Source organism: Lonchura striata, chromosome 12 (assembly GCF_050655825.1).
Source record: "Lonchura striata isolate lonStrDom1 chromosome 12, ASM5065582v1, whole genome shotgun sequence".
Classification (NCBI taxonomy): Eukaryota; Metazoa; Chordata; class Aves; order Passeriformes; family Estrildidae; genus Lonchura; species Lonchura striata.
This window is the reverse complement of record NC_140714.1, coordinates 23316209-23387027: the sequence shown is the minus strand read 5'-3', so window position 1 is coordinate 23387027 and position 70819 is coordinate 23316209. Positions and strand designations below refer to the sequence as shown.

Genomic DNA, 70819 nt, shown 5'->3' with positions numbered 1-70819 from the left:
CTGCAGCTTTTCCAGATCCAATGCAAAATTTAAGTGTTGGCCAGTTTTGGCCAAAACTGACCTCTCACCTTTCTCGGGGTGGTGTGAAGCTATGGAGTTTGAGCATCCAAGAGCTAGAACTTTTCTCTGAGGTGGTATTGTTTCTGTAAAAAGACTTCTGAAGTTTATTGCATTCTCTTTCATCCTGCTGTGCTTGGTGTACCCAGTCTGTAACTGGTTCTGTGCTAGCATGCCCAGCAAGCAGCTTGCTGTAGTAACAAAAAAACCCCACGTAAATAAATGCTTTTTGGAACGGGAAGCTCAGCTTAGGCAGAGTGAAAATGGAGCCATTGGTGAGTGTTACAGGCAGTGAGCCACTGTTTGTCAGTGTTGACAGTGTCACCTTGGAATGTGTGCCCAGCCAGGGCAGAAGAGCAGAGCAGCTGGGGAGCTAAAGTCCTGCAGAGAGTGAAGAACTGCACAGAGGAAGCGTGGGGCTCCTAGGAAGAGGTAGTAGGTTGCATAGTTTTAGGGCAGGGATTTTGCTCACAAGGAGGTAACTATACAACCTGCTGCCTTTCTTAGGGCTTTATTATAACACCAGGACCTTTTGGGCTCCAGCCTGCAAACCTCTGCAGCTTTGGGACGTGGAGAGAAAGGACAAGGTATTTCTAAGGCTGCTGAGACTTAATGAAAACTGTGTCTTGGCAGATTTGGTCCCAAACGGAAGTGTAGGAATGCTGGCTGGAATGCAGCATGGTGACATTGGGGCTGCACATGCCACTTTGGGGACACTGGGCTGTGGTAAGTAAGAGGCTGTGCTGGGATGGCACTCCTTCCAGAGTAAGCTGGAGGCCCCTGAGGCTAGGGTAGAGGTGTGAGCTGAACATCAAGGTACTGGTACTGTGTGCTCACAGGGAGTTGAAATACACCTTCCTTTGGCTTGGTGCATTTCAAGTGGAAAAACTCCAGTTTTCCTTCCCCAAAAGTATCAGATTCCAGATCCCCTGAAAGCTGGTGCTTTCTCACCAGGCATGGCACTCAGAGTGAACAAGCTCTCAGTGCATTATTTACAGTGCTGCAGGGAGGAAATTTCCAGTTAAAAATGGTGACATGGTTTCTCATGGAATTGTTAAAAATCAGTCCATGTTTTGTGATGTAATTGCAGTGCACCACAGCAGTAGTTCTGGTAGGGCTCCGGCTGGGCACTGTTCTGTGGGATACTGTGATGTCAATTCTGAGCACCTTGCAGCATTAATGTGCTGTGCTCACACCAGCCACTATTTAAATTGCAAACCAGACACAGAACTAGCTTATAAACATGTTAGGTATTGCTTATATTGGACATTTTGTGTGAATTTAACTGTACTTTTTGGATTTAGTTAATAAAATACAGCATTTTGTGCAACTGATGGTGAATTGCCTTTACTTTCTCCTAAATGAAGATGTGAATTTTAAAGGAAAAAGCAGTGCCCACATTTAAATAAACTCAAGGCCATATTTAGTCTTCAGCATAATTCCAACACTAATTATAGTGTTAATTATTTTAGTATTAACTTTTGTTTAAGATCTTTGGTACAAGACTTCAGTGCTTGGGTGGGGAACATCTATTTACTGCTGAATGTGCAGGAACTCTGCTTATTCCACACCTGGTTTCTGACCATGAGTATAAATTGCTGCGTAGAAATCTTGACGAGTCTTAACATAATTGCAGCTGGTAAGTTATCTACAGGTAAGGCTCAGACACCAGTGAGTTTGAATTTGGCAGTACCAAATGCCTTAAAAGCTTTAATACACCTAACATTTTATAGATATAAGTGGTATGCTTACAAAAATTTTAAATCATTGCTACCTACTGCAGCTGGTTCAGCAGTCTTGTCTCACCAGATTATTTCTCTGATCTGTCTGGATTCCATCCAGTGGATGGGATCTGCGCAGTGGGGCTCAGGGTTGGTTTGCCTTTTCCATGTGTGTATTCTGAGGGGTGCATGGATAAGGTGACAGCATGACAAGAACCCTTGTAATGCAGGCAGTGGTGACAAAATGCACAGTAAGCAGTGCAGGAAGGGTTGCAGCAGCAGTGGGGACTTGTTTACCACCCATAGTGCAGTGATTGTCTCATGGTGGTCTTGGAAACATTCCAGTATTGCTCCAAAAATAAAATACACAGCCCCAGCCCAGATCCACATCCCAGGAGAGCAATTTGTGTGTGTGTACTTCCATGCAGAAAGGTGTGTTCTGAATTCCCCCTGTAGTGTGGAACCTGAGACCTGTTAGGCTTTTTCTGGGAGAGAGATCACTGCTAATGAACTGTGCTTGCAGAGGGCCTCTGGGTGCTCATGCCATGGTCATGGTCGGGGAACTTGGGGCATTAAAAATTCTTCTGTTGAGAATTTGGGGCATGGCAGACAAGCGTTTTCCTCTGCTGTGTCCAGTTTGGGGATCTCCAATATAGGAGGGATGTAGATCTGCTGGAGAGAGTCCAGACCATTGGACCAGTTCCTGGGGCGGGAGCCCCTCTGGAGCCAGGCTGGAAGAGCTGGGAATGTTCACCTGGAGAGGAGAAGGCTCCAGGGACAGCTCAGAGCCCTTCCAGGACCTACAGGGGCTCCAGGAGAGCTGGAGAGGGACTGGGAAGAATGGATGGAGGGACAGGACACAGGGAATGGCTTCCACTGCCAGAGGGCAGGGATGGATGGGATAGTAGATACTGGCAGTGCTGGGTTAATGGTTGGATTCTATCAAAAGGCCTTTTCCAACCTGAAATATTCTGTGACATCTTTATGCCAAAAAAGCCCTTCTTGCTCTGTCCCCAGGTAAGCAGCAAGCTGGACTCTCATTGGTGCAGACAGGTTTTTGCTTTACAAGACTAATTCTAAAATACCTGATATATATGCAAGGGGAAAACAAAAACAATTGAAAAAGAGGATGACAAGTCTCAGATATACTGGTCAAGAGACAAGTTCAGCTAAGATTATTGCTTTTACCTGAGCCTCCCAAAAGAGCAGATATCCCTCAATTCTAGAGCCATCAGAGCATGGTGTGGTCTTCAGCCCCCAAGCTGAAGCTGTGAATTTAATGTCATAGTTCTGGAAAGATGAGTCCTGGCAGGAGCTACTGGAGGCATCACATATCAGTGTGTGTGTTGTTGCAACATGAGAAATCAGATTTATTCTTATTTGTTCTATTGGTTGTAGTGGAATTGGATTTTCAGGTTGGTTTGTTTCAGACACTTGAAACCACTCCAGTGAAGAGGCTTTGGAAAATCAGACACTGTTCTCTTCCAGCCTGTTGTATTAAAGCAATCTTCAAAATAAAGCTATTACAAGCCACATAATGCTACTGAGGACTGTATTTTTGGTGACTGAAAATGTGCTCTCTGAAATAGAAGAATGTTTCTGAAAAAATATTCCTATGACATTAAAACTATATACAGATGATGTTGAGCTGGTTAATTAAACCCAGCACAACATAAAAGCAGGGAAGGGATCAAGTCATGGAAGTCCCAGTTCTGTGAGGGAGTTTACTACTCCGTGTACCTTACCTTATGTATTACACAGCCTTTAGTGCACTCCCAACAACTCTGTGTAAATGGAGGGAAAGGAGCAACCAGTGGTCAATCAATGCCAGTGTCCCAAAATGCTGCCACACATTAACCCAGATTCTCAGCTGGAAGTGGCTTTTGCAGTAGCTCCCTAAGATGAAGAGGGATAAGGAAGAAAAGGAGAGGTATAATTTGAATTTCCCAACTCTTGCAACAGTAAATGTGTCCCAACTCACATTGTGCCTGCTGGAGCTATTGTCCTGGTACAAAACTCTGAACTTACGCGGAAAGAGCAGCTGGAGCCTTCCCTTAATGTCTATTTTACAGAGAGCAAGGCTGAGGCTGTTCTCAGAGCCTGATCTAATTCAGGATGGGTTCTTCATCAGCTGCCCAGCACTGCCCCAGTCACCTCTGTGCTGCGAGGAACAGGATGCACAGACAGCACTGCAGCTCTTCCTCAGTCCAGAGCAAACCTCATCAAACCAGTGGGAAAACCTACAGGTAAGTGAAATAGGTGGAACATGAGGCCTGAGAGTAACTAAGGAGTGTGAAGTAAGCAGAGTACACGAGTATCTGAGGGATGCAAAGGCAGGAAATAGGATTCTTGTTAAAGGCTGGTAAAAGTTCCAGCTGACTGTCACACAGAGGTGCAATGAAATATGTGAAACTTCTGTGCAAAGAGCTGAAGTGGGTGCAGTGCCAAGGAGCAGCTCTGGTGAGTTGTCCTTTGACAGGAACAGACGTGTTCAAACCTTGGTTCAGCTGAGTCAAGGGAAATCCTTCCCTTAATCTCAGGGCAGGATTTAATTTTGAACTCAGAATAATTCACAGAGTCTTAAATATCCCAAGCTGGACAGGACCCCTATGGATTATTGAGTCCTGCTCCTGGGTTTGCACAGGAGACTCCAAGAATCCCACCCTGTGCCTGAGGGTGTTGGCCAAACACTTGATTGAATTAAAGTGTACAATTAGCTCATTACATTAATTAACATATTAAGAGAAGACTCAGCTAAGATACTAATTATTAAGTATTCTTATTTATATTAACATATATAAATTAAAATATTTTAAAATTATTAGAATAATTATTAGCTTTTAATAGATTTATTTTTTTTTTAATCTACTCTAGGAAAAGTTTATTGTTGACTGAGTGGGCAGCAGAAAGGTGTGGATATGAGAAATGCACTGGGCACTTTTCCAGGGGCCATGTGCCAGCCTGGACCACTCAGGGCAGAGGCTGCTGGCCCTTGCTGGGGCACTGGTGGCTTTCAGAATGTTTGCTTTGAGGAGCTTGGCAATGTCTGCTTAGCCCAGCCATGAAGAGAAAGATGCTATTAGCACACTGATGGATACAGGAGTTAATTATTACCATATCACAGAATCCCAGAAATGTTTGGGTTGGAAAGGACCTTAAAGCTCACCTTTTTCCACCCCTGCCATGGGCAAGGACACCTGCCATAAACCAGGATGTTTATTCATTGTGAAGTGAATTAGACCATATAAAATTCTCCAAAGCATTTAAAGTATATTTCTGAGGTGTGTGATAGAAATTTTGCTCCTAATAAAATACCTGTTTTCTGTTTCACATTTCAGTCCTGGCAAACCTGTGTTCCCACTGGATTGCCATGACTCAGTGAACGCCATTGTGTTGCAGAAGTTCTGAAATGGGGCCAAGAAATTCCAAGATTACCTTCTTAAAGAAAAAATACCCACTAAACTGCTTGTCCTTCAAATCCCATTCAGTGTTGTATTTCAAGCAGGGCCAACACATGAGCTTTCCTTTGAACTGCTCTTAAAATGTAGGAACTAAAAATCACAGAATATCCTGAGTTCACCTGCTGGCCCTGCACAGGACACCCTAACAATCCCCAGTTTCCCTCTATCCTCTTTCTTTTGGTTTTAGGAGCAGCACTGTGCTCTTGTGAAACTCAGAGCCTGTGATCCAGATGCAGCACAGCTGTACACAAAGCCTTCTGCCTTCTCTGCCCATGTCACTGTTGGCTCACAGAGAGATATCCCAGGGATTTTCAGACTCCACTGAGCTGCAGCTCTGACAGCAGCCAAATCTAAGCTGCTCTGGAACTCTGTTTATTGGTTTTAGGGTGACTGGTGGGGAGTGCAAGTGCTCAGGAATTAATCTCCAGAAATCAAAAGTCAGAAGTGCTGATCAGTGGATTTAATGCTGAACAGTGTTCCACTCAGTGGAGAGCAGCACTGAGCTGATCGTTGTGCTATCCCTCTCCAATTCAAACACAGCTCTCTCCATCAAAATTTGCAACAGAAAATAGTCCAACATTGCTTTTAGATTTAGAAAAAATTCTGTGACTAGATGACAACAAAACATCTCATGTGCACCTCTGCCCTGGAGCCAGGATGGGGGAGCTGGGGGTGCTCACCTGAAGATGAGAAGGATCCAGGGAGAGCTCAGAGCCCTTCCAGGGCCTAAAAGGGCTCCAGGAGAGCTGGAAAGGGACTGGGGAGAATGGATGGAGGGACAGGACACAGGGAATGGCTTCCACTGCCAGAGGGCAGGGATGGATGGGATATGGGGATAGAATTGTTTCATGTCAGGGTGGGGAGGCCCAGGCACGGATTTGGATGCTCATTTTCCAGCACCAAACATGTTCACTGTCAGATAGATAAGCCATGACAAGTGTTTTTCCCACAATAAAATAAAACAACACAACATGAAATAGAGCTGAAAGATCTGGGTGCCCAGAAGCTCTGCTTAGCAGAGTTTGAAGCTGTGGAGCTCTCCCTGGAGAACAGCCCAGCTGCCCTTTGGCCAGGGCAGCTCTGAGCTCTGTTAATGACTGCCCGTGGGAGGGTTTCTGTGTCAGTGCTACCTTACAGGTGATCAACAGCTCTGGTTTTACTGCAGCTTCCACTGACACATTTGCACTATTAAGGTAACAGGTTGCTGTGTAGATAATGCCCCAAAATATTTTCTTGAGTTGGTCCACAGCCAGGGAAGATGGCAAAGACACTTTAAAAGTGAAGTAACTTCTTGCACACCACTGATGACCTAATGAGACATAGTCATGAGATAAGGGTTTGCGTCACCGTCTTTTATGTAAATTCTTTTTTAGGGCTGGTAAGGGAGTGTTACAGTTGGCCACTTCATAAAGGAAAACAAACAGATGGAGCTCTATTTTTAGTCTTCTGAGAATGTAACTCACAAATGCCATTTTTACAGAGGTGATTTGTTGAGTTTCCACATTTCTGCTTTTGGTGAGCAAAGCTTTTAACACAGATTTGGACATTAAATTCATGTGACAGCTCCATACAAAGCTTTGGAAGTGTTGGTTTGATACCTAACAGAAAGTACACAGGTGGCTTATTCTAACATGCATTTTTGAGAGCTTCATCAAAACTCAGTCAATTCCAACCCAGGATTTTGAAAACGGTTACCTGTAAATGAGGCAACTAACCAAACCAAGTCTATATTTTCTACAGCCTAAACCATGGTGAATATAATCCTCTCTCATATTTTTAGATTATTTACTGGCCATATTTAGTGGATGTGTTATTGCTTGGGTAGTTTGGGTATTTTTCTTGTACAATAATAAAATCCCAAGCAAATCTTTATAAGGTGTACCTGTACAACATTGGTGTTTCAGCACTGTTTACCCAAATAAAAGCAATTTTTATACTTTGGGCAGTAAGTGGAAGAAGCCTTCCCTGCCCAGGTAGCTGCTCTCAGGAGTGTTGCTTCAGAACTCTTGTGCCAAGAAAAGAAAATTTTTTAAAAATAGTATTTTAAACATGGTGAAGTCAACTCAAAGCATTTAACACTCAAGGGAGCAGCAGCAGATTGAATCTGTTGTGCCACTACAGTCCCAGTTTTCTGAGCTGTTGATATTACACATCCAAAGAAACTGTAAATGTAAGTGTAGGCTGCTGGGAGAGTTTTCAAAATGAATCAGTGTGGTCACGGTTTACTTCTTTGAAGTAAAAGCCACTAGAATATTCCATTTTGTGTTTTTTCTCATGAAACAGGTCATAACTATGTACCATACAGGGAGAGGTTGTGAGACTACCATCATGTATAAAATCAGTTTGGTGCTAAAAACAGTTACATCAGTCAGGAACATCCCCAGGAGCTGCTCCTGGCCCATGAAGAGCCCACGAGCTGCCTCTGGGCAGCAGGGCAGGCAGGGGCTGCATTTGCTGGCAGGCAGTGGCTGCAGGAGAGCTGCTCAGACTCTGTTCCCAGCCTGCTCTGGCTGGTACCTGTTTCCCTCGGTGTGTGTCAGCTCTGGGTATGCTCAATACTGAAAGTGACCTCCTGTGTTTGGGATGGGTGTCGTGCTCCACCTGTGTGTGACCTGTGGGTCACAGCAGGAGCGGTGCCTGTACTATCCTGGGGACCTTCAAACACTGCCAGTTCACCAGGTGAAGGTGGTCAATCCAATCCCATCCAACCTGGAGTTGTCCTGGCTCCTTATGTCAGTGCTCCCTCTTTGTGGCTGTGTCACACCATCAGGGAGAACCAAACAAGCTGTGAGCTGTGAGCCCACCCCTCTAGTGCAAACACCAAAGTGAAAGCAGGGGAAAAAGCTCCCAAACAAACCCAAGCCAAGCTTCTGACCCACCTTTTGGTGCCATCTCTGGCTTTCATCCTGTTTCTGTATGCTGGGTGGAACCCAAGCCAAGTGCCTGCTCCAAGCAGGATGTATGGACAGACCTGGACAAGCACGCTGGCAGGAATAGCAGAGCCCAACTCTCCCTGGAGTTAATCCTGCCCGCTGGGCATATTCCCTTCTCTGTGGCCTCTGGGCCGTGAAGAGATCAAGCTAAAGCCTGCCCAGGTTATGTTTTTCATGTTCAGTAAAATTTGGGTGCCAAAAACGTTCAAGATTCTCCTTTCCCTGTCTGCCATGAGTTATGCTTCCTTGAAAAACCACAACCCTCTCTAAGTACCTTAGAAATGCACTATAAGCATTAAGCCAACACTTGACGATAATAAATGAGGCCAAATGACATGCCAGGATGTGCTGGTGATAATGTTTTCCACTGAAAACTGGAGCTGTGAAATTTTCCAGCACAACAACAGAGGCACTGTCCCCCCACCCCACACGAGTCACCTTTACCTGACCACCCTGTGCCCATCCAACCCAAAACCCTCCCCGCGTGGCGACGTCCCCACAGGTGACACTGGGGCAGTGCCAAGGGTGGCCAGCCTGGTGCTGGCTGACCTTTAAATCTATCTTGTCTTGTTGGCATGCCCAAGAGGAAATCACATGTGTGGCACGAGCCTGACCCAGAAATATTGCAGGGAGTAGGATATTTTGTGCGAATAAGGAAGGGCAGGGTCTGCAAGATGAATCACCAAAACAATAATTATCCTGAGGAAAAACCTTGGAGGGTGGATTAGCTGTGATAACTGCCCTTTCAAGGTAACAACAATGCGAGCCGTCAGCTCTTCTCGGTGGCGAGGGACACGGAACGCTATAGCACAAAGCTTAAAAAATAAAAATGATGAAAGTTCATGAGAAGGGATTGCCCAAGGAGGCATCCTTCACCTCCCAACTGTTCTGACTTCAGCCTGTGATTGTTATACAATCTGCCACAAGAATTGCTCCAAAAATTATTTTTAGCACACTAGTAGTTTTCAGTGAAAATAAATAAAGGGCCAGACAGTTGCTATAAAGACAGGAAATAAACTTTAGAAACTCTTTAAATTTTGGCTAAGCAGAGCAACTGAATTACACAGTTCCTGAGCATGCATGATTGTCTTAGATAAGATGAGCTCTGACAGTTTTCTTTTTTCTTTCTCATCAGCCCAGTTACAACATCATGGTCAGTGTTTGTGACTGGACACACCTGAAGCCAAACCAGGGCCGCGAATCTCAAGGTGCTGCAGTGTCTGTCTGCACCTCTGGTGTGTATTTCCTACGCTGTGCCATGTGCAGACACAGAGCTCACAGCCAGCAGCTCCTGTGAGCAGCACTGTGCCCGCTCCCAGCCCCTGCAGGGGGGAATGTGCCACAGCACATTCCCAGAACAGTGTCCTCTTCTGCCCAGCCCACCTGCATGGCTCGGGCACAGGAGCAGGAGTGCCTCCTGAAGAGGCAGGGGAGCTCAGCTTGCCTGGCTCTTACACTGCTCCCAGGAGCTTCAGGTGTCCCAAAGATGGGCAGAGCCATGCTGGCAGCCAGGGGACAGAGCCTGGGCCCCCAGCAGAGCTGGGCAGGGGCAGCAGCACCTCCAGCCCCTGCAGAGCCCACGGTGGGCAGTGCACCTGCCAGGCTGCCACCAAGCAGTGTGAGTGCTGCCCACCACACATCTCTGCCCTGGAGCACAGTGAGTGAAGGCCCAGCTCTGGTCACCAAGTGAAACAATCTTCTGATGCTCATGACTGAGCCAATCTTGTGCCCAGCCTGGGCTGAACGCTCCAAGCTCCCACGCTGTCACTTGGGACAGATGCTGGGAGGTGACGATGTTTTGCTGCCTTTCAGTTTTACACCCAGTTATCTGCCTCAAGCGTGCTTTGAGAAGCAGAGGTGCCACAGCCTTGTCTGTGCTTCTCCCCATCTGCTCACAAGGCTGGAGAAAGTGCTGGCATTCCTCTGGGAATGCTGCCTGGCATGGGCACTTCCCGGGGGAGAGCCGAGTGAAAAAACCCACCTGGGGCCGCTCAGGCTGTGCCCTGCACCCGGGCAGGAGAGCTCTCTGCCGTGACAGCACCTGGGACAAGCAAGGCCGGAGCTGGCACAGGGAAGCGCAGCGATGCGTGCTCGCTGCAGAGGCAGAGGCTGCTGCCGGGGAGCAGCAGGCATCGCCTGCCCCTCGCCTTCTCACCTCGGGCAGAGGCTCCACCTCGCACGCAGCTGGGCAGGGATGTGCTGCCAGCCGCCTTCCAAAGAAAGGCTCCTCCTGCTCCTCTCCCCGGCGGCTGAACCCTTGCCAGCAGCCAGGAAAGTGAAACCACAGCATGGCCACGGAGGAGCTGGAGAAGGCACTTCCCGGGCGCTGGTCCTTCCCAGGTGCTCAGAGTGGCTACAATATCCTTGTGCCCTTTGTGACCTGTGCAGGAACTTTAATAACAACCAGAAAATTAATAAAATAATTTCCCTGCTCCTGTGGGATGTGGATACCTTCCCATCTCATAGAAGGAATAAGTAGATGGTTGCAATTCACCATTACTGAGCCTGTTAACAGCTTTATGTGCCTCTGCCAGTTCCACTTCCAGCTGCGTTGCCAACACTCTGGTTTCTCCCCACCAGCCTCCCCTGAACATCTTGGATGTCTGCTGGCTGGAGTTGGGTCCATCAGCCCTTGAAGGGTGGCCTGGGGGCAGGATGAGGTCAAACCACTTAAACATCCTACTGCTTTATTTGTTTGCTTAGCTGTACATGGAATTTCATCTGATTGTAGTAACATCCCTCCCATCTGTTTTTAATTTAAGGTTTAACAAAATTATTTTAATTTTTTTAATGTCTCCAAAGCATAAAAAACCCACCTTGAGCCACAGCCCTTCAGCCTGGACTCAGTCATGCCTCCCTTAGTGACAGAATGGGAGTAAAACACCTTATCAATTTGGACAGATCAGTTTCCTTTATGGTGGAGTTGTTTTCACCGTGCTGTGATGTGTATTACAAAAGCCAAAAATATAAATGATCAACTGGAAGCTTGAATTAATTTTTCCTTGTGTCTAAATTAGGAGAGTGAGTAATTGCATCGGTAATCGCGGGCAGAGCCTGTTTATCAATGCCAGTGAATAATTGGCTATCAAACAATAGTGCACTTTGCCTTTGAAAATTCACAACACTCCAGCAGGAAGCACACCGCCGGTTTTGTGCTCGCCTGGTGATTGATGAGAGGAGTGGCAGGATTACAAACGCAGCTTGGGGAAAAGCTTTCTGACGTGTCTCCCTCAAAAGCATCCCTATGCCTCAAGAGTTATCCTTGCTGCAAGGTTAAGCTCACGGCAGCCTCAGATTACAGCATCTGAAGTCACAGGGCCAAAATAGCAGCAGCCTGATTCTGTAATCACTCACTGCTGCTCACAGGCAGCCAGAGCTGTACCTGAAGCCGCGGGCAGGAGCTGCTCCTGTTCTGTGCTTCGGTACCCGCGCCCGTCCGCCGCCCCTGACCTCACCCTCTGTCCCTCCAGCTCCGGCACGCTTATCTGCTTCGGGCCCTCCCATTTTCCGTGCCAAGCCTATCCTCTCCCCACCGTGCTCCTCATCCCTTCCTCTGCCGGCTCTGGGTCGTGTCCCTGTCCTGCCGGGGTCCCACCCCTCTGCCCCAGCCCTCCGGTGCCACCCTCCTCCTTTTGTCTCTTCTCCCGGCCCTTCATGGGCTCCGTGTGCTCTCCCGGCGCCAGCCCATCCTCCAGGTCTCAGCACCTCACCTGTGCTCTCCTCCTCTTCCAGCACCTTCCTTTCTCTGAGCTGTCTGGGTCGGGAGCTGACATGGGCCAAATGGTTGGGGATCCCTCCTGTTCCTGCTGATTCTGAGCCCCTGCTCCTGCCCAGCCTCTCCCCATCCCCTCCATGCTTGATCCAAGGCTCTTCCTGCTCCTCCCAGATTCCCACACACTCTTGGCGCTCTCAGGTTCTGGAGTGACAGCCCAACCAGTTCCTCACATTGGCATCTCCTCACTCCTTCAGCTGGGCTCAGCTCCTGTTTGACTCAGGCATCCTGAAATGGTTAATCTGCAATATTCTGCTCTTAGCACTGCTCTTCCTCACCTCAGCTGTGCGAATTGTGATGTGCAGTGTTTTTTGCTCACTGCTAGTCCAGATAATTCAATTAGTTTTCCTCTCCTCCTCTGTTTGCAGACCTCTCCTCCCTGTCCTTTTCTCAATTTGAAAATTGTTCATTTGCTTTCAAGCTTCATTTCAGTCCAGTCTATCCTGTCCTCCCAGACTCTGGCCTACTAACTGAATTTCACTGCTTTTTATCCCCCTGGAGCTTTTAACACAGCAGAAAATTCATTCTCTCTACCTCTGTACCATTACCTTTCCAACTACACAGCTGTAAGATCCAGCTGCATCTGAATAAATGTATCTGCAACTCCATCTGATGCAATTTCTCACTTGTGGCTCTCTCCTGGCTCCCCTGTTCTCCCAGGAAATACAAGCTGACTGGTTTTCCTCATGTCTCCAGGAGCACACTGCTCTGTTTTCCCTTCCAACAGCGTCTCCCTGACATCTCACTGTCTATCATCCTTCCTTCATCCCTTTTAATTCTAATTATGTTTAGCTGTTCTCATTTAACCTTGAATTCTGCAGTTTCCCCTTCACTAACATACTTTAGCATCTCCTTTCTTTAAGCTGTATCAGATGTATTGAAAGGCCCTTGATTTCCCTCTTGTCCTACCACACCCTGCTCCATCCCAGAGCTCGCTGCTGTTCCAAACCTCACCCCACAGCCACTGTTTGGGAGCTGTGACTGCATGGCTGAAGACACCAGGCCTGTGACTCCAGACGTGCTGGAAATGTCTGCACAGGCAACCTCTCCAAAACCAAGAGTCAAACCAGTCAAGTATTTCCCACAAAGGCATTTTTGACAAATCAATTAATGCTATTTACATCCTTTAAAACTAAATGTTGAATGCAAGACTATTTTGCCCTTCATCTGGACATAATATTTATCTCTGCACAGGTAGATAGGGAAAGGTTCCCAGCTTTGCAAGGAGACAGGAGATTATTGATAAGACCTCTGATATCTGCAATACAATCCACTTTCATAGGGTTCCCAGAATTGCCCCAAAACTCTCCTATTAGCACACTGTTTGGACAAATTTGGCTGGAAAACAAAATCCAGTTCAGTACTTTTCCTTTTTTTTTTTTTTTTTTTTTTTAACCAGCAGTGCTATTTTAAGATGAATTTTATGGTTCTAGTTTAGGCAATGGCTAAAACGGAAGGGAAAAAAAATGACAATATTTCATAAAGTTTACATGCTTTGCTCGTGACTCTCTCACACCATGATATCACCATGGCCTCGTGCATTTCTATTGACATTTGACATCAGCCTTGTAAAAGTGCATCTCAAATCTTTGAATAGATGTAAAAGGGAAGTTTTGTTTTGGAAAAAGACAGGGTTTGAGTTCTCTCACTTTAATTATAGTTATATAGAGATATTAATCTAGTCACAGTCTCAAAATGTCTTCTTTTGATTGTCAGACTTGTAAATGTGCTCCAGCCCAAGGTCAGACTTCATCACCACATAAAGTGGACCCATGTCTTTCTGTGCCCTCCTCCACATCATTCCACTTTCTCCACCCTTTCTCTCCTTCCTGCCATGGACATGAGTTTGCTTCCCCTCCTCTCCACATGATTTCCTCATGCTATTTGTTACCCCTTCCACACAGGGCTGCAGGACTCCTCCCTGCCATGGCCGGGGAATGGACACCACCCTTGTTGTCCAGGCTGGTCCCCACCCAGCCACACGTGCTGGGCACGTCACCCAGCCAGCCTGGCCAGCCAGGAACTGCTCAGGGTGCTGCTCTCAGAGTGCCCAGTGCCCAGCTCTCAGTGCCCAGGGCACAGCTCACAATGCCCAGGGTTCCTGCAGTGCCCAGTGCCCGTGTCTCAGTGCCCAGCTCTCCGTGCCCAGTGTTCCTGCAGTATCCTGCTCTGCAGTGCCCAGTGCCCAGCCCTGTGGTGTCCAGTGTCCAGCACAGCTCTGCCTCCTCCTCCTCCCCTCCCACTGCTCCCGTGCTGGAGCAGCTGCCAGAGCTCAGCTTTTCCCATGGCCAGCCCCTGGTTCCCAGCAGGTTTTGGCACCAAAAGGCTCCTGCAGGGCTTCAGGGCCGAGCCCGGCTGGCCACAGGCAGCAAGAATGCCCATCCACGTCCAGTTTTGCAGCCCAGCTCCCTTCCCTCCACACGTGCTCTTGCTGCTGCACCTCCCTGTAGCCTTGGGAAGATCCTAATGGCTTTGGAACCTTCTTTTAACAGCGCTTTGGAACCTTCTGTTAACAGCATCCACAGCTCTCTGGTTCTTGCACTGCCTGGAAGACTGTGTCATGTTTTCTGGATGAGATCCATGGTGTTTAAGACCTTTCTTTGGCAATGAATAATCTGGTTTGACAGTTCATCTTTTCACCTTTGTGTCCATTAATAAACATGTAAAGGAAATGTCATATCTTTCAAAAAAAAAAAAAAAAGCCAAAATAGTGTTCATCTAAGTGCATGTTGTGATAATGAAGGAATATTATTTTTTTTGTAAATACCACATATTCCTCAGTGTGTTTGCAACAAGTAACACATTATGGGGTGGAATCAGGAAAGTCTCACAAAGCAGCTGTGCAAAAAATGAATAATAAAAAAAAGTCTGGATGAGCAGCATCCCTGAGAGCAAATAGCTGTGTTTATGCCTGTCAGGGAATAAAGGGTAAACAAAGAAAGAAATGGGCCCCTGTAGATCTGGAAGGCACTGAGTGACTTGCAGTGGGCATCCGGTGACACTTGCACATTCGTTGAGGGACCAGACAGTGCAAAGAAGTTTATTTCTCCAGTTCTGCTACTGATGTTGAGTATTACTGTTGGAGGGAGAATTTTCTTCACGTATATTAATGATTACTTCCTTCCCTGGTGTGTGCAGCAAGGCAGGGTCCAAACTCGAGGTGATACCAGGGGAGGGGCACACAGCCTGCAGGGCAGCAGGGCTAATCCCAATCCCAATTTGGGATCCAGCACCAGCCCAGGGTGAGCCTGAGTGTGCCACAAGAGCCAGGGAAACCACTGGGTGCAGCCACAGCTGCTCCAGAGGCAGCACAGGCACAGACAGAGGGATTGGCACAACAGCACAGGAACAACCTCTAGGTTCTCCTGTGGTTTTTAACACTGGTTTTTAGAATTGATGGTCATGGCTTCATGCAGACATCCTCAGCTGTCAGACAGAACCATATGATCCTACCTAAGAAACCAGGCTGGATGGAGCTCAGCAGCTCTGGCTTGTGTCACTTTAACAAGCCATTACTTTGGTTTGGATGTAAAGTATTCCTTTATTTGTACTTGGATTAAAAAGTCTGAGCAAACTCAAACCTAGGGAAACCCTGGACCATGTTTTCAGGAGCCTCTGAGGCCATGTCCAGCTGCAAAAGCCACAAGATATGTTGGAGGCCATGGCAGAGGAGAGCTTGCCTGGTGCTGAACAGCACTGCACCACAAACAAGCTGCATCTCCCACACCACTGAACAGTCAGTAAAACTCAAATGCTGCAATCAGAGCACCTCTTTCCTCATCCCAAATCTTCTACTGACTTCTGATCATCCATCCCCCTCCCCATCACACCCCCAAGCCCTCTGAGCCTGTCAGTTCCTAATTAGATGAAGCTGCAGGTAGGTAGGTGATAGTGAAAAATGCAGTGAGCCCCAGATCCAGGGAAGAAATGATGATATCTGGCTCCAGATCAGAAGGCTGAAGGATAGCTTTATTAAAACTATACTATATTATAGTAATATACTATTCAAAGAGATACTATATTATTCTACATACTGACTTCTTATTTACCTAACTCAAACTCGTGACTCTCTGCTGAGAGCCCGAGCCACAGCTGGGTCCCATTGGTCACTGAACCCAAACACCCTTCAGCAGAATCCAACCCAGCCATCACTGCACATAAACAATCCCCCCACCACGTTCCACAGGGGGAAAATAAAAGAGCAGAGATAAAGATTGTATTCTCTTTTTCTCTCTGTGCTTCTCCTGAGAGACAGAATTGTGTCTCTCTGTCCAGAGAATGTGAATACCACATTGGGGTGTCCCTGTGCCTGGCTTGGGGGCCAACCTGGAGCTCCCCTGGGTGGGACTGGGGTCAGAGCTGCCCTCTCAGGGGGTGAGGGGGTGTCCTGGGCTCTCTGACCACTGGCCTGAGCTCACCACATGAATCGATCACAGCAGGGCACATGGCACCTCTGTGCCCAGCCTGGCAGGGAAGGTGCTGTGCTCAGTCCTGCCAAGCAGGGCAGGCAGCTCTCACCCTGCCTGGCTCTGCCCCTCATCGACTTCACTGCGGGAACAGCTCTGCAGCATTTGATTGCTCCTTCTGCAGCCCCATGGCCGGGAGCTGAGGAGTCCTGTGGCTGCTGACAGTAGCGCATATCAGGAGTGGGCAAAGAAGAGCCAAGGAAATTACCTGGCTTTGTAAATGTTATTTATTTATTTATAGTATCTTTTTTCCCATGCGCTTTTAGGAGGCAGGAGATTCTTAATACAGGGAGAGTTGGTATATTAACCTCACATTTTTGCTACTGAAAGGACTCTCTGGTCTGACTTCTACAGGAGATGTTTTGACAACAAAACAGTGCAGCTATGATTAGCCTGATAAAAGGGAGCCAGAGTTGGAGTATTGATGGTATGTGCATCTAGGATCTAGTTACAAAATGGGCTTTTAACCACATTTTCCCTTGTGAATTCCTGTTATCAGAGGCCATCTTAAAATAAAAAAAGAGAGAAAAAAAAAAAAGACAGGCAACCTTTCTTTTTCATTTTAGATGGGGATGTTTCTTGTATTTCTTTATGCTTATGAAAAATGAGCCATTAATAACCCTGGCCAGAAGCACACAGAGCAGCGTGTGCTGTGCAGATCTCCTCACCCACTCCATGGGAGCAGAGCAGCACTGAACCCCTGGAGCTCCCGGACCCAGATGTGGCTTCGTGAGGGAGCTCAGCAGTCCCAAAGGACTGTATCCAGACCAATAGACTTTTCAAGCTGGTTTTTGTTTTGTTTGTTTTTTTTTTTTTTTTAATCTAATTTATTTTGAGAATATATTTTCAGAGCTGATTAGCTGCCATACTAAATCACTGCACTGTCTAACCCCAAAAAGCTGCCCTGACAAACAATTAACAATAGAAACACCATTGTGGCAACAAGTGATGGATGGCTCCAGGGTGCAGCTTGGGCCCAGGCTTTGTTCAGAAGAACGTTGCTGATGCTAAATAAAGACATGGGTAGTAAAAGGTGAGAGCAGAGAGATTGTATCTGGAGTAAAACTATTTGCTCCACTTGGGGTGTGGTTCTCACAGCATTAAGCATCTCAGGAGAGGCAGGAGAGCCCCATGGCTCTGGTCATGATCAGAAACTGCCAGGCACCAGGGAATCATGAGATGGTTTGGCTGGGAAGGGACCTTAATGATCATGCTCCAACACTGGCCATGGGCAGGGACACCTTCCACTGTCCCAGGCTGCTCCCAGCCCTGTCCAGCCTGGCCTTGGGCACTGCCAGGGATCCAGGGGCAGCCACAGCTGCTCTGGGCACCTGTGCCAGGGCCTGCCCACCCTCACAGGGAACAATTTCCTCCCAAAATCCCAAAATCTAAAGCTGGCCTCCTTCAGCTTAAGGACATTTCCCCCTGCCCTATCACCCCCAGCCCTTGTGGAAAGGCCCCCTCCAGCCTTCCCCTTTAGGCACTGGGAGGAGCAGCAGAGCCAAACCTCCTCCAGCCACGAGCTCTGGGATTTCTCTCAAATCCTTTTTAGAGCAAGGTTTTGAGTTAATTTCTCTTGCCACAGGCAATTTCCCGATTCTTACTGTTCTGTCATCAAACTCTAATTGTTATTCTAAGTTTTGTGGTAATTTACCAACTTGCCTGTAACTTACTACTCTAAAGAGAAGTAGAATCAGTTATCACAATGCCTCATATTTATTTTATTATGCAGATATTAAAATCTATTTATTAGATATAATATGAAGACACAGTGTAAAAAAGGAAGCTGGATATGCAGACCCTGTCATGGTAGGTAAGGATTAGTTACTACAGGCCACTAAAAGACATTGTGGTTGAAAGGATGATTTAAAGTTACAGCATTTTAAAAATTATTAAAAAGCCTGAGAAACTTTGCCAAACAAGCCAAACTACCCCTTGTAATCTGCACAGGCATGTTATTTTATGTATGCTTCAAATGCATATAGGTCACAACTTTTTTAGGAATGAACAGAGTAAGAGAAAGTAATTGATTAGTCCAGTAAGTTATTTTCTCAGGAAAGTTTGCCATTCTCCATTTTTCCTGAACCCCAAGAAAACAGTTTTTTCATCCTTACCTGCCCCATATCAGTGTGCTGTGTTAAACACCTGAGGTTGAATTATACAGATCATCACTAGCTTCCACATTAGAAACAAACAAACAAAAAAAAAATCAGAGAAATGAAGCACAAAAAGCTGTGGATGTATTTGCTGGAGGAGCCTGTCGTGTGTGGGCAGGGCAGCTCTTCCAGATTCCCAAACCTCTGGCTGTTGCACACCTGTCCTTGTTGCCCCCTGCTCGTGGCACTGGGGTGGAGCACAGCTCTGTCAGCACCAACAGCGTGGTCCCTGCTGGTGACCCAGGGAGTGGAGCACGGCCTTTCTGCTGCCTCCTAATGGCACTTCACTCTTCCAGGGGGTTTCTCCACCCAAAGAGGACCTGTATCAAGCCTTGAATTTGTTCTCATCAATACCTACTGCCCTCCACACACACCTGTGGGCTCTGGCCCATCCCCTTGTTCCTGGTGCTGGGTGTGCTCCAGGGCTGGGAGCTTTTATTACATTGGAGGCTGCAAAAGCCTCGGGGCAGCTGCTCCCACCGCCCCAAACGCCCTGGAGGTGCTGAGGGCTGCCCGCTGCTGCCCGCTTTTCCCTCTCCCCCTTTTCCTCTCCCCCTTTTCCCTCTCACCCTTTTCCCTTTCCCCTCTCCCCTTTTCCCCTCTTCCCGTTTCCCCTCTCCTGCTTTTCCCTCTCCCCTTTTCCTTCTCCCCCTTTTCCTCTCCCCCTTTTCCCTCTCCCCTTTCCCCTCTCCCCTTTTCCTTCTCCCCTTTTCCCTCTCCCCTTTTCCTTCTGCCCCTTTCCCTCTCTCCTTTTCCTTCTCCTTTTCCCTCCCCCCTTTTCCCTCTCTCCTTTTCCCTCCCCCCTTTTCCCTCCCCCCTTTTCCCTCCCCCCTTTTCCCTCCCCCCTTTTCCCTCTCTCCTTTTCCCTCTCCCCTTTTCCTTCTCCTTCTTTTCCCTCTCCCCTTTTCCCTCTCCCCTTTTCCCTCTCTCCTTTTCCCTCTCTCCTTTTCCCTCTCCCCTTTTCCTTCTCCTTCTTTTCCCTCTCCCCTTTTCCCTCTCCCCTTTTCCCTCTCTCCTTTTCCCTCTCTCCTTTTCCCTCTCCGCTTTTCCCTCTCTCCTTTTCCCTCTCCCCTTTTCCCTCTCCGATTTTCCCTCTCCCCTTTCCCCTCTCCCCTCTCCCCCTTTCCCTCTCCCCTTTTCCTTCTCCCCCTTTCCCTCTCTCCTTTTCCCTTTCACCCTTTTCCCTTTCTCCTCTCCCATCTCCCCTTTTCCCCTCTCCCCGTTTCCCCTCTCCTGCTTTTCCCTCTCCCCTTTTCCCTCTCCCCGTTTCCCTCTCCCCTTTTCCTTCTCCCCTTTTCCCTCCCCCTTTTTCTTCTCCCCTTTTCTTTCTCCCCCTTTCCCTCTCCCCTTTTCCTTCTCCTTCTTTTCCCTCTCCCCCTTTTCCCTCTCCCTTTTCCCCTCTCCCCTTTCTCCTCTCCCCTCTCCCTCTCCCCTTTTCCTCCTTCTTCTTTTCCCTCTCTCCTTTTCTCTCTCCCCTTTTCCCTCTCTCCTTTTCCCTCTCTCCTTTTCCCTCTCCCTTTTTCCCTCTCCCCTTTCCCCTCTCCCCCTTTCCCTCTCCCCTTTTCCTTCTCCTTCTTTTCCCTCTCCCCCTTTTCCCTCTCCCCTTTTCCCTCTCCCCTTTTCCCTCTCTCCTTTTCCCTCTCCCCTTTTCCTTCTCCTTCTTTTCCCTCTTCCCTTTTCCCTCTCCCCTTTTCCCTCTCTCCTTTTCCCTCTCCCCTTTTCCTTCTCCTTCTTTTCCCTCTCCCCTTTTCCCTCTCCCCTTTTCCCTCTCTCCTTTTCCCTCTCCGCTTTTCCCTCTCTCCTTTTCCCTCTCCCCTTTTCCCTCTCCGATTTTCCCTCTCCCCTTTTCCCTCTCTCCTTTTCCCTCTCCGATTTTCCCTCTCCCCTTTTCCCTCTCCCCTTTTCCCTCTCCCCTTTTCCTTCTCCTTCTTTTCCCTCTTCCCTTTTCCCTCTCCCCTTTTCCCTCTCTCCTTTTCCCTCTCTCCTTTTCCCTCTCCCCTTTTCCTTCTCCTTCTTTTCCCTCTCCCCTTTTCCCTCTCCCCTTTTCCCTCTCTCCTTTTCCCTCTCCGCTTTTCCCTCTCTCCTTTTCCCTCTCCCCTTTTCCCTCTCCGATTTTCCCTCTCCCCTTTTCCCTCTCTCCTTTTCCCTCTCCGATTTTCCCTCTCTCCTTTTCCCTCTCCCCCCTCCCCGCTGCGCTGTCCACGCCTGCAGTTCCGCCTGTGCCCACCAGGTGCCGCTCTGACAAAGAGCTTGCGGCGGCGCTGCCCGCGGGGCGCGGGGCTCCCCCGCACCCGAACCCCGAACAGAACCGAACCCCGAACCCCGACCCCGAGATCCTCGAAATCCTGCGCCCTACACCCTGCACTTCCCGCACCCTGCACTCCTCGCACCTTGCACTCCCCGCACCCCTCACTCCCCGAACCCTGCACGCCGCACCCCGCAGTCCTGCACTCCCACACCCCGCACCCCCTCACCCCTGCATTTCGCTCCGTACTCCGTGTCGGGCCGGGGCCGGGCCGCCCGCTGGCTCCGGGCGCAGTGGGAAGCACGGCCCGGCTGCACGGAGAGGCTGCGGGGCGCCGAGGTGATGGGAATCATCGGCCGCACGGGGGAATGCGGAGCGATGGAGAGCTGGACTGGGACGCCCGTTCGCTGTCCCGGGAAGTCGGCAGGGACGGACCTGGCCCACCCCCCAGGACCGGCTGCGCCCCGCTTGGACCCCCCTGGGGTGGTTCGGGAGAGCAGGGGGTCCATGCGGCCGCGGCCGCTGCCCCGTGAGAGGTGCTCCAGCCCGACTCCTCGGGGGGCTCTGGCCCGGCTCCTCCGAGGGACGCTGAGGCATCCCGTCATAGTGTTTCTGTCATCAGAAAAACATTATCAGCAGAACAATTCCCGCACCACACCCCTGTTATCATTTAGGTAACCTCCCTGTTTGAAATATTTTAAGTGGATAATAAAATAGTCACCATATCCGTGTAAATTCCCGCAACGAGGAGCCGGGATCCTCTTCCCGGCCGGCCCGGCGCCCCCGCCCGCGGCAGGCAGGCGGCTCCGCGGAGCTCCCGGGCGGCCGCAGCCCCCGGGCCGCCCCCGGCGTGGGCTCGGACCGCGGACACGGACGTGCGCCCACTGCCACGGGGACCGAGCCCTGCCCTGTCACCGGAAGGATCGGCCACAAAAGCGGCGGGGAGGTCACTGCGGGTACACGGGGCTCCCTCTCGGCGGCTCCCCCCGCACCTGCCGGCGCCGAGCCCCCTGGTGCGGGCGGGGCGGCGCTCCGGGAATGCCGCGGCCGCCCGGGGCTCACCTCGGCGCGGGGACCGGGAGGCTGCGGGACAGCCCGTGACACGCGGGAGGCAGACCGGGGGGAGGAGCGTCGGGACAAACGCATAAAACCGGCCCCAGGTGCTCGGCGGCCCCGGCGAGCGGGCGGCGAGCGCGGAGTCAAAGCTGCGGCCCCGCTGCCGGCGCGGAGCAGCGCGGGGTGCGGGCCCCCAATGCCGCCCGGCGGGCCGGGGCCAGCCCCGGGGGCGTCCCCCGGTGACACCCCCCGGAGCCCCCGCCGCGTTCCCCCGGGCCGTGCCCGCAGGAGGAGGATTGCGCTGAGCCTGCCCGCAGGCAGGTGATCCGTCTGCTGCTCCTGTTCCCCTCCTGCCCACCTCCCCGCCTCGCTTTCCCCCCAGCTGGACAACTCCCTCCTTTGGAGAACACGCCCAAGTAGCTGAAAAAGACAGAAAGAGACAGAAAAAAAAAAAAAGAAAGAAAGAAAAAAAAAAAGGGGGGGGGGTGTTTGGTTGTGTGAAGAAGAGAGAGCCAATTCACAGCGAAGGTGGGGACGCGGCTGGCTCCCGCAGGAGCCCGTCCAGCGCCGCGCTCCCGGACAGCGCCCGCGGCCGGAGCGGGGCCGGCAGCGCGGGCGGAGCGCAGCCCCGGCAGGGCCATGCTGAGCGGCGGCGGGGGCTCGGCGCGGAGCCGCGGGCGCTGCGGGGCGCGACGGGGGCTGCCCCGCTCAGCCGGGCGGCCGTGACCGCCAGGGACGGAGCGGCCCCGGCCCCGAGCGCGCCGGGCATCGTTTCGCGTGTTGGTCTGAGCCACGGCAAGCAAGGAATATGAACAGGAAAACAAGGCGCTGGATCTTCCACATCTTCCTGAGCCTGGGGATTGTGTATATCAAGATCGGGTAAGTAACTTTTTTTTTTTCTTTCCTTTATAACAATTGCGCTCTCTTTCGCGCTCAGCCCAACCTGCCCAGACCTGTTACTATTTAACTGGAGAAGTCTCAAAAAAAAAAAAAAAAAAAAAAAAAAAAAAAAAGAAGTAGTGATGATAGTGGAGATCACGATTATTTCTCAAAAGACAGGTAAAGCGCCTGCACCTCGGAGCAGCCCTCCATCGGGGCGAGGCGGCGGCCCCCGCGATGTGCGAGGCTGCTTGGGTCCCCGGGCTGCCGGCCCTTCCCCAGCCCGGCCGGCGGCCCGGTGCGGGTGCCCCGGCCGCTCCCTGCCCGGTACCTGCCCGCGCCTCCCGCAGGGACATCCCTCGGCCGCTGCCGCTCGGAGACAACGCCGCCCGCCCCGGGAGGGGCGCAGGGAGGGCGGCGGCGCTCCGGACCCGCAGCATCCCCGGCCAGGTGCGCTGGGTGCGGGAGCAGGCGGCACGGCCCTGGGGCAGGGAGCGTGGGTTGTCCCCCTCCATCCCTTCCCTCCCTCTCCCTCTTTCCCTCTCTTCCTCTCTCCCCTAACTGCTTGGAAGGTTTGGGACAACCCTCCCAGCCCTCTGCCTGTGCGCAGCCGGGGCAGACAATGCCGCTGCACGCACTTTAATTCTCGAAGGAGGAAGTTTGGTCCTGTTTCGGCAGGAGCCAACGCGCTGCCCATTTCTGCCTCGGCTTGGAGAGAGGGGCAGGGAGAGGGCAGCGACAGGGGAAAGGCGGGCGCTCTCCGGGGCACCTGCTAGCGCCAGAGCCGCAGCACGGGGAGGCAGCGGGCTCTGCTCTGCCGCCGGGACTAGCCTGCCCCCAGCCATCGCCGGTGTCTTGTCGTTGCAGGGGTTTCTCCTCTGTGGTGGCCCTGGGAGCCAGCATCATCTGTAACAAGATCCCGGGGCTCGCCCCCCGGCAGCGGGCGATCTGCCAGAGCAGGCCCGACGCGATCATTGTCATCGGGGAAGGGTCCCAGATGGGCATCAACGAGTGCCAGTTCCAGTTCCGCAACGGGCGCTGGAACTGCTCGGCCCTGGGCGAGCGGACGGTCTTCGGCAAGGAGCTCAAAGTGGGTACGTGCTCTCGCCTCTGCTGCCGCCCGCCCGAGGGCATGGGGGGCACCCGGGGGTGGCACGGGCACGGCTGCTGTGCTTGGGGACAGCTCCCAGCCTGCCAGCCTGGCAGGATGGGTGCTGAGAGTGTGTGTGCCTGGGCGCTGTTGCTGCCGACCTGCTCCCTCCCGGCAGGGCACCTGCCTGTGCTTCGCTTCCCTGTGTGCCACCACACTATTTCACAGCCCTGCTCGCAGAGATCCTCTCAGAAAAGCTTCCCGTTTGCGTGCACAGGACCTTATTATTGTACTTAGGAGTGGGAAAAAAGGAGCTGGCTCTTGTTGAAGGCAGCAGGAAGAGCCAGAATGCTGAGCAGAGCTGGAGCTGCACTTCTGCAGTGCAAGCACCGCCAGGGGTGTTGGTTTGATGTTTGTGCCTGGTGGGACCCAAGCACAGTCATCAGTCTTGCTGTGAGAAATTCCCACCACACAAAATCCTTCCGCAGCAGCTGTACCTCTGTGCCATGAGGAAGAGTGGGTATGTTTTGCTTTAAGATGTCAGGACATTCACAAACGCTGGTCCAATCCACTTCCATTTCCCATGTCTTTGGTCGTTGCAGCAGTACAAAATATATCCAAATTCTGAACTAAACAGCATTAATAATAACAAATGCAAATACCTGAAGAAATGGGTCTGAGGTTAAGACTCTCAAGCCCCCATCCTGCAAAACACTGTAGTGAAATTTACCCAATGTTTCTTTGATTCCACTTAAAATGCAAAGACCAAGGAATGTGTTTTCCAAATACAGGCTAGTCTTTTTTAGAGCCATCACTGAAAGCTTATCACTCACAGCACTGCATTCCACATCCAGAAGGATCCAAGGTTTCTGTCTCTTCTCCATGTAAAATGAAGTTGCTAGAACCCAGAAGCCCCATCAAGCGATGCTTAGCATGGTAGGAAACATGGATGTTTCATGAGGAGAGCAGGCAGCACAGAGAACAGGGGCCAGGGGAGTCCCAAGCAGTTGGGGGGAGCCCTGTGGATGGGCTGTCTCCAGACCCTGATCAGTCCCATGGCAGCATCTGTCCCAGGCCCTCATTCCTGGCACTCCCAGGAAACACAGAGGCACAGCCTTGCCACTCTGCTCTGGAGCCCCTGAAAAGACTTGAGTGTGTTTTATCACACAGTGCACGCTGGTAGGTGTTATCCAGAGCTTAGGCAGGTAAGGAAAAAAGAGGAAGTGAAGAATTCGGCTCAGTTTGAAAATCCTGCCTTTCAAAACCTTTGATAATCAGAGTGGCTCAAGTAGAGGAGGTGAAAAGCCCCCCGCACAACACTGGGAGACCTCTGAAAATGGAGCATTTATTCAGATTAGCTCATTGTTTCTGTTCCTTGAGCTGAGCCCTTCCTGTCAGTGATGCAGGCAAGTGTTTGCCACTTCTGTCAGTGAGAGTCCATTTGGCTGGCTGGCAGGTTTGGGCTCTTCTAGTCAAACAGTAATATTTCCTTAAACAGAAAATGTGAGAAGGAGTTTTCTTCTCCCAGAAATTAGAAAATTGCAGAGTTGTTGTGGTCTGTTGTGTAAACATGCTCTCAGTTCCTTCCCTCACTCTGAAAATTGAATTATTTAGCTTGCGGGTTATATTTAGGTCCTTTTAAAGAAAGTCAATATCAAAGGAAGTAGACTTTGATCTGTCTTTGAGGTGATAACTCTTAATATGTTCTATCTATCCATTACGAGGCTAAGATGGATAGGGCAAATTCTTCTTTGGTTTCAGAACACAGTCAAGAGTTGAATGGCATCCAAATTACAAAACTCCATAAAAATATTTTAAAGAATAGCAAAACCCTCAAATTTAAACAGGTTATATATGTTAATTTTAAAGTAAACTTTGGTAAAAATCACAGAGGGTTGAAATCCAGGGGTGAATTTTTCTTTTGCACAGACATTCCTGTGGTCTTAAGGATAAAACTACTCAGGCTCTCAAACACCACAAAATATTTTAATGTAACTGTTCTGTTCAGGTGATCTCCTTGTCCTTCTGCTTTCCCTATCAGCAGGTATAGAAATTCTGAACACCTGACACAGCTCATCTTTCTATGGCTATGGGGAAAAGGCATCTCTTGCTCTTTCCCAAGGGTCTCTGCTAGGGTGTGTTCCAGGTTACTATCCAAAGAAATAATATTTTGCCTTGATTAAAAAGGGTGTAACCTATGTGCTATAAAGCCATAAGTCGAATTTGGTGTCCACAGAAAGGAGATCAGGCCTGAGGGCCTTACCCTGAATAGGAAAGAGAGATGTGGGACATGAAGGACCATGAAGCCCTACAGGAAATGTTTCCAGGTGACAGAGCACCAGAACAAGTCAGGTTACCATTTGGTGAGGATAATGACCCTTGTTGCTTTTTAAATTAGCCTTTGACAAGGTGTGTTCCAAAATACTGTTCCAACAGCCTCAAGCACACCAGTCCCTTCCCTGGCATTTAAGAACGGACTGTACCTTTCAGGTGATGGCACCCTGAAGTTATTTCCTGGGGAGTGTAGGGCACCTTTGTCTTGCCACTTGCAATAAAATCAGTGAGCCACACGTGAGCTCATCCCCCTGTCTTTGCGAGGCTCCCTTTGCCTCTGGAGGGGCACGGCTGGGCTTCTGTGTGACAAGGAGATGCCTTCAGGGTGACAGTGGTGTGTCCTGGCCATGGCCAGCAGCCTGGGAGGATGTGCCCAAGTAACTCCTGTGGAAATGGGGTTTGTGTGTGCCAGTCCTTACAAATAAGCTCTCTTAGGTACCAGAGACTCTTGTGATCTATTTCCCAGCCCGCAGCTTTGATGGCACACCAAGCCACATCTTCAGTTCCAGCTTCCTTTGCTTTTACCCTTGCTGGGTAATCTATTCTATGAATGTTATGCAAAGGTACTGCAATTATTTAAATTCTCTTATTGCTGTTCAGAACAATTCCTCTCCTGGACCTGCTGTTGTGTAGCTAAGGGATCATAGCACTCTCTTCTGTGTTTCTATTTTCCTATCTTTAAAATGACAAAAGGAATATTAACCTTATTTAAACACTTGGAATTCTCTAGAGGAAAGCATCAAAATATTTCCCTGTTCTAACCTGTAGCATGTGAGTATTTTTTTAAATTCACATACAATCCATCACCCAGTGAAGTGATAGTTTATTTGTGGAGTTTTTGTAGAGGTACAGTGAGCAACCATTTGAATTCATCCTAGAGCATATTTGTGCTCATAGACTTGAGTTTCTTGCTCACTGCAGTGAGCTTCCAACCAGTGCTCAGCACTCACTCTCCATTTCCTGGGTCATTTTATCTGTTTTGCCCTTCCAAAGAGAAATTCTCCCCTCCTGACACCCTGTGGATGTAACCCTCGTGCCAGCTGGTGCCAGCAGTGCCAGGAGCACAAAGAGAAGACACTAAGTGCCATCACATTGTTCTGCTCTGGTCACAGAGGGAACGATGGAGTCCAGGTCAACACAGGGATGATTTTTCTAGACCATTCCACAGACACCTTATTAATAATGTAGAGTCACAGAGAGAATTTTTAAAATAACCGTGGAGATGATGCAACACTGCAATTATGGACACACTTAAAACCAAATCTATTTGCCATGGTGGTCAGCAGTTCTGTTCCTGAGGACGGCCACAATCAAAACCAACATTTTTAAAGCAGGATAGGCCAAAACCCTCCTGCCTGTCTGTCTTCAGGTGAAACGTGGCTCAAGCCTAAGGATCTGAATAGCCAGAGATGCCTTTGATAGAGTCTGAAAATCAGATTTGGGCTCTGCTGGATCACAGGAAGAGTGAGAGCTGTGACAAAGGCTGTGCCTCAGGGGCTCGTTTTGCAGGGTGAACTTTGTGAGCAGGTGGCCAGCAGTGACTCTGCTGTTGTCTCAAAGGACTGCCTTGGGACACGACTGCATTTCATGGGATCTGGAGGGCACCACCACATTGACATCATAGGGAAAAAAAAAAAATCTCCTTTTGCCACAAATGAGCAGCACTGGCACTTGTTAAACAAGAGAGTGAAGTGGTACAAACTGTTTGACAGCAGAGGGACACGGCCAAGTGGAGACTCCTCAGGAAAGATCTGAGAAAAGAGAGGCACAAGACCCCTGCAGAGGCTGCAAGGACCCAGCGGGGAAGGAGGATGGAGGGAGTCCTGAGGTGTGAGTAGTGGTTTTCAAGGAAAATTTCAGCAAAACATTTCAGCCAGGTCTTCATCCTGGCCTTACTAAAATGCATTAATTCTTCACTCTCTTCTACCCTGGAAAATGCTTCAGAATAATCATGTCGATACTTCACCCACCTGACATTACTCTTGGGAATAAGGAAAGCTGAAATCAAAAGAAGAATCCCCATTGACAGGCTGGTCCCAAAGCTGATGAGCACAGCAGGGCAGCCCAGCAGATCTGCACACTGTGCCCGATGCCTCTGGCTCAGGGATCCTCCCGGACTGAGGCACACGCTAAACCAGGAGAGCCTGCTGGCTTTCCTTTATCCACTGCACTGTTGGCTCTGCACTGCATTGAATTCAGCAGTGATTCATTTTCCAGATACTAAAATCAACTTTTCTTCTATGGCTTCTAACAACTTAAGGGAAGAGTGACATTCCCACTCCTGACTGTGGAAACAAATGGCAACTGTCCTACAAAGTAAACCCTTCACTAGCCTGTTCAGAGCTGTCAGCTCTCCTGCTGGTATGGGAAAGAGAAGAAGATCTAGAACATTTTCCTCTCTGGCTGGGTACATTTAACACAAAAAATAACAGGAAAGTTATAAGTAAATCATTACATTGTCACTGTGTTATAGACAAGCACTTGTGAAAGCATCCCAATACAAGTGTGCTGAAGAACAGATTTAATCTTCAATCATTTCAGGGAGCATTTTGATTTTAAATGCTGCTGTTGTCTCTTGTGTCAGGTTTTAAAGTGTTATTGTTAGAATTCCAGAATAATAGACCAAGTGCAACAACCACTGGTGGAATCCCAGAATTCCAGAATCTCCTGAGCTGGAAGGGACCCTCAGGGATAATGAAGTCCAACCCTTGGTGCTGCACAGACACCCCAACAATCCCTCCCTGTGCTTCCCTGAGAGCAGTGTCCAAATGCTCCTGGAGCTCTGGCAGGAAAATCCTTCTTGTTTTTGTATTTCATGGAAGATTACCTGCCCAGGTCTGTGGGAAACAAGGTTCTGAGTGCTGCTGCACTACGTGGTTTGGTCAGCATTTAGAGAAATACTTTGTTTTCTCAACCACTGCTGTTATGAACTCCCCAAGATGCACAGAAAAAAAAATGGTAATTAACAGGAGTCTTGTTATCTAGTCAGGTGAAGTCAGAGTCTGAATTTCTGTGCTAAAACCAGTTTTTACTGTCAGTGTCTTGCAGGAGAACAGTCATTTACAGGCAAAACAGAGGCCAGGCTGAAATATGGCCTGATCATCCAAAGCAGCTTTATGCCAAAAAGTCAATCTTTCTCAGCAGGGACTGTCACTACAAGATAAAACATTGCCCCAAGGTCACTGCAGTTGGAATTCCCATCACAAAATTTTCATACCTGTCTTCAGATGTGTCTTGTGAGTACTTGTTCCAGAGAAGCAGAGAGATTACATCTGATTGGGAAGGTGGAAGATCTCCTGTGGCAGGGGCAGGGCTCCCCAATAGGGCTGGGCTGTGGAGGCTCAGAGCCCTCTGAAAAGGAGAGTCTTATTTGATCTCCACAATAATGGCTCTGATTTTTGCAGTGCACATGCCTTGAGTAATAACTTTGTACATTTAATGGTGGTATTTTCAGAAATAATCACTTCAGCCAGAGTGTTTCCTCTGCAAGAGTTTCACGTGTTGATGAAAGGAACTTTAGCTCATGAAAGTGGGCAGGGCCTAAACCCCCAGAGTCTTGAATGCCTCTTAAAGCCCCTCTGTATTTTATTTATTTGTACTAATCTTTGTGGAGCCACAGTGCTGTCTTATAGGGAATCATCCTTTTAATTCCAACTGAATACAAGATTTTAAGGCTCCAAACCCCCAAACTTCGTACAAAAGGGGAAGAAAAAATTAGGAAGAGGCTACTTCAATTTTTTTTTTAAGCTACCATTCTTACTAATCACTCATACTTGGTTAAAGAAAGATGAAATAAAAAAACCTGCCAAACCATTCGTAGTCTACCAAAGAAGGAGGAGGCAAAGCCCAGAGCAGGCAGAGGATGAGTTCTGCTCTGCGTTTTTCCAGTCTGTGAGTTATGGCCTCTATAGAGAGATGAGGAGTAATGTTTGCTGTGGCACATAATTGGCACGGTATGCTGTGTTTTCCATCTTTATATTTTCCCAATCATATTTCAGCTCATGTCACTGCAGATAACTCCCTCTCTGACCCTTTGGCTTTAAATAGCAGAAAATACAACCCATGTTTTCCAGTGAGATAAACAGAAATTTGTCTCTCTTTTATTTCACAGCTTAGTCAATTTATGAGGGGGACTGATAGGGCGGGACAGGCTGTTTAGAAACACCCTTAGATCCCAAACTGCTGAATACCTACTGATTTTCTGCAAGTAAATCCACTCTGCACTTTGCAGGCTTAGGTTTTGTTTCCCAAACAACATCAAGGTATTGGACTTCTTTTAAAAAATAAGTTCCAATTTCTAATCTGTGTGAATGAATTTTTTACAAAGTTTTCAAATTTAAACTTAATCCAAATGAAGTTACCTAAATTAAAACCAGAATGCAGACCAGTCTGTGCAGCTGGTAGGTAGGCTGATCAGCCCAAACCCAGTCTAGCAAACATTAATATCCAAAATCAGAGGCATGCAGTGAGTTCTTGCAGAATTAAGGCTCTGAGGTGTGCATGGGTTGTGTATAATTGTGCTCAGTGTTAGGAGAGAAGCCCTGTGTCTACACCCACCTGTGACCCTCTCAGTGCTTCCCCTTGAGACACCTGGCACCCCAGTGTGGTGACTGACTGTGCAGAGCTCACAGACACAGGTACAGACAGCCTGGGAAAAGTGCCTTGCCCAGTGCAGGGTCTGCAGACAGGACTCCAGAGCCTTGGGAGAGGATCTGCATCAGCAGATGCATAAATTTTGCATCAATACCCAGCTCTCTGCCATCAGAGCAAATGGAGCTGCAGTGTGCTGCACACCTCACTGCAGTCCAGAAAAACACAGGAGAAGCAGGAGGATATTTCTATCCAACACCTGGAGAGAAGCCCCCCTGTTCCCACAGGACTGAGGCACTGGCTAGGGCTGAAGAGAGCCCCAGGTGAGGATGAGGCAGCAGAGCCACGGCTGGAACCCACCAGCTCATGGGCCCTGTGAACGGCCAGAGCGAGCTCTGACTGCTGCCAGATCCTTCTCTGGAGGTTCCACTGCTTGGAGTTGAGCTCTGGAGTGTTTACCATGGTTTGTCTGAGATAAGGAGAAGAATGTGTGATTTGGGAGCTGAAAGAAGGTCTTGTAATTCTTGTACACGTCCAGGGCAGGTTGGATGGGGCTTGGAGCACTCTGGAGAGGTGGAAATGCCCCGCCCTTGGCAGGGGTGCATGAGTGGAGCTTTAAGGTCTCTTCCAACCTAAACCATTTGGGATTCCATGGTTCTGTGACAGGTGACTCTCCACCTTTGCCTAACATCTGTAGGAGCAGCTGCTTGGCCATACCTTGATAAAGCCATGCGTTCCCTTCAGACCCTCAAGGAATTTCAGTTCTGCTGAAATCCAAAGTAGGGGAGTAGAATTTCTACTTAAAAGTGGCAGGAGCACCCCCATACCCAAGTTACCCTGCTTGGGCACAATCCCCTGGGACCTCAAGCACTGTCACAGAAGACACTCAGGCTGGTCTGAGCTTCCCTCCCATGCTGGCATTTTTGTGAGCCAGGCTAGGGTAATGAGACTTAAAAAGTCAATCATTTATGAAAAAACAGGAACAGTTGAATGCAGACGTGACAAACCCACATCTCTCTATCACCACTGCACAAGTGCCAAGGCACTTCCTACTTGGGTAAATTCTTCTAGGCACTTGCTTTTTTTACCTTGTAGTCTTCAAAATTTAAATTTTAAAAACCTGCTAAGATTTTCTCCCAAATAAGACAAGCTTATAAAATAATTTATGTAGCATAATTTACAATCAAGCTTGACACTGGCTTCTGATTCTGCTTGTACCAACTAATTTTATATTTTCTACATTGCAATTTTCTCCCTTCTAAGAAACAAAAAAGCTGCTCAGCCTCTACAATGCTGAGTATGTCAGATTCAAATGATCTCCCAGTGGTTTTTGTTCTAGATCTTGAAAATAACTTGTGCTGAACAAAAGTAATCCGATCAAAATCAAAGGGAAAAAAGAACCACATGTAAATTCAATTCAAAAATATTTCTTTGACAATGTCCCATTTGCTGCTTTGTGGAGCAGAAACCTGGTGTGATGCATTGCTGCCCTCTGAGAGATAAACTGGACTTTTTTATTATACATTGTTTATCAGTTCCTTTTTCATAGTGTTGTGCTTAAAACAGTGAGGGTGTTGATGAGAGTAAGCTGGAGGAGGAGCTCAACTCCAAATACACCTAAAGCCTCACCTTTCTTTTCCACATTCAGATTTTTATAAAAAGCCAAGAGTTCCAGAAATCCTCATCTGTAATTTTCATGGTCAAACCAAATAATTTTATGATTTTTTTTTTTTGTTTAAGTAAGGAGAAATAAGGAATCCTTTGAGGAAGTTGGATAATTGACTGTTCCTTAATATTTATTAAGTTCCTTAATAAATGCAGCACGTTGCAATATTAGGGAATACTGCCTTTGCTATTAGAGGGCACGAAGTTGACTATTAACAGATTGTGATAGTGTCATCTTGTTTTCCATTTTACTTCCTCGATATAAGGGAGTGAACATTTATAATTAAAGAGACCAGCAGAGAAATCCAGATCATATTACACAAAAGGGATGCAGCCAAGGCTGAAGTGTTGTAAGGTTTCTTTCCCAAGTGATGATTTTTTTTGTGAAATGCAATGGGCTTGTTTCATGGGTAACAAACTCTTGCCAGCAGCTGAGGTCTGCCAGGACTCAGCTGACGAGCACTTGGAGAAGGGAAGCGGATCTTCCCATCTGCACTCCCCTAATTAAGAGCCTGATTCTGATCCTATTGTGCATTTTGTTATTGGAGAAATAAGAGTAGGACAAGTTCTCGGTCTGGGACATCTAAAAATTTTTAAGGGCTGTTTGACATAGATGGGCAACCTCTGCAAACCTCCTCAGGCTGTGGAGGGCCCTCTCTCAGCTGAACTGGCCCCAAAAGCCTCACACACCAGGATTCACGTGTGGGAAACACACACCAGGATGCAACAAAACTTCAAAAAGAGAAATTAAATATTAGATTTAAACTGAGAAACCCCCCCACCCCCCCCCCCCGCCAGGGAACAGAAACGTGTCATTATGGCCTTGTCACAAAAAGTAATATTGGCCCAACCTCTGTCTCAGAGTCCTCTGGCAAAGCTGTTACTTCACCTTGCTCTGGTCATGGTGCCTACAACAGGTCAGGATTTTTTCTTCATTTTATGAGAAATTTTGAAATTAAACCCAAGACTTATTTCATTGAGTCAGTACAAATGTCAGTGTTGAAAACTTTTTGACACCTACAGTGTGAAAAAAATTTCCCAGTTGAGTTAAAATGTTTTCAGAACATGAGTCAAACAGAAGCAGTCATCCTGTAAAAATACCATTTAGTGTAGAATTAAATTTTAAAAGAAAATCTTATTTCCAAGCTGAATTTTTAAAAGGTTGAATACGGGTGCTTTAACAATTTAACCCCTAAGCCCACCTATTTTGTTTTCCTTTCTTTATTTATTTTTCAGCTCCAACATTTGCCACCCCACCCTTTTCTTTTTAGTTTGCCTAGTTCTAATAACATCTGGGAATATAGAGATGAAGCTGCCTTGATACCTTGGAGTGGCCCCCTAGAACAGAGGCTAGGCAAGATTAAGAGAATAAAGTGAGTATTTATTAAAAGCCTTCAATAGACACACCTTGGCCAGTCAAAGCCTCCCAGAGACTGCACCCAGGACGGATAACGGTCATAAGTTTTTCACACAATTATCAGTTTGGTCCATTTACATATCAAGGGTTAATTCTCCAATTACAACTGCAGGTAATTAAGTTATTTACCCCCAGTTTCTTCCCCCCAGTTCACTTTTTGGAGCCTGAGGCTCGTTTCAGGCCTAGAGGGATTTTGTGTCTGACCAGAACACGGAGACAGTTAAGGAACACTCTATATGGAGTTTAGAGTTATGCATTAATCATTACAGGGTTTGAAACATAGAAAAGCAAAAATCCAAAGGCGTCAGCCTGAACAACACTTGATCTCCACCTGCCCCATGAAGAGCCATTGCTGTAGAGATGAGCATCCAGCAGGTCAGTCCCAGGGGAGCAGAGCCCCGCTCAGGGAGCAGATTCACCTTCCCAGGAGCAGGCCGTGCCGTCGGCCCGCGGGTGCTGCGTTCCCCTCTGCCGTGCTGCCGCTCACGGCTGTTCTCCTTGCAGGGAGCAGGGAGGCCGCCTTCACCTACGCCATCATCGCGGCCGGCGTGGCCCACGCCATCACGGCGGCCTGCACGCAGGGCAACCTCAGCGACTGCGGCTGTGACAAGGAGAAGCAGGGCCAGTACCACAAGGAGGAGGGCTGGAAATGGGGCGGCTGCTCCGCCGACATCCGCTACGGCATTGGCTTCGCCAAGGTCTTCGTGGACGCCCGGGAGATCAAGCAGAACGCCAGGACACTCATGAACCTGCACAACAACGAGGCCGGGCGCAAGGTGAGTGGCCCTGCTGTCCCCGTGCCTGTCCCGAGGCGGGCATGGGGCTTGGTGCCCGGCACTGCAGCGGAACCACGGCGTTGCCGGGCTGCCAGCACTCACGGTAGACAAGTAGGCACCTCTGCAGGTTGTTGGACCATCTGCTCGTCAAGCATTTGTCTAAATGTTACTCTTTGCAGCTATAAGAAAGGGGAAAATAAAAATCAAACAAATGTTTTATCTGGGAAGTCAAACGGTACTTCTGGTAAAAGCTGTCTGCTGCTGTGTGGGCGAGCAGGAGTCTTGTCAGGTTCAGACATGAACATCTCACTCAGCTGAAAAGGGATCATTTTCAACCCTGCTGCCCAAACATTGTTCTTTGTGTGAGAGCTGCTCCTGCAAGGAGGGAAAAGCTTCAGCAGCAAGACCCCGGGCTGAGTCCTTGTCACTCTGTGTCACACTGTGACATAGATTTGGGTTCAGTACAGCAGCATTCCCACCCACCCACCCCATCCTTTGGGACTGAGAGCAGCTGCTGCAGAGGCAGCACTGGGGAAGGCAGAACTCCAGCAGCTCCCACACACAGGTTTCCTGGGGATCCCTGGCACTGAACACCCTGGGTTTGCTGCCATGGCCATGTTTCTGATCTCCAGTGGCAGCTAGGGTAGGCATAGAACCCAACCTGGGCTGAGCTGTGCTCCCCAGGTCCCTGTGGGCCAGGCAGTTCCAATGGGGCTGTGGCTCCAATTCCAGCAGCTGGAATAGCCAGGTGTGTCTGTGTGCTCCCAGATGCCAAGCACAGCCCAGCAGGGCTCTCCCTGCAGGAGTTCTGCTGATCCCATCTCCCAGGGATGTCAATCCCTGCTTCCTCAGCTCTCCTTTTACCTCCTCCTAGGCAATAGTCTTGATTCCAGCATCATGTGAGTGTGACTTAAGGCAAATGGGAGAAGGAAGTTGGGAGCAGCAGCTAATTTGTGGATGCTATTTTTGTTGTGGTAATTACCTGTAGGTTCTGAGACATCTCCAGTTATGCTGGAGCCAGGCAGATTGTATTGAAGAAAAGCCATTTCCACCCCAAACAAAAGCCTAACCCTTCTTTAGTTTAATGCTACTGTAGGAGATTTATAGGTAAGATTGTGGGTCTTACTCTGTGTAGTATCCCAAATGCCTGTGTCTGGCTCTGTGGTGCAAAAACTTGTACTTCGACACCAGCAAAATGAACCCTGAATTCTGAGAATAACTCCGGGATTGAGCATTAATATTTGCAAAACAAGTGGTCCTGAGATCTTTATTACTCAGCTTCTGGTAGCATGAAGGCACATCCTGAAAAGCCTGGTGAAACACCAACACCCACAGGCTGCTCTGCTGTACAAGCACAGACCCAGTGAAATAAAAAATAGCAGAGGAGTTTCACCTTTGCGACAAAGCTACTTCCTTTAAAGGTCTGCTTGTATTTGATGGGTGCTGGCAGTAAAAGATTCCCAGGAAATGACACAGCAGCCTACACCAGACAGAAAACATGGCTGGAACTGCCTACTGGCCCGAAATGTTTCCCCAGAGCAAAGCTCAAAATTGCAGACAAATAGAAAAGTTGCATTGTTTACCTCAGTTATCGCCCAGGTATGGACCTGGGGCAGAGGAGGGCCATTGGTGCTGGAGGTGGCTGTGGGAAGGCCAGCTCCAGGAGCCTCCCCAGCCTCCCCACCAGGCTCCTTATGTTTCTCACCTTTCTGTGCACAATTTGCTGTCCCGGAAACTTGTGCCTGGAAGGTTCAGCTCTCCACATTGTAATCTGGGAGAGCAGTGATTTGTGCTATCTCTGGCCATCTGCCATTTCTCCAGCAGGCTCAGGAACTGCTCTGATCTAGAGATAACTCTGCGCTTCTTCCTGCATCACTCACAGAGCAAAATTGCCCATCTTTGTTCAAACAAATCTCTGCTTAAATCTGCAGGGGAGACAAAGAGTAACAGGACTGAGAAGTGGCTTGTTGCTCCACTGTCCTGTAGAGAATGAATAAATGATGTTTTTGCTAGAGAGATTTCTTTCAGGCTTTGCTCCTCTGTGAAAGATCATAGTATTTAAAGACAATTGGCAGGGAAGGCCATTACAGGTATTTGGCATGCCAGGACTCTCATAACCTGACTCTTCCACAACAAAGACAGTCTTGTTGTGAGGTGGAACTCCATTTTGGAGCAGTATGGATCTTATCAGCCTCCACACAATCTATTCATGGTGGCTTTCCTCTAGGCTACAAATTCTTGTCTTGTTTCACTTGCCCATGGCTAGGTTTTGATGATATTTATGCACTTAGGAGACAGACTGGCACCTACCAGGCTTCCAAAAATAAATCAATTCTTATTGATTTCTTACCACCACCTGTAGGCACTGCTATGCTGTTCAAAAGTCAGGCCTCTCTACTTCTTTGGTCTTGCAATGTGAAACTGTGCTGTGCCCACTCACCTGGTGCTCACCTGTGACAAGGTCCTTCTTCAAGGTGACACCTGCTGCAGGTGGTTCAGGATACACTCTAGAAAAACACAGATCCATCAATATTGAGTTGTCTTCTTGAGAACCACTGATAAAATCATCCATTTCATCTTGGCAGGTGAGAATGGTCTGCTGGGCTTACTGGGAGCAACGGGCACAGAAGGGACTGCAGGGTATGAACCGACAGAGAACCACCAGGAAAAGCCTGATCCAGGATTTGTGGACACCTCAGTTCAAGGCTTTTCAGCCTCTCACAGTCCTGTTTTACCCAGGCAATATCTCTGTGCTCCCTGGGATGCCAGCAGCAGTCTCTGAACATCCTGAACACACAGCTCTGTCAGAGCAGGGGTAGAGTTATCCAGGGAATGGGCACAGCCCCAGGGCTGCCAGAGCTCCAGGAGCCTTGGGACAATGATCTCAGGGATGCCCGGGGTGGGATTGTTGGGGTGTCTGTGCAGGGCCAGGGGCTGGACTGGGTGATCTCTGAGTGTCCCTTCCAGCTCAGGATACTCTGTAATTCCACAGTCTGTCAGCTCTTGCTGGAAATTAGACAACTGAGGGTGTCAGATGTGGAGGATTTCAAAGGTCATAGGTGGAGAACATCCCTGTTCCTTTGCTGAACAGCTCAGGTCGTGCAGTGCCTGGAAACCCCTGGGGCACGCCCAGGATGCAGTGAGGAGCAGCCCTGGGAGCAGAGTGAGGGACACAACCCAGTCCCAGCTGCTCCCCATGACAAACACAGCCGGGGGTGCTGTGGGTGCTGCAGCCAGGGCCAGCTTCCCTCATGCTGAAGGGCTCTGACTCAGTTTCTCTGTCTGTCTGGGGGACAATCCAGCAGGACTCACTTGTGTAACATGAGTTCCTTGGGCTGCTGGGAGAGCAGGGGCAGAGTTCTGAGCAAGGGTAACCAACACCCCACCAAACTGGCCCGAGCAGCTCCCGAGCCTCACCTCATTTCTCAAACCTACTGGAGAGCAGCGATTTCTGACCTTCAGAAACAGAGTTTAGGGTGTCTTTTCTCTTTGAATTAGTGTTTCCTGAAGTGCTGATTCACTGCAGGAAGGAGCAAGCCATACAGTGAGAACAGGAGGAGAATTCATAACAGCTGGGTCAGAAAAGGGAGATAAAGCTTCAATTAATTTAAAGGCATAATCCTTATTTGCCCTGCAAACTTCCATGTGAGGGGGTATAATTGCAAGACTGAATTGTCTGTTAGCAAATTTGTCTTCTCAAATATGAAGTTGATTAAATTACTGTAAGTAACACAATAATATATGTCTGAGAGATATTTATACTCCAGGAAACAGAAATGTCATTCTCCAGGTTATCCTGCTAAAAAATAGCAAGGTAGATACTGAAAGGCTCTACACATTCTGGCTGTAAGCATTTCATTCTGACAGCATGGCAAGGTACATGACCAGACTGCTCTCTCCTTTTTTTTTTTCCCCTGTGACATTGAAATTCCACAAATGGCATCTTGCATCAGCGTTACATCATATTAAGTATAATGCAATATTATGAGTCATTGTTATAAATCATGGGCACAGACTGCATTAGAAGGCTTTTGCCTTCAAGAGCACATCAAGGTGGATTTTTATTCAGCATTTCTCTTTGGAGGCATGTGTAGGTACACTAACTTTGCAATGTCTCTCCATCCTCTGCATCAGGAGCATTTCAGATTTCCCCTTCCACTCTGAGGCTCCCAGGGGATGTGGAGGACATGCCTGACAGAGCTGCTGCCAACAGCAAGCAAAGCTGGGAGCACCCAGGAGGTGTTCCTGAAATGGACCGTGCAGGGATCACAATAGACTGGTGTGTTTAATATTTTATTCTGTAAAAAACTGCAGCAATGATGCAGTGACACGGTGGCATTTGGAAAGCAGTGAGCTCAGGGCTTCTCCCAAGCTGTCCTGGAAAACCACACTTGTGGGACTCTTTACTTGCTGCTTCTCTGACCTCATTGCTGCCATGAGATTTCCTGAACATGTTCCTCTTCTTGTGTGGTGTGCAATACCACTGCAATTAACTCTGTCTGGAGGGGACAGCTATTTCTACCTCTCTCAAAATACCCTTTTCTTTAACTACCCTTTCAGTTGTGTTCTGTGCTGAGTACCAGCAGCAGCACAGAACACAACCTCCTGCAGATGAGCAACTTAAAAGCTGTGAGCATCGTGTTAGGAAAGAGACAGGGCTGATAAAAGAGGATAAAACAACAGAACATTTCTATTTTTCTGAATATAGGTCTGAAATTCTGGAGATGTAAACGTTCTGCCTGAGCTAAATCTTAAAGCACATGAAAACATGCAGTGAAAGGGGAGTGCAGCTTGTGGGCTTGCAGTCCCACTGGAGTGGCCCTGCCTGGGGAAGACCAGTCTTGCAGAGGGACCCCAGCATTCCAGCAGCTCCTGATAGGAGCTCTGCTCCCAAAAGATGCCCAGGGATGCTGGTCTGCCTGGCAGGCACAGTGCTGCCTGGGTGCAGCTGGGTGCCAGGGAGTCACAGAGGCACAGGGGAGCCAGGAGATTCCTTCCACAGGGATGTGCTTGCTGTAAGCCAGCCCTGAGCAGTGCCTGCACACAGCCCAGCTGGCTGAGAGAGCCACACCGTGCCCTGCTGCTCCCAGCCCACCAGCAGGAATGGCTCTAATGGTACACACCATATAAAGCTCCAGTGTCTGGAGTTGCTCACAATTGCTGAAGACTCCAGAGAGTCTCAGAGAGCAGCTTCGAGCCAAGCAGGACTGGGAGAGGCTGCCCTGACACTCCTGGCACCAGCAATGAAGGGATATTGGAATACCAGCAGCATAGCCATGTTTCCTGGAGTTCAGGATTTAGCAGTGCCTTTGCAATTGCACTTCACAGTTTCCAATGTGTTTTTGTTTGTGGTGGGATTTTTTGTTTTGGTTTGGTTTTTAGTTTGGTTTGGTTTGGTTTTTCTGGCATGGGCACAGAAATGTTCCTCATTTTCCTTTTCAGAAACTCCTATTCTTAATGTTAGAGATGCCCCTCAAACACTCAGCTGAAAGGTTCCCCTTGTTGATAGTGACAGTGACAATTCTGCCAGATCCCACTGTCACTGTCAGAGCTGTGACAGGGGAGGCTGGCAGATCTTGACCTACAGCCTGGCCATGGCACTGCTGTGCTGGAGACAACCATGCCCAAAACATCCTACAAACTGTCCTCAGCCAGGACAACACACAACACTTCCACTCACAGAGAAGTAGTATTAATAAATAAAAGATTGGCTCCACTGCTAAAACGTCACACAAAGCCAGGAAATCTGGTGCTGGGTGCAGCAGATGTGCCTGTGTAGGGTGTCCTAGGAGCTCTCCTGGTACAATATTCTGCCTAGACTAAAATCAGGCAGACAGAGAATGCTGAGGAGAAGGTTTACACACAAGGCTTGTGCCTCACTGTGACCAGACAGAATCTCTAAAAGTATCTTCTGGCAAATCTCTGATGTGGCTGTGGAGGCAAAGGAGAGTGTCCACCCAATGCCCCAGACCCAGTTCTGTTTATCCAAGGTACCCCCAGGGCTCAGTCCCTGTCTTCCCTCCAAGCACTCCAGCCCCAGGGCCTGGCACCCCAGCTGTACTTCAGTGCAATCAGAAAAGGAGCCTTAAATGCCACAAAGTCTTTCCTGTCTGTCCAAAGCTCTGCCACTCCACGTTGGCTGGGGCAGCAGGATTCCCAGAAATGCCAAGCTCTGAGTTTGGAGTAAATCCAGGTCACTGAATGGGAAAGCTCCCATTGAGGCTGGTGGGATCACAGGGCACAGCTGAGTGCTTCCAAAATCCCATCCAGCTCCATCCCAATGCTCTGCAGGGCAGTCTCCTAGGTGTGAAAAGAAATACACATCCCTAACAGCCTTAGAGCATTTTGTTTGTGTTTGAAAGGATCAAAGCACTATTTATGGCTTTCCTACTTTTTAGATAATAGTCTTAAAGCAAGTCGGAGCTTGACAGACAAGCTCTGCATCTTCTCAACAGCCCAGAGTAAAGATAAAGGAAGTATTAATGTTGGTCTAAATTATGAGAGGGAATTGGACTACACAAGAACTGTAATCCATAAAAATGAATTTTCATTCCACTTGTCCTCCACTTTCAGCTAATCAGAAATGGTGATACATGGTCCTACTTGTATTTTGGCTTTCAGCTCCCTCCTATATCTCATGTGGTTGAAAACTGAATTCCTGATTTACACTGGAGATTAGGGAATGATAAATGCTATCACTCGCCTGCAGTCACAGTTTTAGAGGATTCTGGCATTATGAGCAAAACATGCATTTCATGTGTGTGATTACTGGAGCTGACAGTCTGTCATGCTGCTGACAGAGAGCTGGGACTGAGGGCCAGCCTCTCTTCATAAATAACAGAGATCTCAAATTCCAAATTTAATAGCGGGCACCTTTAATAATGGCAATAATCAGATGCTTGCTTTGGTGATTAATTTGTTCAGCAAGGCCACTGGCTGGGTCACAGATTTCTGGACAATTTCTGATTTAATCTGGCCTTTCTCTTTGAACAGTTAGCAGCTCTTCCCATAGGACAATGCTTGTCATTCAGTGCTCAGAGGGGAATATCAGCTAGACAAAAATAGGTGTGTGTAGATTATTCACTTCTCCCAGGGTTTTCAGGACCTTTGGAGCCTTGATAGTGTCTCTACTGTTACAGAACTAAATAAACATAAATGATTTGAAGCATATGCAGCTTTCACAGAGCACATAATCCCAAAGCAGATTCCTTCTGTGTTTGGGTGTTGCAAAATTTATCCTGGTCATGGAAAAAAAATGGAGGAGTTGGAACAAGATGAGCTTCAAAGTTTCTTCCAGCCATTCTGTAACTCTGTGAAAAGTTGCAAGAAAAAAACAGCACCTGTTAACCTTAACTGTGACCTATGAACTTGGCTGTCTTGCCTTGTATTATTTTTGTTAACCTGTGCTCCTTGATGTTTTGTTGAGATCAGAATCCAAGATTTTTGGGCTTCATACCTGAATTTTGGCCTCTTTTTGAAAAAAATTCAGAAATAGTGATTGAGAACTGTTCTGTTTCTTCCAGTTGGCATTCGTCACACTGGAAATTCAGGTTTCCAAACACAAGACTTACTTCCTTGCCTATTACTGGGATCTTCCATATCCACACTTTAGCAAAACTCCAAGAAGATTGGTATTGGCCAAGTCTGCAGGAAACAAATGGTTAGGCCAGTTCACTGAGACCACTTTTAATGCAGGCTGTGTTTATAGATGAAGTGCATACCAAAATCTGGTGGAGATTTCCCACTGTGCAGTCTCATTCACTAAATCTCTGACAAATTAAACCTAAGACTCAGATGTGGGGCAGGATATCTTCTCCATGATGTGTGAAACTGGAATCCTCTGCAGCTACAGCCCAGACCTCCTGAGCCTGAGCTGAAAGTATCTCCAGGAATGTTTCCAAGAGCCTCAGTGATGAGTCAGGAACATGAACTCAGTTACCTGAGCTAGAGCTGTAACTCAAAAGAGGTTTTGGTAAAACTGAAAGTTGAACCAAGGTTTGGTTCAAACCTTGTCATTAGCACATGGTGGCAGAAAACTCTGAGCTCATGAAGGCCTTATTTCACGAAGAGAAATAATTGCCAGCATGTGCTGTACAAATGGAACAGACTTTTGCTTTAATGGAGTTTCCAGGTATTTTGAAGCAAACAATTAAAAAAATCAATGAACAAAGAACAACCTTTTAGTCCAAGGACACAAGCCTGTTGGTACTGGAAGGATGCAGAACTGAGCTATGGAAGGACACAAAGGTTTCAAGGAACTGCAGGGAGGATGTTTGGCTTTCATGCCCAGTTAGTGGCAGAAGGCACTGGGTTTAATTTGAATTAGTGCTTGTTATTGAAACCAGCCCAAGCCTTCTGGTACTTTAAAGAGAGCTGCACCTAAAGGGTGTCCCTGGGCCAAGCAGCAGCAATGTCATGGCATGGGCTGTAACCCAGATCTGAGCCAGCTCCATCCTGGAGCTCCAGGCAGGCTCCCGTGGGAGCGGGCTGGTGGCCTGCACTGAGGGAACCAGCCCTGCCTACAGCATTCCAGATCCTGTACCAAAAATGAGCCCACACACAGAGGACAGCCATGCACCACAAGCCGGAGCTCCTCCCCCAGCATGGATAAATCCTGCAGGCGCAGAACAATTAACCATCGAGAGGGCACAACAGCCTGTGAATAACAAAGTGCAACAAGGAGTCAAGAGAATGTGTCCAAAAAACTTGGATTAAGATTTCACAGAAGTTTCTTCAATGTATCTATAGTTTGTCGTATTTAGTTGAAATTACTTCGAAATTTCCAGTGCGAAATGAGAAGGCAGAAGGAAGCAAGACACCAAGTGAGTGCTTGGGCTTTGCTTTCCCAGGGAATCAGCCTGAGAAGTCTGCCATGCTATATGAAGAGCAAATTTAGACTGGAGAGTATAGTCAAAGTCCTAAAATATTTTCTAGAAAATTGTAGATTTGAATAGCTGTGCTAAGGAATGCCTTAGCATTAAGATATTTGTTTAATTTAATCCAACAGACTGATGCTTTATATTAAGGTATCCCTTAATGAGAGATTTATAAAATTGAGATCAGATTAATACACTAAAGGTGCACTATAGACATGCATGGTTTCTTTAGCTGATGGTTCATGTACTGGTGGGACTGGTGTTTAGCTCTGTTAACAGGCATCCTGTGGCCTTCTGAACTGGAGACCTGGAGCAACTGGTTAACCCTTTGTTAAAAACATCCATCTCAAGGTGAAGACTCACTTGTGCATGGCTTATAAAGAGGAACCATCAATGGCATTGTAGGCTGCTGCTGCTGCTGCTGCTGAACTCATGTGTAAGTGGTGAGCAGGTACATCAGTTCAGAAAAAGCAGCATCACTGGGTGGTGTGAGGGTCAGCTGGCCCAGGAGAACCCCATCCATCCACACAGCACACCTCAAGAGTGAATTCTGTTAGCATGTGATTGCTTTGTAAGACAAAAGCTTCAACTATGGCTCAAAATGGTAGAATTGCAGAATCACAGGATGATTGGGGTTGGAAAGGACCTTAAAGCCATCCAGTCTGAGCCTGGCCTTGGACACTTCCAGGGATCCAGGGGCAGGCACAGCTTCCCCGGGCAGCCTGTGCTTAGGCTGCACTCAGCATTACACATAAATTTAGGAAATTCCACTTTCTTCTCCATTGGAGCAAGTTTTCATTGAGAACAGGCCAGAAGATCCCTGTTAAAATTCTTGGCCTGGGTCCGGCCGTGCTGCTCTTGGCAGCTGCGGGGCTGCAGAGAGGGGCTCTGCTGGTAGGATCTTATCTCTGATAAGTGGGAGCTATTTGAAAATGTGGAAGTGTGAACCTATTGTCCCAACTGCAGCAGGAGGGGGAAAGCTCTTATGGATCAAACTTAATTAGAAAGTCATCTTTGTAATATTACAATTAACACCAAAATCATGTTACTTTATGATAACATGAGTATTTTGAATTGTAAACACAAAATGTGTGGAAGTCTGTTTGCAATATACACTCTGTCATTGTGATCCAGCTTCTGCTTTGCAATTGCTAACATAATAGTGTGGAGATTATCTGGAGCAATAATGAGACATTGATTTTAAACTGGGAAGAATGGCTCTCACTTCCCTGGGCAGCTGTTGCTTGATGTGCCAGCCTGATGAGATCCCACCCAGGGTACAACCATCCATGGCAATGGGCTTGGAGCCTCTGCCACAGCCTAGGTCATGTTATCCCTGGAGAATAGTGGGGCTGGGAGTAGGAAGAAATGGGAGTGGGTGTGAGGTAGCTCAGGTGCTCTTCCCAGATCAACAAATGGCAGGTGGGCAGGGCAGGATATAAGTGCCTCTCCAGTGCCATTTACTGAGCTGTGAATAGTGTTAGGACTAAAGTTTAAATATGTCTCTCTGTATCAAATACAAGCATAGCTCATGTTTTGTTCTAGACCAAAGGAGTTAACGAAGAAGTTGAGCTAAGAAACATTGTGTTTTTATAAAGGCAGTACTACAAAATTGATGAGAATTACTTTGACATTACTTAAAAATGTTGATAGAAAGGAAAAACATATCCTTTTCAATTAAAATTACTGTCTTGGAGAACTAAATTTATAGACATTTTTCAGCATGATGAATAATGTTCTCTGTAGTATCATCTGCTGGGTACCCTAGGGTTAACTCTCACAGTTTGGTATGCAACCAAATGAACTTATAATTAACTGTGTGTGGCTATTGGTTGGAAATGTTTGGAAGCAATATGAAGTGATAATATTCTGCAGCTCATGCTCCTGCCAGTACCTGGCTTTGTTAGTTTAACACAAGAGGTGTTTCCTGATTACTTGTCTGGAACCAGCCAGGCTGCTCTCTTGGCTTCCATCACTCTTTGGAAACTTTTCTCTTGACAACTTGTGCATTTCTCAAAATGCTCTACCTGGTAGCTCCCAATGCTTTATACACAAACCTCTACTGCCAGCACCACTTCATGGAGAGCTTCCCCTCCACTGGGGAGGTGTTTCCCATTTCTTCAAGAAACATTATGCTAAAACATAAACTACAAGCACAATTTCCTTCTTAATGACATCTTTGTTCAGAAGTCCAGAGAATGGGTAAAGATCCCTGTCCCAAGATCAAAACACTCTGGATGTAGGATGTTGGAAGGATTGTATTGATTGGAAGGGGTCAAGGTCAGCAGACATGGCTCATCTTGGGTTTCATTGACTTCACTATTCTGATCCATGCATTGGCTGCAGGGATGAGCTTGTAGGGTGAAGCAGGGATTAAGGAAAATTATGTTTTTAACAATGGGCATCCATGACATTTTTAATACATAGCAAAATAAACATAGATCACTATTATAGAGAATCCTGATTGGAAGTATCAGCATTTTAAAGTGATTTTTAATTGATGACCAGAATGTAAAGAAGGTAGATATGACCTAAGAAGAAATGTTATGTGGGTAGCATGTCAAAAGGCAGAAAAATTGCTGCCTAATTTTTTTTCTAAACTTAGTGTCATAGTGTCAGTGATCACCATGCTGTTTCTTTATTTCCAAAACTCCTTGATCTTCATCTTTTATTCACTTTTGGCATGAACCTTCTATCCGGTATCTTTTTGGAAAGGAAGATATGGACTGTGGAAAACTAATGTAGTGATAGGAAGGAAAGCTAGATAACATAACCAACAACTCTATCTGTAATTCTGTGCCACCACCCCCATTCCCAACCTATTTCAGCTTCATCCTACAAAGTGCTCAGGTAGGCCAGACAACAAGACTGTTCAGTATTTCACAAGCTAAAATCCATCATGTTCACAGTGTCAGTTTTGCTTGGACAGCAGCAAGTAATGATCCTAGATAAATTTTCCCTTAATCTCACAATGCCATTTCAGTAAGGGGCTAGGAAATCCCATTTTAATTTAATTATAGAATATAAAATCACATATTGAATGTCTTTAAGACAATTCAGCTCTATTCTAATAATAACAAGCGAAAGCACATTAAAAGAAACCAGATTTTTTTCAGAACTGTTTTTTCCAAGTTCCTTTTTATGACAGATCTTCAAACCTCCTACATGATGACACTTACTTGGCACTGCATTGATCCAGTCTAATCTAGGTGATAATGTGTCTCACAAGAGTTACTTTTCAAAAACAAGTAGTTTATCAAACCCATTGAGAGTTATGCTTTCAAATTATTTCCATTTTTTCTGTTAAAATATTTGCCTTTCTTTTAAATAGAAAACCCCTCAGAACCAAAAGGCAAGTGGTGCTTCCAGCGGGTGTACCCAGGAGCCAGAACAGCAGTGACCCCTCAATAAACTGCCAGACCACCTTTCAAATACTGAGCCTTTGTCATCAGCAACTGAGAAAGCACAAAGTGCCACACAGGACCCCCCCTTTCCCAGCTACTTCCAACAGATACTGGGAAAATGCTGCTCTAAGTCTCTGCCCTGATGTAAACCCTACCTAAGCATTAATTTGGGAATTTGCAGTTGAAATTTGTAGTTTTCTAACACCATTTCCTGTGAAAAGGCGAGTGAGGAGGTTTTGCACTGAATGCACCACAGAAAACACAGAAAACAGGAATTTTGTCCCAGCCACGTCCTTTCAAAGAATGGGAAATCCAACCCGAGGCTGCGGCTCCAGCTTGGGCATTAATGGTTTTTATTTGCATTTTAATGACCAAAGAAGATGAGAGTGTTGGTCCTTCCTGTCTGGGGAGAGCTGGAATGTGCTCGGGAGAGAGCTGAGAAGGAGAGGGGTCCCAGGGTCCTGCAGCTGTTATCAAATCCGATGGAGAAGGGACGGGGTGAGGGAAGAGAGGAGAGGAGAGAACACCTGGGGAGACGGAGGCAGGAGGGCCTGACCCCACGGGCACAGGGGATTTTGGAGGTGTCACTCCTCTCAAACCCCTACAGATGCTGAGCTGTCAGCCTCAGAGGCTGACACATCATGCCCACTACCTCCACAGGCAGGACCCTGATGGAGGCAAGCACAAACTTCGGAGGCTCATTTGACTTTCACTAAGCGTGATCAGGTTAGCAGAGCAGCCAGAGAGCTCCTGAGGGCTGGGCAAGCTCAGAGCCCGAGCCATATGCACGGGATCCCCTTGCACAGTTATTCTGTGAAACCAAGAAGGCTTGGGCAGACGTTTATCCCAAGAGCAGATACGGTGTTCTCCTAGAAGGACCTCTCAATGCCAGAAAGCTGAGGAAGAATCTGAATTCTCAGGACTAATTTCTTCATGGCAGGCGTTGTTAAACATCTGCAGGGGCTGCCCAGGGAGGTTTGGAGTCCCCATCCATGGAGGTGTCCAAGGACACCTTGGATGTGGCACTCAGGGCTCTGGGCTGGGGACAAGGTGGGGATCAGGCACAGCTTGGACTGGATGGTGTGGGAGGGCTTTCCCCCCCAAATATGTCTGTGGCCCTGAGGTGTTGTCACACCTTGTTTTACTACAGAGCAGCTCCTACAGCTTGAAAAAAGGCAAGGGCCAGGCCTAATGTTTGAGAAGAGCATTAATTAGGTTGTGTGAGAATTCATCTCATTAAATCTCACCTTTTGAAACCAGTTATGTCCTTTGTGTCCCAAGTTCAGCTATTCTTCAAAAATAGCAATTATAAAAGCATTCTGTGAAATTTACTTTCTGGACCCAGAAGTGGTGATAAATTGATTTAGCCTACAGCAAGTCACAGAGGTTATCAGAAGTATAAGAAAAATATGCAGGAGAAAATATTTTTTGCTGCATTCCTTTCAGCTTTTACTGGTCCTGGTCTCGTTCATTTGCTATTCTGCACAGTGTTAGGCAGTGACTGAAGGGCACCAGCTCTGTGATTTAAGCAACACAACTTGCCCAGGGAGAGAGCATCTCATCTCATTCTGTTTGCATGTGCTTGGTAGCATTGTGTGAGCACTGTGACCATGCAGAAATCTAACTAATATTTGTTCTTTACTTCTTTGAGATACTGGGGAAAACAGAAGCTGCATTTCAAAAATAATTCCAGTATATGATCGATTTTTTATAAAGATGAAGCAAAGGGCAACTATCAGGCAGAAAGTACAAAACCAAATATGAAACCCTATAAAGGGCATACAAGAAATTAATCTCCTGCTTTGGGTGGCACAGAGAAAGGTCAGAAATAGGACAAAAAAGTTTGAATTTATGAGAGTATAAAATTTCTGAAGCTTTCATTTTTCAGGGTGTCATACTTCAAATCTGGAAAAAAATTTTCTGCTCTTTAACACAGGGTATCCCTTAGAGAAGGTAGATGGTGGTGTTGGGAAATCCCACCCAGCTGTGGTGTTTGCAGCAGGGTGTCATTTATCAGAATGCTCTTGGCTCCCTGCATAACCAGCCTGCAGACAAGCAGGTTGCCTGATTTTCCTGTGACACCTATCCCAAGGAAAGTGCAAAGGTGGTCTGATTGATGTAGGTCACGTGCTGTGGTGATTCCCTGCTCATTTTTTATTTAAAACACAAAAATTCTTGTCATGAGAAAAAGGGTTCAGCCTGCCTGGGATAGCAGGATTTCTGGGATAGTCACAGCCCGCAGTGTTCAGGAGCAAAGTTGTTTGATACTGACTTCAGATATTCTTTTGCACAGATTTACTTATCAAAAACATGAGAAAAAAAACATCTTTTGGCTGTGCTTAATAAGATCTTCATAAGATGTTCAAGTGAGGTATCAAAGCCTGTCTGGAATGAGTCACTCTGTGGGACACAATCCTTCCCAAGCTCATCCCAGTCAGTTTGCCAGAGGAGACAGTCCAAAATGTGCTCCAACAGAAGACATCTGACGCAGCTCTCTGTATATAATTACTGGCCATCCACTGATGGGAATATTTTCCATCTTTTCTGTTTAAGTACGCCTTTGATAATTTTAAACTTGCATTTGAGTGGCTTTTATGCAGTTTCTCACATTTCTTAAAGATTCCATAGGATTTGTCTCTGACAGCAGGGTTTCTTATTTTGTGGTCTCTCTTGTTCTTTTTTTTCCAATCAAAAAGCACCAGGTATTACTTGTACTGCCATCAGATTTCAGAGCTTTGGAAATCTGAACAGTCCTGCAAGTTACTCAAACAGTAGCATCCTTTTGAGATTAATCTCACACTTGGATAAAACAAGTGGCAGACATTTCCTAATAACTTGAAGAGACATAGTCCTTCTGCTGTCCGTCCAGTCAGTGCTACACATCCACCCAGTGCCCTTTCCAATTCCTGGTCTCACTCTACACATGATTTGGTTCTTAAGTTATTTTGTTGAAAGTCTAAATAAGACATGGCTTTATTTTATTAGCTTAAAATATCCTTTTTATTAAATTAGTCTTTCTGATGTATCTTAACATTAATCCCAAAGTTTGAGGATCTTTGTCTTATTTAAGGAGCTACAATTGCCTCTGTAATAATATAAATCACCAATCCTCACCTTCCACCAGCTGAAAGGGGAATCTCCCCATGGCCCTCCCTAGCCCACAGAAATGTTGTGGCCTCTCTCCAAGCCCTGCCATGTTCTTCTCTGGAGTGAAAATCTCACTCATTTTGCCAATACTTACACTTTCCTTGACCTTTAGTGAAGGTGTGTGTGCAGACATTTGCAGGAGACAGGAATTTCCTGACCCAGGTGATCTGATGTCAGGCAAAATTAGGCAAGACCATGGCCTTGCTGAGCAGGAGTCAGTATCTCACTAATTGCCTGTGCTGCAGATGCAGCCTGGGGCCGGGGCTATTCTGGCTGCAGCACTGCAGGGTGCCTGGCTGGGCATTGACCCTGTTCCCATGGGAGTCCTGCTGGAGGTAGGATGATCTCCAGACTTGAGATATAGGTCCTTCAGCACAGCTTTGGCATCAAGGGCTGCAGAGCTCTGGCTGAGCTGGGACTGGACATTCCCTGACCCCATGTGTGGGGTCCTTGGGGAACTCAGCTGCTTTGGTGCTGGGAACCCAGGACACACCATGAGTGACTCGGGGCAGATTCCAGGCTGAGAAAAGCCCTGTGTGGGTGTGAGTGCTGTGTCTCAGCATGCCAGGCACAGAACCAGCTCTCCATGTGCCCTCCAGAAGGGTGGGACAGCCAGGAGCCCTGGTTAAACCTGCCCTGCCAGGCTCCAGGGCCATGGAGCTGGAACTGCCCCTGCAGCTCCTGGGCTGCTGCTGCCACCCTCCCATGGCCAGCCCCAGACATTCCCTGCAAAGCTAAAGGGGGAGAGCAAGCACGTTGTGCTCCCGACAGCAGTGCCCGAAGGTGCTGCATCTGGAGATAACATCAGCAGCCAGAGCTAGCCCAGCTCTCCCCACACAAACTATTTCCCAGAGGCAAACGGCAAAGGGAGATAGAGGGAGAAACAAGTACTGACAGTTTGCTGTAGGAGCTCAAAGAAAAAGTGGACAAAGCTAAAAGAACTCCAGCTCTTTGTCTGCATTTAATCCAGTTCAGAGCACCCACTGGTGCATGCAGATTTATTTCCTATGGCTGGTGGAGCTGAATATGGTCATTTGGTAAGAAACATGGGATCTGGGATTGAAATTTTGTGCCCTCCAGGCTCTTACATTTTAGGAAAAGTCATTCTGTTACACACCTAAAGTTTAAATCTGATGTAAAAAGTATGAGCTGCTGGATAAATCCTTCAAAGAAATTCTGAAATAAAAGGTGAAGAATGCTTTCTGATTTTAACACAGACCAAGTTTTTAAGGGAAGGGCGCTGCTTTTGGCTCACAAAACCAAGGAAAAGACTGTGGTCTGCTGTCCCTACCCAAAGAATCCCATATTACAGGCACTGATTCATCAGTGGGTACTGGAATAATACAATAGTATTAAAATACCACCATCCACATATTTTAATGTAAAACAAATAGTCCAAGCACCTGCTATCAGAGTACAACAGAACTATCAAATCACCACTGCAGGGTTTGCTTTTGCTGAGCCCACGCAGTTCAAGTTCCATGTAGCCTAATTTCTACAGGATGTGGAGCTAATTCAGCCTTGCTGAATTTGCAAGACACGGCCCTGAAAGCCCAGAGAGGAGGATGGATTTGCGTGCAAGAACAGAAGCAACAAAAGGGGTTGTGAGCCACAGGGGGAGAGGCTGGGCTAGAGGAGGCAGGTCTGTAGGGGACAGCTCAGCTGCAGAGGGCAGGGGACAGAAATGAGGCAGATGTGCCAGAGAGATTCCAGCACAGAGTTTGGAACCTGTGTCACCAGGCAGAGAGAAAGGGAGAGGGAGCCAGTAAACCTTAGGAAAATACAGAAACAATAAATGGGAGAGAGAATAATTAAGCAGAACTTTCTTATCCCTCTGTTACTTCCCATCCCCTTCCAGGTGTTTTTGGACATCTAGGAAGGACCCCTGGCACCAGGGCTCAGCTGGTGTTGCTCAAACTTCTGTTCAGGCAAAAGGAGCCCTTTTAACCCTGAGTGCCCATGGCCAGGCGTGGCCAGAGCTGCAGAGCAGGGCTGGGCTGTGTCTGGGGTCAGGACAGAGCCCAGCCCGGGACACGAGCAGCCCCATCCCTCAGAGTCTGCTGGCTCTAAATGGGATGGTAATGAAATAAACCAAAAAGCACTTTAGGCTACTTAACTACACTGCAGAGTAAAAACTCTGCCTGGGTAGAAGGCACGTGATGTGTTTTGTGTTAATGTTCCAGGCTGGTTGGGTGGATTCCCATGGCAGATTGGAAATATTTTGTTGCGAGTTTGAACATGGTACCAGGATGTAAGGCCAAACCCCTGTACAAGAGCAGTGATTGGATTAGGGCTGAGAAATGTATCCCTGGCTAGTTTCAGTTTCAAACAAGAGAGCTTTTAAAAAGGTACAAATGAGGCTAAAGGAATTTATGTTATTTTTCCGGTTTCTGTGCAATAACTCCTTTTCCATCTCCTCATCTATCTTCCAAGTGTCCTGCCTTATGAATGAGTGAGCAATAAAAGAACTATGCAGTGGCTGAGAAACTCAAGATAACAAGATAAAGCCAAAGCTTGAGCAGAAGTTAAGATGTAGATCAGAATATGGAATTTTCTCACATCTGATTTTTAGGGCAGTCATTAGATAGTTTGCATGAGAAGCTGCTTTAAAAGCAGTAGCACAAAATGTGACCTAGCATATGCTGAGTTCACTTGTGTCAAAGGCGTGGACCTGTGCTTTTGGAGGTTGTGATCCTGTCTTCACACCACATGTGCTGACAATCTGCTCATAAACTAAAATAAAAATAAAGCTATTTCATAGAATAAAAAAATCACAGAACCAAGGAATCGTTTGCATAGGAAGAGATCTTAAAGTTCATCTAATTCTAACCCTCGTTCTGTGGGCAGGGACACCTTTCTCAAGGTCAGTGCTCTGTCCTTGCCACCCCCGGCTCACACTGAGGTCTTAGGCTCGAGGTCACACACATGTCCAGCCTAGGAGCTGGACTTGACTCCTTCAGTGCAGGCTGCTGTTTTCTGCTGAAAACAGCCAGCGACAGTGTCTGCTGTTTCCAAACACCCCAAACTGAAGGGAGATGCTGTAATAAAGGGCTAATTCCAATTTCCATATCATTGACTGCTGCCCAGGTTTGGAGTTGCATGGATCAGCTGGGTTTTCTCAAGGGAAAAATGATGTGACCACTCCCTGAGCCCTGATAATCCTTCTGACTGGGCTTTCCAGTGCTGGGCTCTGCCAAGTTAGGCAGAGTTTCATCATCAAAATTATTGTGGCCTCTTTCATGTAAAAGGCAGTGGGAAATTAATTGCTGGAATTAGATGTATTTGCTTGCATTATCCACAACGTCACTGCTGCATGGGGTCAGCTGCAGGGCTCAGGACACAGAGCAGGGACTAAGCTGGACTCCAGTTTTATTTGGCAAAGACTGGGCTGGTAAACTGCAGGAGAAGATACAGGAACAGAATTTCAGGGGATGTGAAGCGGAAGGGAAGATGAGGCTTGTTAACTTCAAAAGGAAAGTGTTGGGCACTGGGCAATCATGTTGAAGAAAAGCTGTGCCTGAGGAGGGTCCCATTCGAGCTTTGGTCCCTTGGCTGTGGGGTTAAGCAGAGTTGTCTTGCCTGCTGAACTCACAGTGCAGAAGGGGAGTCAGCTCTATAAGCAGAACTGGGTCATGCTGATGAGCATTTGCTGCCTGGGACAGCAGCGTGGCCTGTGTGTGGTGGCAGCTCCCACTGCAGAGGTGTCACCCAGCGTCCATCTAACAGCCCTGCTATTCATGCATCCTTCTTTGTTCTTCTAACCACAGATCCTGGAGGAAAACATGAAGTTAGAGTGCAAGTGCCACGGGGTCTCAGGGTCCTGTACCACTAAAACCTGCTGGACAACGCTGCCCAAGTTCCGGGAGCTGGGCTACATCCTCAAGGACAAGTACAACGAGGCCGTGCAGGTGGAGCCTGTCAGGGCCAGCCGCAACAAGCGCCCCACCTTCCTCAAGATCAAGAAGCCCCTTTCCTACCGCAAACCCATGGACACAGACCTGGTGTACATAGAGAAATCCCCCAACTACTGTGAGGAGGACCCGGTGACGGGCAGCGTGGGCACGCAGGGCAGGATGTGCAACAAGACAGCGCAGCAATCCAATGGCTGTGACCTGATGTGCTGCGGCCGCGGCTACAACACCCACCAGTACTCCAGGGTGTGGCAGTGCAACTGCAAGTTCCACTGGTGCTGCTACGTGAAATGCAACACGTGCAGCGAGAGGACAGAGGTGTACACCTGTAAGTGAGCACCTGCCCTGGCCGCTCCCCGGCCCGGATACTTTTGCACATGCACTCGGCGCAGCTGAGCAGAACTGCGGGAAGAGCTGCTCTCCTAAAGAGATGCTCACGAACGGAGCCCCCTCTTCTCTCCTCACGTTTTGTTGCTTGTGTGGATACACATTTCAGACTCTTATAAAGTCGACCAAGAAACAAAAACAACCCAACCCTACCCCAGGCCACCAGAGACATGAAAGAGAGAGAAAAGAATCATCTCAGTGAGCCTGCTCCACGGGAAGAAGGAGCACTGGCTGCCTTGTGGAAAGACACCGGCCAGGGAGGGATCTCTGGGTGTGGCAACGAACTCTTGGTTTGGGAAAGGGATGGTTAAACACCTCTGTGTACGAGGAGCAGGGAGGGGTAGGGGAGAAATCCCTACAAAAGGGCTTTGCACAGGACGGGATAGACAGAGCCTGCCCGTGAGTTGCCCGTGGGAGTGTGGATAACACAGATTTAGGCTTCCACACTCGTGAAAAGCTTCTACTGATCTTGCCCATCTTTCCACTTCACAGCATTTGCTGCAGCAAGAAGAACTGTGGAAGGGTTCTGTAGACACTGCTTTATCTACCTTTCTCGTGTGTGTGTGAGCTGCAGATTTTAGCACAGGGATTTGGGACACATGGGCATAATAATAATATTTAACAATTTATTCAGATAAAACTAATGTTAATTTATTTAATTAAAAGAAGAACTTTACCAACCTTTATGGAACTATTCTGCAATTAAAGTAGATAGCTGGCTTTCTTTGTGGAATAATTTTGTAGGATCAGCAAGAAAACACTGGAGTTGTACATACTATTCTTGACTAGGATATTTCTATTAGCTGGACTTGCAGGATATGTTCTACAGTAATGGATGTTTAAGGACAAAAGCTGGCATCTTTATATATATGTACATACACAAACACACTGTATTTTGGGGTTTTTGTTTGTTTCCTCCTGTTTGCTGCTAGTTGTCTGGAACAAAAGTGGAGTGGTAGGGGTTAAAAATCTTTACCAGTTTTGCAGGTTTTTTTTTTTTTCCTTTGATTAAAGAAAGAAAAATTAATAAAATCTTGTTTGGAATATGTCTAAAAATAAGAAAATCCAGACAAAATTCCATCTTTTGGAAAAATCAACCATAGGATAAGAGAGTATATTTTGTAAGAGACTATTTTTATATAAATATTTTATTTATACTATGTCTGCTTGTTTAACCTGTACTTTTTCTCAAAACAGGCATACAATTTGTAATTCTTAGGCTATTTAAGAGAGAAAGGGTAATTAGTTTGTGAACACAACAGCAGCAAGCTGGATGCATTCAGCTGCAATTGGTGGATGTGTCAGAAAGCAGGATGAACTTTCTTTCCTGGCTCTTTTCCTGCAGCTTAGTTTGCAGAATATGCAAAACAAGAACAGGGTATGTAGCATCAATTTTGTCACATGGCTTGAATTCATTATTGGTATTAACTGGATGCTCATTTATCCCATTCAAGAAAAAAAAATCCGAATTAGCTTCCCACATGCGTCAGTCATTAAACTGTGGCGTTATGACTCGCAAATGTGCTGTGTGTGCTGTCAGTTAAACCTCTACTTTGTGCTGCTGTCAAATCTGATTCCCATCACGGTAAGACTGTAGACTGTGACTGTAATAACTTGCATGACACACATAGTCTGATTCTCATAGATAGGATATAAAGCTTACTTTTTGTCCAGCTCCTTTTGGCACTTACATTGTCCTTCCCCCCCACCTCCCAAAAGGCCAGAGCCCAAAAATACCAAAAAACATTGGACAAGTTTAAAGAGGCAAATTTAAAGACTACTCACTTGATTTTCAGAGTCCAAGTAAGCTGTTTTGCATTCCCTTTGTGTTATTTCCTTTTTATCACTGCTGATTTCTTCAGACATTTGAGTGGTAAATATTTCCCTACATTTAGAATAATTCTGTTCTTACTGCTTAACTCATTTGTGGTTGATAAAAAACCATATCTAATTCTAACATTGTTTTTCACTGGGTAAAATCATGGCCCTGTGTTACAGATGGTATTGCACATTGTCTGGGACAGATCAGGTTCTCTCCTCCCAGGCTGCAAGATCTCCCCAGTTAATGAGGTATCAGTGATGGGAATGTGTCACTCACTCCCTGACAGCAGCAAGTGCCACCAGGGGTAGGTGAGACAGCTCTGTCCTGTGTGGACTGATCCTTCTCATGCAAAACTCCCACACAACACTGTGAAAACAGAGAATTTCTGGGAAACAGAAGCATCATAAAAGATGCTGCAAAGTTTGACAACCTATCTGTTAGGACTCGTGTTTTAAATTAATCCTTGTATATATATTATTTAAGAACACAAGCCCATGCAGTACCTAATCCTAGCAATGTATACCAGGGGTTAATGCACAGTTTCTTTGCAGACCTGCCACTTAACACAAAATAGAATTTTTATTCAATTCAGGCACCAGAATGGGGTATCAAAATAAAGTTATTAATGTAATTTACTTTCAATCTTATGACTTGTCAATTTTCATTGAGTCACTGCTCTTAGTCCTCCTCAATTCCACACAACTAGATTTAAAATGCAACCACATACAGCAGGGATGTTCATTAAAAATCTGTATAATGGTTAAATAATTCAGATCTAGCATTTAATTTTGGAATCTCCCCCCAAGTTTGTATTGGGCTTTAGTGAATACCATATCATAGTTAAAACTGTGTTTTCCTCACTAAGTAGAATTACTTTACAAACTATTGCTTTTGCAGTATGTTTTTACCATAGGAAAGTAATGTGTAAAACTCCTCCTTCCTGTAAATTTCCATATGCAGTGATGTGCCATGTACAGCTAGCAGAATAATTATTGAAAGACAAATATCTTTAAACAGTTTTACTTACAATAATAAAAAACTGGATGCACAAGGAATTCAATTTGGTACATATTTTCCCTATATTTTACAATATTGCTGATGAGAAAATGGAGAAAAAGAAAGGAAAAAAAGATGTTGATTTGTTTAATAACTAGAATAATAGTTTGGGAATCATGAATTAAAGAAGAAGGAAAATGAAATGCTGCATTCAACTAGAAAATATTTGGAAATTTGGCTGTGTTATCCAAAATAGGAGAAATCAGGCCCATCAGAATGTGCCATGAATGTGGAGTTAATTGTTCCTTCGCTAAATGGGCTTGAATGGCACGAAGAATAAACAGGAGAAGGGGGAAGATTTACGGGTGTGTGGATATTCCTCCTCCACAACAGCTTGGTCTTTGTGCTCCGGGATAGAAGAGCTCTGTTTTTACGTGGGGAAGGAGCTCACAATGGCACTGAAATGCACACAAGTGCAGGACAATGCAGTCCCTGAAGGAAAATACATCTTTTCATGTGTGCTGCCAGAGCAGCGCTGGGCACAGGGACAACCTGGACAGGGCAAAGGAAACACAGCCCAGGCGCAGGGGCAGGGAGAGCAGCGGGAAGCAGAAGGGAAAAAGCCTGGCTGCAAGCTGGGAAGCTGTTAATTGTGCAATCTCCCTTCCCCATCCCATAGTGAAGCCCCAGTTTGTGGAAATGAAGATATTCTGCCTCAGGATTCCCAAATAAGTTTGAAGGATTTTATCTCTCAGCCTTTCTAAAAGGCCAACTAATCTGAATTCGTTCAGCTTGATACCAGAAGCACTTATAGAAAACATGAATCAGTCTCAGTGCATTATTAAGTTTTCATTGCACATATGAACAAAGCTAACAGATATATCTTTCAGCAGTGATAATTAAACTGAAAACATCCTTAAAGTATACTCTTAAGTGGTTCATTTGGTAAAGTTGTTTATTTGGCTCTATAGTATGTATAATGGCTATATAATGGCTATATATGGTGCATAGCTATTATTTGCCTTTTCTAAGTTACTGCACTTGCAGTAACTTAGAAAAGGCAAATAAAGGCTATGCACCATATTGCAGAAGGCTCTCAATGAACTTTCCTGTGGATTACAAAACTCTTTTTAACTGACCACAATTCAAAATCAATTTGTTAAACAGAGAAACGTCACAGACTGCAGTCAGGATGCACAAATTAAAATTAGGATTTTGTATAGATATTTTTGACAGTATTTTCATATTTGTCATTATAATAGACATGAGGAAGTATGCACAAATGTGCATGTTAACCAATAGTATTCCTTGTCACCCATCTGTAACCTGAGAAGTCAACGGAGCAAGAAGGTCTTCAAGTCTGAGCTGCAGGGTGGATGGAAAACTGGATGTGAGTCAGCAGTGCCCTGGCAGCCAGGGGGGACATCCCTGTTCTGGGGGGCACCAGGCCCAGCATGAGCCAGGGATGCAATTGTCCCTCTCTGCTCTGCACTGGGGCAGCCTCACCTCAAATATTGTCTGAAGTTTTGGTCACTGCAATATAAAAAAGAATGTCCAAAGGAGGGACACAGCATGGGGAAGGGTCTGGAGGGGCCCTACAAAGAGTGGCTGAGGGCACTTGGTTTGCTCAGCTGGAGGAGGGAAGATTGAGGTCAGACCTCACCAGGGCTGCAGCTCCTGCCGAGGAGGCAGCTCCAATCTCTGCTCCCGAAGACAGGGACAGCACCCAGGGAACAGCTGGAGCTGGGCCAGGGGAGGGTTAGGCTGGGTATCAGGGAAAGGCTCTTCCCCCAGAGGGTGCTGGGGCACTGAACAGACTCCCCAGGGTTTGGCCATGTCCCCAAGGCTGCCAGAGCTCCAGGAGCATTTGAACAACACTCTCAGGGATACTCGGGGTGGGATTGTTGGGGTGTCTGTGCAGGGCTGGGAGTTGGACTCAACAATCTTTGTAGGTCCCTTCCAGTTTAGGACATTCCATGATTCTAGCTAGGAGACAGAAAGAGACATTTAAAAGATAAAGAAACTAAAGGCCTGTAACAGACAGGGTGCACCCCAGAAATACTTTGGGACACAGAGGAAAAAGCCTCAGAAGGAAAACCCCTGAACTAATCAGTGCAGGGAAGGCACACCACTGTGTCCAGCATGGAACAGGAAGGGCTCAGCAGAACAGGCAGATTGCAGCAAAGCTGAGCCTGCCCACTGCTGCACAGCCCATAGAGCAATTTCATTCACATCAAGCCAAATCCAAGTATCTGTTCCCTGGAACCAGTAAGAAACCTGTTTTGTGAGTTGTTTCTCACACAGAAGTTTTTACCTAGCAACTTTTCTTTCACACATGGAAATACGCACTATGGACACCACACATAGTATATTTTTTAGGATAAAATCCACAGAGGATGTTAAATACCCATCACCTTGAGAAAGAAGTCAATGGAGAAAGACACAGAAGATGCAATGCAGGCAGTCATGTTAGACCATAACGCTATCACACAGGACTGAAAGGTAAATTATTAAAAAAAAAAGAAGTATTTTCCACACATTAAAAAAAGCCTCAGGATAATTCCTCTTGGCTTTTTCTAATGCTGTGATGTCAAGTTGAACAAAACTTCTGAGCTGAGCCTGGTCCCAGCCAGCCACCATTATCCCTACAAACAGACAGGAAATCAGGAGACAGAGCCCAAGAGGGTTGGCCAATGGGCACAAAGGAAGCCTGTGAGAGAAATAGGACTATGGCCCAGATTTCTCAGCTTCTGCCATCCTTTTTTTTTAAGGAACTTGAGCAATGACTGATTTGTCTCCTTGTAGAAATTACACATCCCAATTTGAGGGTTTGGAAAATGCAATCACTTCATGCAGTGATTTCCCTGTGTGTGCTGGGTAGTTGAAGAGAGGAGACTCCTTCCCAGGCTCATTAAATGCTGAGCACACAGTAATTAATATAACCTCCACATTAAGTATGAGTCATGCACCAGGGAAATGGAAGGAACCTGGTCTCATGTTTTTTCTCCTCGAGTCAAGTGCTCAGCAAAGCTGAGAGGCAAAGGAGATAACAGAGCAGGCTTTTTGAGGGAGGGGATGTGGACAGCAGCTCCACAGAGGGAACAAATAGCCTCTGGCAAGCTGAAATTCAGCTCAAAATCTCCATAAAGCAGGGGCACTTTGCTCTGATGCCTCAGCACTGGAAGCACAGAAAAAAATTAGGGAATATTCTAATGGAAAGTGTTTAATAGGATGGTGTTAAAGCACATGGTGTTTGCTGCCACCAAAAGAGGGGGATGTGAGATGACTCACTGGGGTCAATGAGTTGTACCAACTAAGTACAAATTATGAGAATTAGAACAGAAGCTAAAACAAAAAAAATAAATGGATTAAAGCCTTTCTGAGAAGTTAGAAAGGCAATTTATCTGCTTCAGTCTCTCCTTTTGTGCTCAGCTTGGGCAACTGTCAGAATATTTTGATGCTTGCCCATTTTTAGTTGTGAGCTGCGTGAGCTGAATTCAGATTAAACAGTAAAGAAAAAAAGTATTCCAGAATATATATTGTGTTTATTTAGGCCAGAGCAGCTTGGACGACAGTGCAAAATCAATCAGAGCCTAAAAGGAAGCTGGCAAACTGTCAGTGCCTCGGCATATCCAGGCTGCACCTCCTCAGAAAGACAAGGGAGAGGGGCTGGGAAACTCCTGGTGTTTGTAACATACCCTTGGTTGTTATAATATCGAGATGAGATGAGATGAGGGGAAACACAGACCTGAATTAATGGCTACACATCAAAGTTGTCATTTTGATGACTTCTTTGGGCAGGAGTGGCAGTGGCCGGGTGATAGATTATTCTCTCTTTATCCTGTCAAAATGACATCTGCTTTATTCACAGATCAGCCACCAGTTGCTACAACAACGCCAGTGTGCTTTAGAAAATGTTGTTGAGCTGCTGAGAGAATCTTGGCTACCCAATAGCAAAATGTTAACTATGCAAAACCAAAGAGCATTTGGTTTTGTTGTAGGAAAGAAGTCAATGCTTTGCAATAACTAAGAATGCAAAAAAGAATTTACATTCAAAAAATAGAGAAGGGTTTTAACCCATGATATCACCATGATTCAAAAACCCCCTGGAATTCATTAGTGAGACATTAGGTCTGAAGAATAGAGAAAATAAATAATGAGTTTTAAAAAGAAAGAACAAGTACACTTTCCTCTGAGCAGGTTGTTGTCTGAAGCATTTTAAGACATCTGCTGCCCTTCACTTTTTCCTGTTCATTGTCTTGTAGTTTTACACAGTAAACCTTTACTAATAGGGCTTTAGTTATTTTTATTTATTTATTTTCTGCCTGCTTAGCACTTGGAGGAGACCCTGGATGCTGGTAAACCATGCCAGGACACTGAGCTGGCTGCCAGCAAAGCCCCTCACCCCCATTTCAGTACAGCTGGGACAACCTCAGCCACCTATTCCTCAGAAAGGCAATTCCAGGGAAGCTTTTGCAGCAGGAATGGCTTTGTCCTGCAGCCAGACAAGGCAGCCCCGTGTTTGGGGGCAGTGCGGGGGGGCAGGAGCAGGTGAGCATCCCTGGGAACCAGAGCAGCCCTGGAGGGGAACAGTACGGACATGTGCTCAAAGGCATAGAAATCCCCAGCTGCTGAAGGGGCTGCTCTGAGGGAGAGGTGCCCGAGCTGCAATATTTGGAGTGAAATTCCTCCAATTTCTAGGAAAGCTCTGCCTGCATGGCCCAGGTGATTGATGGGGGCTGCCTGCTGCTGAGGGTGCTGGTAATTTGTGTCAGGCAGCATCCTCCTCCGAGAGGGGATCCCTGCTCCTGGCCCTCTTTGCCTTTGGAACACAATGGCTCTATCCATCTTGGCCATAATTTTTCATCCACTTCAAAGTTAAGTGAATGTAATTCTTAATTTGTTTTCCAAATGACTCCAACAATTTTCTTCCCTTTGTCTCCCCAACAAGATCAGATCGATTTTACAATGTGTTGTACTTGAAATTTAACTTCATTAAATGTTTATAACATTAAGAGACTAATGACATAAGCCTTGTCTGTGGTATTTATGAAGAGTCTCTTTATGAAGAGACTGAAGACCTGAGAGGGCTGAAGTTCAGGTTAATTCTTTGAGAATGAAATTCAACACCTGATTGGAGCTATAATACAAAAACTACTAGTACTATGTCAAGGCTATAGTGTTAATTTAATTTATCAACCATATTTACTGTTGAAGTTGGAAATCTCAACGCAACCCACAATAGATCATAGGTGTATTGTTTTCCTGTCACAGTAAATAGGTCCCAAATGCTGATCTAATGATCTTGTTGCATAACCAAGCTCAAGATTTGTTAAGCTACTTATTATTGAAAGAACATATGTGAAAAATTGCCAGGAGCCATTTTTTCCTATACTCTGAACATATGCTGGAGTCCCCTCCCCACAGTGGTTTGCTGGGTTCTATCTGCCCCAGTTTCATGTTATAATTGCAAAGCCACGTGGTTTAATGAAGAATTCAGCTTCGGTTTTTTTGCCCATCACTACCCTGTCCAGCTGCCATCAGTTTGGTTTTCCTTCTTGGTCCTGAGCTTGCTTCTCCCAGAGATCCTTCCTAGAGCTGGTGATCTTCAGTCCATGGGAGTTAAAGGGACATCACACATACTAGTGTCAATGATGGAGTAGCATTAGTTGAATCATATTCCAATAATTATCAAGGGAGTGCAGGTGATGAGTGGTTCAGGGGTCTTTTGGCATTTTTAGTGGGGTTTTTTTTGCTTTGTTGTAGCTGTTGCTACAAGCACTCAAGGCAGTGAGGAACAGGGAACAGGGATATAACAGGGGACTAATGAGTTGCTTGAAGCTTTTGAATACATTGGATCATACAGCTTTACCCAGGAACACCAGCAGATATTTCTGTGTAATCCTGAACTCGGATTTCAGCTGCCCTCAGGTCTATGGGAGCCTATGGGACTGGGTGCTGCTCTTTGAGGCTTGGTGCAGTTAAAGACCAAGCTCAGAGCTCAGCACACCCACTCAGTGCACCCAGGGTTCATCTTCTCAGGGGCCAAAGCTCACTCTCAGCTTTAAAGGGCAAACAGAGAAAAAGAGGTAATTTTTAAAAGGACCCTTGTGTCTCAGGTACAGCAAGCAGGGAACAGCAGCACTCGCCAGCATCGTTGTCATGGCTACAAATGGCAATGTCTACCTTCCACATGTATGGAATGTAATCTGGGAAGAGTCCAAAGAGCATCCTTAAAAAGCCACTGCCATGAGATGGCAGCAGGTCCTGGAGCTCCACCAGGCCACCAGCAGCTATCCTGTCATTGTCCCCACGGCTGTGTGCAGCACTGGCAGAGGGCAGCTCCTTTCTCAGCTATCCAGTTAAACCCACCAGGTACCCCCACTGCCCTACTTTCAGCCAATTTCAGCTAATTATACACTAGGAACTTTATTTCCTGAAAATGGATATTGCCTTCGCAAGAGGTATGGATAACATCTTCATCTGCCAGAAACAGGATTAGTTTTGACAGAGTTATGTTTACAAACATAAAATTTATCACCTTTTTTTGTTTTAAATAGCACCTGTGTACACCTGGAACAAGACAGTAGCTAATGATTTATGTTGGACGGTAACAACGGCTGGTTTTGCTGGAACTCTGCCACAACTGAATGTCTATCACTCTGCCCTACTGGGTCAAGACAACACATCAGTCAAGTAAATCACTTAAGTAAATTATTGAGGACTTAAATTGACTTTTTCTACATAATATGTAATTACTTCCTTGAACCAACATTCCCTTACATCACCAATCTAAAAAGCTTTCTATTTGTTTTTTAACTGAATATTGATTGAATTTAAATTACAGCCAGCGTGTACTATTTATCTGAAGTTCAGATTCTAGGGAACAAACTTTCCAGCAGTGCTGTCAGCCCTGCAGGCCCTTGCCACCCACGCACCCACATCAGGCAGCTTCAGCCTTGCCCAGCAGGCTCCCAGGGCAGGAACAGCCTGGTGCCTCTGCTGAGCCTGCAGGACCAGGGCACCTGGGAGGAAAGGGCTGGCAGGGCTGGGGATGCTGGAGCAGGGCAGGGAAAGATAAAGACAGCTCTGCAACACCAAGCTCTCACCCTGAAGTGCTGGAACGATGAGGATTTCTGGTGTAGCCAGCAAAGCTGTTAAAGCCAGAAGTGAGAATTACAAGTGTAAAATCTCCATGGGGAGTTACAGGGATTTAAAGCCCCACAAGGCTGCATCTGCTGCTGGCTGTGCTCCTGTCACAGTTCTACAAGAAAAGCCAAATATGCAGAGATTCCTCATGTCATCACAGAAAGATGGGAGATTTTGGCAGATCACATTCTGCCTCTGAGCTCTCTCCTCACTCAAACACAGGGTGCTGGTCTGTGGCACTGCAGTAGAGTCAGAACTCAGCAGCCCTGAGCCACAGAAACACGGCCAGGTCAGCTGCTCCTGGCCAGGCTCTGTGTGACAGCAGCTCAGATCAGAGCACGTGGGCCTGTATCACTGCAATCATCTCAGCTGTCAGGGAAAAATCCTCTGAGTGCAAATATCCTCCCTGTCAGAGGGTTTGTGTCTCCTGTCCTCAATCATCCTCCCCAAACCACACTTCCAAATCTTATTAAACCCCTCCAGTCTGTACAGTAATTTTCCTGCTTTAGGAGACAATTGAGGGCAAACAAATACAAATCATTTTCAGAAGTGTCTGCATGCAAGTTTGGTGGAGGGCAGGAGAGGCAGGAATAAGACCCTGGGCTCAAAGAAGGAGGTTTTCAGGTTGGAGGAGTCTTGCACCAACAGGGATCACATATCCCCTCCTGCTTTGGGCATAAATAAAAAGCCCTTTAAATTTGAGTTTGAAACTGGTCAAGTGACCCTAGGCTTCAAAGTATGTCTGGCTTTGAGAAAAGGCCGAGGAGGAGGCTGATGACACCAGCAATGATAAGCAGAGATCAGATATGTCAATGTGCAACATTTAATATTCCTTAGTCAGAGTTGTTTCCGGTTAAAATTGGCAGAAGTGGTAAATATAATTCTCTCAATATTTTATTAGTGAGATGGGAAGTTAATGGGAAAGGGCGGCTAAAAGTAGTTTTGCTAAGGCTAGAAAATACATTAAAGTCAGCATTGTCATGGATTACACCCAAGGTCACAGGATTCAGTCACAGAAATTGATTGGTATTTACAACTCAACGACTTGCTTTAAGCAAGAGTGACATCACGGCCCACACTATTTACTACAGGAACTACACACAGTGAGGCTGCAGAGCAGCACATCAGCTGTGGGTGGGTTAATGCACTTGGCGTGGGTTTGGCTGCAATCAGGAGAATTCTGCCTTCCCAGCCTCATGTTCTGCACAAAGCTGCACTCTGTGAACCCAGAAAGTGAGGAGGCCGATGTTAGGTGAGCACCTGAGCACTGCTGACCAACCACAGCATGACCACAGCATTCCTTTTTATTCAGATGGGAGACTGGAGAAAGCCACTTTCTACTTCATGCAGCTAATTGCATTTTAATTAAGAATAATTTCAGAAAGCAAGGTCCTGCTTGCGTCTGTTGCAAGACCACAATGGTCCCAGCACCCCAGCAGACAGAAGAGCAGCTGTGGCCAGGCCTGTGCCCTGAGAACTGCTTCTCACCCTTATAGGCACTTGGACTCTTTCTTGCTTGGTTCTGTGTTGGGAGAGTTGAACAGGAGCTTTGAAGATGTGTATTAAGGAGTTGGGCGCAGTGATCCTTGGAGGTCCCTTTCAACTCAGGACAGTCCTGATTCTGTGATTCCAGACAGAGACCAGGGAATCCCAAACCAGGAGCCATTTAATAGGTCTGTGAAGTGTAGGAGCTGCAGGAAAAAATCCTTCAGCTGCCCTGGAGGGGTTATGTAGTGCTTATTTCTCTCCACATGATTAAATGTGGAAGTAGGAGTGCTCCCGAACCCCGGGGACAGCAGGGACACAGAGCTGGCTTTGGCTTAGAGTACAGTGGCCAAGGAACCTGCTCCCCCATGAGCTGTGTGACTACCCCACCCTGTGGTGTCACACAGCCCCAAGCCCCAGAGCACCTCCTCATGCCCTCCCTTCCTCACTCAGCAGGTCACATTTTCACTATAAAGTCCATTTTTGTCCATCACCAAAGGAGGCAAATCCCCTTTCACGTAATTGCATGTGCTTCAAGGTGCTTGTGGACTTTGACCAACTGGTTAGTACAATCAGACTTTCCCCCTCCCTGCTGGAATCTGTCATTCCCTAATGCATTACTTTACACAGCAAATTGAATGTGTGTTGGTGGGTATTTTTTGCCAACCTTTATGAGTCCTCTTGAGTGATCTGTGGATGGGATCAGCAAACAAATTCTGTTCTAGCTCTCCAAATCCTGACACATGAACTGATTTCAGCAGAACACGTTAAGTGAATGATGGATCTCTGCCAAAGGGGCATGTAGGATTTTGCAGGGGGGAGGAGAAAAGAAGAAGACTTTGTTTTCTCCCTTTTTTCTTCTTAGCCAGTCTTGTTAAGAAAGGGAAAAAGCACTTAAATTCATTGCTTTCAAAGTAAATTGGTTTTCTTTTCTACTCTCAGAAGTGTCTTTCCTCCCAGGCTTACCTGGTTGCTGCCTTCCTGGAAGCAAGAACAGGCGAGATCCAGCCGAGTCCCTGATCCCCGTCCACCCTCAAGCGCTACCCTGGGCTTGGCTGTCCCTTGGCACCACCACCCCCCCTTTTCCTGTCCAAGGCTCCCCTGACACTTTCTCAAGCACATTAAGGCTGACAACAAGAGCAGGGCTGTTTTAACAAATGCCAGTGGGCTCAGGAGCTGGAGGGAGCCTGCTCCTCTGGCTCCTGGGCAGCTCTCAGAGGCTGCTCTGTATGCCTGGCCAGGGCTCTGGATGCTAATTTGTTGGCACTGCAAACTCCCACTGCAAACGAGAGATCCCATGACCTTCTTCAGTTACAGATAACACAAACTGCAGTTATATTTAAGTGGCAGATTGGTTAACCTCAGTGACTCAGTTTCTATCGTTAATAAAGGCTAAGTTACAAAGGCACCTTGGAGTTCTCACAGGGAAATGTGGCCAACCAACCCTTTCTTGTGAGCAGTGTCTGCACTCAGCTCATGCTTTGGGCAGGCTGTGCATTACAAATGCTCTGAAGCTCCAGCAGCAATGAAGGCACTGCTTTAGGACAGGTGTTGTGGCAAAACTCTTTCCAAAATGGGGTGTGCTCTGTAGTACTTGTTATTGCTGCTGTGATTTCCAAATCCTCCAAAAGGGTTTGTGCACAGAATCATCATCAGAGAAAGCCATCACCTGGGCTTTCAGTCATCTCTAAAGGAGGGCCAGATTCAACCAAAAAAATCAAATTATAGTTGTAGAGATTTTTCTACTTCTCAAAAAGACATTCAATACCTGAACAAAGTACTCATTACCTCCTATATTATACTTCATATGGCTGTATCATATTTCTAGCTACTTCTACCTGTAACAACCTAAAAATCTACACAGGATTCAGAGGACAGTGCAATTTTTGTCTTATTACAAGAGGTGATGTGCAGCCATTGTAAATTTAGCCTTGTCTGTTGTACACCCTTTATCTTGAGCATTAAGAATGTCATCATCACCATCACAGAAACCTTATTCCACATCAGAGATGAATCCATGGCTCCAGATCATGGGAAGTTCCTTCTTTTCTGTGCCCAGCAGGAGTTGCAGTGTGTTGTGACAACGTTTCCATCAAAGCATGCCAGCTGTCAGGCTCCATCAGTGTCTCAGGGTACCACCAACCTGTGTGAGCACAGTGGTGGTCACAGGAGTCCGGAACTGGAAGAACTAAAGAATTCTACACTTTGACAAGTGTTTTTAAGCAAAGTTGTTCTTGTGCAGCTGCTCAAGGTAAAGTTTTAGATCTTTCATCTTGTTTGAAGACACCCAGAGGAGCCCAATGCTCAGTTGTACAGAACCAGGTGATTAAACCCTGTGAGGCAAATCTGCTCCTTGTTGCTCATTTATCACTGCTGGGTCAATTCTGTGCCAGAACTGTCTTAGACCTTCTAAAAGCTGATGTAGTTACACAAACAGAAAGTCATTATTGCCTTGGCTCCAGATCTGTTCATTCATCTAACTCCTCAAGAGCTGGTTCAAGAATGCTAATTAATAGTAGTTTATCATTAACGAGCTGGCTTTATTTACCAAGATTTGCCTTTGATTTTCCAGGGACAAGACTGCAGGAGTTCTGTTCTGTTGTCTGACTTGCATCTTGTTGAACATTATAAACTGAATTTATATGGTGTGAAATGATAAATGATGGCTGGGTCATTTAATGTATTAACATTTCATACTGCCTGAAATGAGACAATTTGTTATGTTCTACAACCTCTGTAATTATTCCTCTCAGGTAAGGAAATGCTACAGCTTCACTCTGCTATAGTGAGTCTGAGCTTCCAAATATCTTTTAAAGCATTCAGTGAAATTTATGATCATCTTCTCCTTATTACTAAAATGAGACTCTAGCATATGATGGAGATGCATCTAGAACAACACTTAAACCCACCCAGCAATGCACCCACACTGCAGCACGTGCACTCTTACACAAGTGATCCTTCCAGAAACTATTTTTCTCCTTTTTGTAGTTCCTGGAAATATTTATCATCAGCTCAATGTAGTTAAGGAGAGCATCCTGCCTTTAAACCTGCTGGGTCAGATTATGCTGCCAGTTAAGGGGGGAGCTTGGGGCCAATGAGACCCAGAAGAGGTGAAGTCAGTCTCTGCTGCTCTGCCACGGGACAGGGCAAGTGCAGATTGAGGGGTTGCATGTGTGAGGGACCAGGCACTGGGAAAGAGATCTCCCACTCCCTTTCCATCTTCTCCCAGCTGCTAAAAGTGATCAGTGAGATAGAGAGGTAAAAAAACCTGACAATTAATAGAGAATCAGAGGCCCTTCCCAAAAGCTCAGTGCCGAGTGTTCCATTTACAGCCTGCAGCACATGGGGATAGCTGCTGGCTCCCAGGAGTCACACACAGTGCCAGAGCCACTCGAGGCCCTGCTCAGCTGAGTGGGGCAGTGGTGTCACCTCCCCAAGCAGTGTTCCAGCTGCTCTTGCTCTGGAGCAGTCCTCGAGGCCCTTGCCTGGCATTCAGAATTCCCAACTGCTCCTTCACTGGGCACACATCGCTTCCCTTCCCCACCCTGAACTCTTCCTGACTAACTCCATATCCTCTCCAAAGTCTCAGCACGAGTGGGACTTCCTGAGATTGATATTCATAGCACAGTATTTTGAGGTAATTACATTAGATTGGTGCTCTCCTTCCTCACTTAGTGCTTTGGCAATTAAAAAGCATTAACCAACAAAGTCAGAGATGCGTAGATTTACTGAATGACTGAATATTTACAAGTATATTGCACTTTAAATTACCCCTCAGCTTTCTAAAGAAACTATTGTCATGTACATTAATCCATTACATTGAGCACTTCCTCCTATTAGATTCTAATGTAATGAGACAATTTTATTCCTTCAAGCATGGAATTCATATCTGCAGAGGAGAGAAGAACATTAATTCCTTTCTTCTGTGGGTTATTTGGGATAACTCTGTAGTCCATTCTTGCAACTGGTTATTAAAACAGTTGGTAGTTCAACCCAGCTGAGTGGATTGAAATCACACAACTTTGAACAACTTTGATCAAATGATGCTCTGCTACATTTAATGCTGCAACAAAGGGAGAACAAACAAACAAACAAATAAAAGAAATTCCCAGACTCCAAATCCCTACAAAACACATAGTGTGAAAAATTACATTACAGTATGAGATTTTAAGGCATGTATTTTTCAGGGCAGCTGAATTAACATGGCCAAATATCATTACATGATAATTATACTATTACTTAGATTTGCATTTTGTCAGAGGCCTATGTTTTCATGATTTAGAGCACATTGTCTCCTTCTCTAAGCTATGAAGCATTACAAATAAGATTTGCAGGGTGGGAGTTTGGGTTTTCAAATAAAAACTTTGCTCTAAGGCAAGTAAAACGAAGAACTACATCTGTAGGGAGAGAGGGGCAGCAGGAACAGTATAACCATGACCAGCTGACTCCTACCAAGTTTCTTCTTCAGGTTACAGAACTCATTAATAGAAAGTCAGTCCCTGAAAACAAACAAAAATCCCCTCCCAGTGAAATGGAGCTCTGATGTAAGACTGCATGGGAAAAATATTGATATTTTCTACACAGGCTGAGGTGATGCCTGGAGAGCACAGGAGAACCTTGGCTGAATCAGGACCAAGTTCAGGATTTGACTCTGCAAGAGCCTCATGTTCACTAAGCAGGTCTCAGTAATTGCTGGTGAGTCTTGTGCCAAACTCCCTGTGTGCCCTGTCACACAGATGTGCCACAGTCCCATTTCCCAGTTTATGCCCAGTGAGCTGAGTTGTGCTCTGGGATGATGCACAGTCCTGTGCTAGAAATTGCCCCACACTGGAACCTAAAAAATTGCATTAAGTCTCCCTTCTGTGCTTGTGGGTTTGGGTATAGGAGCCAAAATATTCAAAAATAAGAAGCTCTTTGAAGTTTCCAACTTTTGCAGACCCAGATCATTTTGGCACAGGTCATGTCACAACCATCATTTGTCCTGAAGCTGAACTCTCTGAGCCATTTCAGCACCACCTCTAAGG

General features: G+C 46.7%; 2 protein-coding genes and 1 long non-coding RNA gene across 5 annotated transcripts in view; 2 read left to right on the top strand and 1 right to left on the bottom strand.

Moving 5' to 3' along the window:
- Positions 1–13218, top strand: part of LOC110479432 (uncharacterized) — a 20680-nt gene extending 7462 nt beyond the window's left edge. For 2 of the 3 annotated variants that reach the window (XM_085590859.1, XM_085590858.1), the window contains one exon: positions 1–3316. This exon is cut by the window's left edge and continues 1200 nt beyond it. Coding sequence is in view for 1 of the 3 variants with exons in the window: in XM_085590857.1 (XP_085446983.1) it covers positions 3851–4024; positions 5427–5564 (312 nt within the window). In the remaining 2 variants the exon portion in view is untranslated. Of the gene's footprint in view, positions 3317–3850; positions 4025–5426 lie in introns of those variants that run through there. The other variant, XM_085590857.1, reaches the window with a different exon arrangement.
- Positions 13219–21975: 8757 nt separating this feature from the next.
- Positions 21976–57220, top strand: WNT7A (Wnt family member 7A). The gene is made up of 4 exons (XM_021546751.3): positions 21976–22746; positions 23614–23840; positions 34347–34618; positions 53813–57220. Exons 1-4 carry the CDS (start codon positions 22676–22678, stop codon positions 54290–54292), a joined length of 1050 nt encoding a protein of 349 aa, XP_021402426.1. The 5' UTR covers positions 21976–22675; the 3' UTR covers positions 54293–57220.
- LOC146766327 (uncharacterized) lies at positions 33786–66965 on the bottom strand. The gene is made up of 3 exons (XR_014958218.1): positions 66762–66965; positions 37059–37125; positions 33786–34797 (listed from the first exon to the last, which is right to left on the bottom strand). It is a non-coding gene; the product is annotated as an uncharacterized LOC146766327 (long non-coding RNA).
- Positions 66966–70819: the final 3854 nt, after the last annotated feature.

What these genes read in the sequence shown, in the direction of transcription:
- WNT7A (XM_021546751.3), top strand. Translation starts at nt 22,676, where the DNA reads ATGAACAGGAAAACAAGGCGCTGGATCTTCCACATCTTCCTGAGCCTG. An exon ending in CGGCAAGGAGCTCAAAGTGG is followed by an intron (nt 23,841 to 34,346) that starts GTACGTGCTCTC and finishes TTCTCCTTGCAG; the next exon opens with GGAGCAGGGAGGCCGCCTTC. An exon ending in ACAACGAGGCCGGGCGCAAG is followed by an intron (nt 34,619 to 53,812) that starts GTGAGTGGCCCT and finishes TTCTAACCACAG; the next exon opens with ATCCTGGAGGAAAACATGAA.